We start from the raw sequence: 69,321 nt of genomic DNA, 5'->3' as shown, positions 1-69,321 counted from the left end.
AACCTTATAATCCTGAAAGGTCCATCTGGGTTTGGTTCTATATGACTGTTTACAATGAGGTAAGATCGGTTTTAATGGGAAACTGGAGGAATATAATGTAATGGTAAAATGAAATTATCAAGGCAATCAAGCACATGGAGACTAGATTGCCACAAATTAAATCAATTTCAGTGTAGTATTTTTTTATTTGAAAGAGGCCAGAAAAGCACCATTATGCAAAATTGCATTTACTCTTTATTTAATTGCATTTAATCTTTCATTAAACAAATAAACAGGTTTAATCTAAAGAGTGCATTCTGTATCACTTCAGTCAGTTCAATGTGACACAATCTTTCTTGGCACTTCAACAGGAGCAGAGCAATAATTGTATGCAGGCTCTTTCTCTTATTATACCCTCCTTCATCTGAACTGATATACCCCTAGAGGTAATAATTAAGTAATTTTAGATCACCTGGAGCGGAGAAGAAAAGAGCTGAGCTGAAGATGCGACATTAGATGCAAAATATATTTTGTAATAATGCCCATAATGCAGTTGGAACACCCACTACATTTATACCACAAATAAGATCTTTGAAACAAGCCAAGAATATTCATTTACAAGACAAAGCATACATGAATGTTCACAAAACAAAGGTCACTCTACCAAACAACATTAGGTATAATAGATAGAGCATAAACCACCACCAAATTGTCCATGTTACAATCAAATCCACAAAACATGAAGACAAAGGCTTTATAATAACACTTAGGAGTAGAAACCTCCTCACGCCTTCATCTGATGTGTCCTCGCATCTGTGCAGCACCAATCAACCGAGCAAAGACGATCAACCAGAATTATTCAAACTCAACCTGACATGTTCCAAAAAAATCACAAATGCACACACTTTGGTCCTTGTGATAAACACAAAAAACCTTTGTACATTTCCCAGCTCAAGTCTCTGTAACAGCACAGTCAACATCTTCTCTCTTGTCTCTTTTCCTCTTGCACCATTAACCTGACGCACTTCCATGGAGACTTTGGAAATAAAGCCAATTTATTCGCTCATCAACAATCTCAACAAAAGGAGCAGAGGACACAGACATCTGTTTTCTTTAAAGGGTCTATGTTTAATTTCTGCTCCAATGCTGGCCTCTATCGTTCAGCGCTGTCATTGCAGCAACACTCACCTGCCCACCATCATCAGCATGGTGTCACTGGTTGGACAACAATGAACATGCTATCGTGTTTTACCAAGTTAGTGCATTATTTTTGTTCGATGGGACGCTTGCCGTGATTAGGACACTGATATTACCACGATTCCTGTTCTCTGTGGATTTTTGGAACATATCGAAGTCAAGGAGTCGGTATTTTGTGCGTGAACTAACACTACTTCCCTGGCGTTAAAATTTGAGCTGGAGGATTTACATGCCGAATTTACCAGAACACCCTACCAAGTAGTAATAAAGTCTCAAATTGTATTTTATGTGGTTTTTTTGCCGATAAGTGGGGGAAAAACAAATTGCCAGATTTTTTAACTGACCTTGGCATGGTAGTAGGGCAAACTCAAACAACAACAAAAATATCAGCCGCGGCCCACTGTGTTTTTGAATGCAGAAATCTCCACAGCGCATGTGTCGTGTCTGCACTTTGTTTCACTTACAACCATTTGGGAACCTCTGCTTATATTTACTAGTCATATTATTCTTCAGTAAAGCAGAAATATTATAAATTTAACCTTTAATTCCAACTCCTTTTAGTCTCTGGCTGCCATTTAGAGCCAGATCCTTCCCTGATCCATCCCTTCCTCCACTCGTTCTCCCTGTGGAGAATCCAAATCTTTGGCACAATTTGTTACATTAACAGTTTCACATGTATTGGAGAAAGTGTAGCCTACTAGGCAGCGACATATTCTCAGTTATTCCATCTCCACCCATTAAGAGAATTTTATGGCAACCATCGCTGGCATTTTCACTGTTGGCCATCTGTCCACCTACTGTATGTCACCCAGATTTATGGTCAGATGTTTACATCCATTATTCATAACTGTCTACAGCTCACGCTCATACAGTTTTATTCAGCATTTACTAAGCAGCAGTCCATGTCAGCATCAGACTCATGACTCACGGTACTGTAAACACAAACAGCCCATCACCCCTGTCCATCATCACGACTCGTCAAACCACCAGGTGGCGATATGCATTCTCCAGGTTGTCCTCCTAGTTCACTTGTACATAGACTGAGCCAGGCCCGTCTGCTTGAACGTCTCAGCCACCCGTCTGGAGTGCTGGATCTTAGCTGAAAGCGCCTCTAGAACGTCGTTCTGGTCCACAGCAGTGGCTGTCCTGTAGATGAAGGTCCCCAGGGACTCCAGACCCCGCATACCCAGATTCACCCCACAACCTGGAGAGGAGAGGAGAGGAGAGGAGAGGAGAGGAGAGGAGAGGAGAGGAGAGGAGAGGAGAGGAGAGGAGAGGAGAGGGGAGGAGAGGGGAGGAGGAGGGTGTGGGTAGAAAATCATAAATCACAGACATTGTACATCAAACAAATTCTATCTCAGTAATGCACAAAACATATTTATGATCCTGTAGCCCCTTTTTGCAGGCAAACACAGAATTGTAGCCTTGAAGTCACAGCAATGCCCTCAGTGAAAAAAACATAGCAGGGTACATAAATAAACATTGAGCAGCATGGAGACAAACCCAGATAAGCGGCGGCTGAAAGGCCATTGAGTGCAGTAATGAGTCACACGCCCATACACGCACACATGCACACACACACCACACACACGCACACATGCACACACACCACACACATTCAAAATAATTTATCCTCACCTTGCATATCTCTCTCTTTCCCTCTCTCTCTCTCTCACTCCGTCTTATCTTCTCAAGTGGCTTTCTATTCTATAAATAGGGACCTTTAATGTTGAGAAACATCTTTTGTCTCACCTTCAGCAGCACTCAGTAGGGATGGCGCCTATATTTGAACCTCGAACCGTACTGTATGCTTTTCAGGGGGAAAAAAATCCACCCCTGGTCTCAGCAACGCCCTCAACGCTGTTTTATATAAATATATACCTGTGTCAAAGTTGAGGACACGCGCCGCCTCCCCCTCCACGGTGACCGCTACATTGTCTCCCTCTATGTAAGCAGCACTGATGCGTCTGTGTGACAGCTGGATCTCAAAGAGCCGGCGGCTGCACTGCATGTGGTGGAGCGTCAGGTCATTGAGACGAGGCTCTATGTCCGTCTTATAGGCATTGAAGGACTGGTGGAAGATGTTCTTCATGATCTGGGCAGAAACAGAGGCAGTTATAGGATTTGTTTACAGTATGTAGCATTATTAAACAAAGCCACCAGTGTTATGTTTACGGTCAGATGTCAAAAAAGGCTTTAATGTCGTGAGGCGTGTGTTCACCTTATAACAATGTGACCAATGGCTCTTGTTTGAGAGATAGGGAAAAGTGCACTAATAACTGAGTGTTAGTAGTGCAGGTCAAGACAATATCAGACACCTAAACTAATGCTTTGGTATTATCTTTTCCTTTACCAAAGATGGAACACTTCTTTGGCACTTGAAACTTGAAGCTGGAACATTGGAGATCAAAATTTGTCCTCTGACGATTATGTGCCATCTCATTGATTCTACAGTGATTGTAGGTATGGAGTGATGAGTCTTTCTCTTGCTCTCCCTCTCGCTCATTCTCTCTGCTCAACTCTGCTCTCCTTCGACCCATACTAGCACAGTCATCTGTTACCAAGTAACAGTGCATGTGAACGGCCACCCACATAGCAACAAGCGGCTCCAAGGATGGTCTTGCTGTATACCTGTGTGTACATATACAGGATGGCTGCAGGCTATGCGCGATCAGAGCAGCACTTGACATGAAAACCAAGAGATCTTAAATGAAATACCAACTGCTCCGCGGTAGGAACTGTATCTGCTGGGCGCTGTTGGGTACAGGAGTCAGGCAACTGTGGAGATGACTCTACCCTCCATTTATTCACTGATGTGTAATGGCAGGGTACAGATGGCCTCTCACATACACACAAACACACACACACACACACACGCATGGATGATGTCTACCTAGTCCCCATTCCGTCATCTCTTGCTCTCTTTGGCTTATACACACACACACAGACAAGCATACACACACAAGTGTGGGAAAAACAGACCCTCACATGCACATGCAGACAGGCACACACACACACACACACACACACACACACACATACACACACACACACACACACACACACACACACATACAGACACTAACGGATGCAATCACACAATAGTGCAGTCAAAGGCCATTAGGTGAATGAAAGGTGAGGAATAAGTAGGTAGGCAAGGCAGCAGTGTGCAGAGGCCAGAGTTATTATTAGCTATCTTTCCTCTGTATTAAGATGGAAATGCTGTATATTAGCCTGGCCAAGCAGCCAGCAAAGACTGAATATCCGCTCCTGCATAAAAGCAAGCAGAAAACGTCCTGATCCCAGTGTTAATTTCTGAACTAATTCTATTCCTATTCAGCGGTTTTCTTCATACCCAATGTCCTTATCTACTGACAAATAGACAACAGCAGGCAGTCAACAAAGGGGACAAGAGCCTTACAGAGGAGTTGGCGGTGTGCCTGAGGAAGCGAACCATCTTGGTGTCAGTGGCGGGGCAGACTAGGGCCATGTAGCGGTTTCTGAAGGTGCCGTAGATCTTCAGGTGGAACCCGGGCTTGGCTGTGGGGTTCCGGTGCTCTCTGAGCGCCTCCACTCCGTAGGCAGACAGGTCGAAGTAGAGGCTGTGGGCGCGGATCTCCGGAGTTGGCACCTGAGGAGTCGGGGAGGCGCAGAGACAGAAGGAAAAGGAGGGAGAGGGGAGAGTCAACAGATGCTATTCACACTCGATCGAATCAGTTCAAATATAATAGAATTTACAGGGAGCAGAGATGAGATTACTGTCATACATACTACCATCATTAGGACAATAAGGATATATCTGGTTAGTAAGCCCTGACAGGAAGGCTTCGAAGAACAAACAAGCTCATATGCTTGCTTCTCATTTCTGTATTAACCACTGTAAAACACAGTAAACAAACCAAACTTCACCTTTTGTGGGATAGGAACAAAAATAGGGGTTTTCTTTTGTACCAATTCTGAACATACCTGAACATACCTGCAAAAAGACACACCGCATTACCTACACCTTACACCATCCCTGCCCATGGGGCTATTCTCTTTTCACTGGAGAAAATCTTGATTTTCATTCAGCGGAACAATTGTTCACACTCAGTCTTTGAAGAAGTGGCGGTGATTCCTTTGAATCATACGCCCTATTTTCCCTCAAGCCATTATTGATCCAGTTTCCCATCAATGACATAAACCAGAACAATGGGACCAAACAACATTTCGTGCTGTCAAGGGAGATAGCGAGGGAAGAGGGCAGTGGGAAGGAGGGGATGGAAGAGATGGTAGGGCTAACCGGGTCATATCCTGGGAGGTAAATTCAATCACTACAGGATACAGCCTGGGAGGAAGGGGGCCAATAAAAGGCAGCCACACAGCCCCAGAAGAGAACGTGATATGAATGACACATCAGGAGGCTGTGGTGGCATCAAACAGCCAGGAAGACGTGTGTGTGTGTGTCTGGGTGTTAGCCTGGAAACTGTCAATCTATTTGTCCAACCTCTGTTGTATGTCATATCCAGTTGTCTAACTCTCTCTTTGCTTTTTCTCTCTTTTGTGTACACAACTGTTTCTATGAATCAAAGAATTATCAACAACGCCTCATATCTGGTGAGCAATGCAGGATGAAGAGAGACTATTGCTGTAAATATCATCTGGCTGCATGTCGAATGTCTCCATCTCAGTGGACCAGCAGGGATGTGATGTTTGTTTGTCCGTCTGGCTGTGTGTGTGTTTGAATAAATGCCAAAAAGCCTGGTTGGCTGGCTGTACCACACCATATTACACTTTTCTTTCCCTGTCTTTTCTTTATCTACTTCTTTCTCTGCAACTTATATTGGAAATGCAGCCAAGGTGAGAACAGTATAATGCATGTTTTTGGGGCATTTTTATAAGTGATTACTCTGTGAATCTGTTGCATATCCATCCATTATATATTCAGCCTTACAGGGTCTCTTGGTAACATCACTGAGTCATCATTCAAGGAACCATCTGCTTACATAATGACAGGTGACCTTTGGCACAAAATGTGAAAAACATTGCAGCTGATGTTTTGATATCTGCATTCATATTCACCGGGCAGGGAGCAGATTAGGTGCTTGGCTAGCGGGGGTGATGAAACGGCTGCTTTATCATCACTATCACCTGTCTCCATCAGTACAACAGCTGTTCCCATCAAGTTCAATGAGTAAATCAAAACAAGGCCAGTGTTGATGCTGACAGGATCCAACAGTCTGCTGAAATCCGGTTGTTTATATTAGAGTTAGATACTGTGTTCAGCTGCTGTTAGCAGGTCTGCATCTCTGTTTGCTCAGAACAGCTCTATGAGGCCAAGCAAAGTTACCCTCTCCGCCACTGCAATATCCTGTTTCTACTGTCTTCACTGTTTATACAAACGCCAACCTGTTGGTTATTACCTCAGTGAGTGTGGATGAGCGAATTCATCCATTAGTGTATGTGTGTGTGTGTGTGTGTGTGTGTGTGTGTGTGTGTGTGTGTGTGTGTGTGTGTGTGTCTCCAGACCTGTCTCTGGTCTAGTCTCTCTATAGTTGCATTAGCTCCGTAGGCATGGCAGGATTCCACAGTGTAGTCGGAGCTGATTCCCAGCACAGAGCAGGAGTCGCCACATGACCCATCAGCCACCACGATCACACGCGGCCAGTTATTTTGCGGGATCCGGCGCAAGTATTCCTCTGTGAACTAAAACAAAGAAAGAAAAATGGATTATCACATTAATATATCATAGTTTCAATTATGGATTTTCTGGATAGTCTCAGATACAACAGAGGGTAATCTAATAATTGGGAAAGGTTGATTGTTTCTTCAATATGCCCATACAAGCCACTAAAGGTGGTCTCCCAAGGCTGTGGTTGTCTTGGCTATATATATTGTGCCAACAGCACAACTCTTAGAGAGATTTATTACTATGCCTGTGTATGCATCACTGCCCTCAGTAAAACACCAGCTCCTTGCCCGTGCAGGGGATTAGAAAGGCAGGACAAAGCAAGTTAGGGAAAGACTGACAGGCTGAGAGGGAGAATAAAGGGGCCTTACAGGGGCTGTAATGGCTCAGAGCCTAAGAGATCTATGTTTAATCCATTTATATTGCACAGTACAGGTGCTTTAACAGACCCCCTTTGCATTCACAGACCTTCGAAGCACTGACAGGCTAGGAGGGGAAAAAATCAGTCCTCAAACACAATGTCCTGTCTAATCAAGAGGAAATGGGAAACTTGGCAGTGACTCGAAATGAAACGGAAGTTTGTTGTGATCCAAGGCCCCCTTGACCTTGTCTTCCATCTTCCTAAAGATGGTGAGTCACTGGACAGCCAGGAGGACAGCAGCAGCAAACAGGAATGGTACTGGAGCTGCAGAGGAAAGGAAGGCTACTGGCCAAGCCAGAGAGGACTAGCAACACATACATGTGCAACTAAGGTAACAGATAGCTGCAGCACAGTGGTAGATAATGCTTGCTACTGTTTTTACAATGTTGAGTAGTAGAAAAAACATGAAACACACTGCACCTTTTAGAATGAAACATTTCTCTCTGTGATAGGTAACTCTGAATTCTGGTTCTGGCCAGACAGCTAGATAGCAGGTATGCAAAATTTACATAGATTCAGATCCACATATCATTCATCCTAAAACAGAAGTGACAGTTGTTCCTATGATATTAGACAATGCATGGGAAGCGAAGGTTGTGAACTTGTAGAATATTTGTTTGAACTTTTCAAGTTGAAAGAGCTTTATCTCAAAGGAGTGGTAAATTCATGTATGTATATCCACTGAAAATCACCCTGGTTACTGTCACAGTGTCGACAGTCGCCCTTCAACTCATTCGTAAAGGAGCAGTAATTAAAGTCTTGGCTCTCTTGCTTCCGGCCTTGTGAGACACAAATATTCACTGAACATTTAATCTTTGTTTGCCCACTCTCTGCTCCCATTGCACGCCTGACCGTCCTCACACGGGGATCCCTCTCTGAGTAGCCCTGCCAAGGTTTCTTCCATTTGTTTTCCTGATGAAGTTTTCATGGGAGTTTCTCCTTCTTCTCATTGAGGGTCAAAGGCTGGAGGGTGTCGTTTTCATTTATTGTTCTCATAATGTGGCCGTTGTGAAGCCCTTTGAGACTGTAACAGGCTATACAAAAGGCTATACAAATAAACCTGACTTGACCTAACTGTTCAATACAATGGGAATAGAATTTATCATGCATTCATCAAACCACTCATGAAACAAAATGTATTGTATGTTGATCACACATGCCAGAAATCACTGTAACTTTCCATTTGATGTGCTAGGGGAAATCATTTTTAGCAATCCATAATGGAATCATTTGAGAATCCAATTGGGAAAACATTTTTAAATCAATCCTCTTTCAATTTCAGGCATTTCAGAATATGTTTGGATTGGATTCTGTTTACTATAATTCTGTCTTTGACTTCTCACTGCCCTAAAAACGGCAGCTAGGATTCTCTTCAGGTTTGAGGTCAGCTTACATAACAGGTTATCCCGACTGAGAGCCTGCTTTCAGTCTGACATTATACAACGTTGTGTGACGAGAAGCTTTGGGAGATTTGTAGAATAGTAAATCTTAATCTACGGCAAATCTAATGTAAGTGGGTAAATGGGTCTACAGTAAGTCAAAGTAAATCTCCCGCTATATAAATTTACAACTAACCATAAATGAAATCCTGTCTGATGAGAAAGATACACTCCCTGTATTTCAGGATGTACACAAACTGCAAATCAAGAGGCTCTTCAAATGTCAAAAAAAAAAATGAAAGAGTGAGCTCTTGGACTGCAGCCTTGTTTCTGTTTGCTGAGACTGGGCCTCTGTGGCTGAGATTTGTCTCAGCAGGGTCCAGGCAGCAACAGAAATCTCTGTCACCATCACTGCTGATGACTATCGGACCCCTGCCTGAGCCGAGGCACACAGCAGCTTCCCGGCTTTGACCACTGCCACTTAGGGAGGATCATATTTTGACAGACTACGAAGGCACAGTGGGAAACACCAACACCCTCCTGGAACTGAAAGGGAGAGGTAGTAACTGAGACTTTAGGTTTCTCTCTCTCTCTCTCTCTCTCTCTCTCTCTCTCTCTCTCTCTCTCTCTCTCTCTCTCTCTCTTCTCTCTCACACACAAACACAAACACAAACACACACTCTCACTATGCCAGCTATCCTGCATGCATCCTCCCATGTCATCACACATTAGTTACAATTCAGTGGGTCAATGTATTATTGATACCTTTGGGTTAGTGGATTATTGATTTAGATAGAGAATATAAATTGCATGGCATACGATTGATAGCCTATTTGTTTATTTACCACTCCTGTATGTTATGGACATATGTATTCTTTTGAGCATTCTTACCTGCTCTGTATTATAAGCTATGACTATGAATCTGAGGTGCCTCTGTAACATATGCTAGTCAGACTGCAAGGTGATGATATTCTAATGGTCTGCCACCACTGAAACAGCAGAGAGGGAGGGGAGGCTGTACCTTGGTGCCCAGCTGCACCTTGACGTCCACCTTCTGCTTCTTCTGCTCCAGGATGCTCAGCAGGTACTCCTGAAACACCCCAATCTTGGTGAAGAAGTGCTCGTTGTGCCAGCAGCCCTCCATGTTATCAAAGTCCACCCCGAGTCCCAGCAGGAACTCCACGCTGCGGGGATCCAGGGCGATCTGCTGGGGGCGGCACAGCAGCGCCGTCCGGTACCGCTCGTCCAGCACGGTCAGTTTCAGCACCTTACCGGAGCGGACAGCGACCAGCGCAGCCGTCAGCCCCACGGGTCCCGAGCCCACGATCAGCACCGATATCCTGGCCCGCCACTGCCTTATGCCGTCCAGGCTCACTTTCACCACCACATACACGGCCACTGCCACCAAAGTGCTGAACGCAGTGTCGTAGGCTAAAGCGCGATACTTTTCCTCCGCGTTTTCTCCGATGCCGCCAACTCCGGCGTTTTCTGACTGCAATCCGTCCATGCTGTAGGCAGGAATGAGTGTGTGTTGTGTGACAAGCGCGGTTTTGCCAGGAGCTATTCTATCCTATCCTATCAATTAACGTCGCCTCATCATCTATGCATTCACTAAAAGGGAGAGGCAAGCATTAAATCCATGCACACACACACACGGCTTCACTAGACCAGCTGCGATGTTACACATGCATCCTCTCCTCTCCCTCGCTGCAAGTTGAGTTGTTGCAGCACGTTGGATGCGATGCCTCCTCCGGTCCTGCTCTCTCTCCAGCCTGAAACGGGCTGCATGCTCAGAGGGCGTCAGCAGTTAAATAGTTCTCAATAAGCGTAAATGTTGAGCTCAATCATTTCTGAATTTGTCAGGACTTCACAACTAAGTGAGTGATTCTCACTCCTCGTGATCTAATAGATATATAACAGCAGACTGCAGGGGCTGGACAGTGGGCTTTGGTTTTACTCTGAGAAACTATTGATTTACTGTTTCTAAAAACAGAGAGGTCGATGCCCCCCCCCCCCCCCCTCTCTCTCTCTCTCTCTCTCTCTCTCTCTCTCTCTCTCTCTCTCTGGCGGAATAAAATGACACGGCCAGCAGCACCGCAGCAAACCTATACTGCCTAACCCTCGATATCTCTAACATAATAATGTGTTGTGTGTTGTGGTAATTTCCTTCAGCATGGGAAGATACTGTATTGTGAAATGAAAAGCTGCAATATCTGATCAGATGATCAGAATCAACAGAGGCAGTCTATATATTTGCTGGTATGGGATTGGGAGACAACATTGCTCTGCCCCAGAGTTTTGCCCAGAGGACAGGGGATGTGGAGATCTAATGAATATTCCTAATCACATCTCCTAATAGAAATTCTCTCCTTCTCCTCTCTCATCTCTCCTGTACCCCTCTCTGCCATGCATTTCTATTTCAATTTATCTGTTTACAGTGTCCATGCTGATCTCTGTCTAGATGGAATGTTATGTGTGCTGGCATGATGGCTGCCCCCCTCCTAGAACTCGTTTTCACCTCTCCTTCCCTTCCCTTTCCCCCTTTCCTCCTCTCCTCTCCTCTCCTCTCCTCTCCCTGAGCTCATACTAAAGGAAGTGGTGGCCATGTAGGCATTTCACCATGGGGATGGCTCCTTCGAGGACAAGGACAATTTGTATGGAAAGGTGCATTGCTGTGGTGTTGCTGCAGAAAATGGAATGAAATGGTGAAGTCAAAGTAGCAGAACAGAGATGATTACACAGTGAGAGAGCCTGTCCTGTCCAGAGCGGGATAGGCTCCAGCAACCTGTGACCCTGAAGAGGAATAATGGATAAAGAAAATGAGATTTTTTTTATATACATTGCCACAATGCCTGTGAACATATTCTTTCACTGAAATTTACTATCATTGTTTCTCCTCTCGGTTTCATCGCTGCAGCAAGGTTGACCTGCCCCTGAATGGCCCCAATACATCACATTCATCACACGGTTTAGCATTTTAACTAATGCTCTGACCTTTAAGCCCCATTTGAGCCCGGCCAATAAAAAGCATTTTGAGTGTGGTGATGACATCGATTTGCCTCTGTGGCTGCTGAAATGAGCCATAACAGGAGAGACACAGAAAGGTCCATATGCCGTCTATATACTCTAAGCTATTGAGTCATCTAATACCTTTCCATAGGTGTCTCTGCATATGACCAAAAAAACTGTAAATCCATTTAAACTGCCAGTGATCCAGAGAGAAAGAGAGAGAGAGAGAAAGACACATGGAGAGAGAAAGAGAGAGAAAGAGAGAGAGAGAGAGAGAGAGAGAGAGAGAGAGAGAGAAAGAGAGACATACTAGAGTGACACACTATGCCTCCACAGGTAATTGGTTTCCACCTCTGCTCAGGTGCCTGGCAACGATCTAACAGCCAGCCAGTCCAGAACCCAGATCAAAAGAGAACTACAGCTCTAATTAAAGACAGACAAGCTGGTGGACGACCACAGACAAGGCTTTTCCAGGAAAATGAATGGAGGGTGGTCACCTGGAAACAAAAAGATGGGCTGAAATATCTCGCAGCGGTGCGCTGGTGATCCCCGTATGGAAATGAACTGTTGTCTTGTTCTTTATGTTCAAAATAGAATCAGCTGAAAGGAAAGCTTAGGGAAGACACAATTTTCCAGCTGAAGAAAGACAAGCTCCGCTAAAAGCACAATGTTTAAGAACATATGACAAGCATGTAATATATTTATTATATCATTACATAATGTTTCTATGCATTTCTAGCTAGATTTTCACTGAAACTGAGATTGCTTGGAGGTTATCTCACCTAACCCAATTATTTCCCCATATAATCAACTGTGAAATAATGCTCCAGATAACAATCAAGCATCTAAACAACACTTTTGCTTTGATTTCCACATTGGCATGCTAATATATGCAATTACACAGAGCTGTAGAGCTAATCCTTCCATGAAGCCTGAGGATTTGAATGTGTTAATGACACTGAGTGGATCCCTCACACGTCCTACTCTCACACAATGCTGCCCAGGAACAAAGGAGCACAGAAAGCAGTCTTTTATCAGCTTGCCCAGATCTTATGGCCAATAATGGGGCTCTGCATAGATTTCAGGTCATTAGAGAAAAAATAGGGTGGGCCCTCGCCACAAGAATACAAACCCTCATTGTTGTCAGGAAGTTCAGGCGGTATTAGATCAGCGTATCCCAAATATGGGGTCACTGCCAAGAGAATGGGATGAGGCCGCAGATGAGTTTTCAGCCCTTGCAAAATTTCCAAAAGCATTGCACAAGCTCAGCTGAAACTAACAGGACAATCGAGAGACATGGCCAGAGACAACCAGGGCAAGAACCAGACTTGACATGAATCAGAGAGCACCCAGAGTGTTGTGATATTTGAAAAAACACACAGAGGAATTCAACCTTGTCTGAATGGGTGGGAAGCACCAGTGAAACAGAACAGCTTGTACTCTGGTGCAGAATTTATGACTGTTATAAGAAACAAGTCCAACATGTATAACATTCTGAGCATGAAACATGCTTTATGCTTTTTAGCCTGGACCTTATGTAGGAGCAAGTGCTGTGAATTGTAGTTATCTGAGTTCATTCAGTGGTTAACTATTAATATCCTCTAGTGGCTGAAGTGTGCATTCTTGAACAAACTCTTGGTTAACACTCTCTTGAGTCAATATAATACTCAACAAGTACAGCAATATTTTCAATTCACATGTACTCTATTTCCATGGTCAAAGTGACATATTTAAAGCACATATTTAAAATATAATAAATGCAGAGAGAGACACATATTTATCATCATACACATGTTGAAGACAACATGTTGTCTTGTTGATAGTTTTATTCCCTTTGACAGCACCATTCCTCTACCTAAAAGAGTTATATTGCACACTGGAGAAATTGTAATGATCTGGAAGTATATCTTGTGCTTTTGGTATAGCTAGAAATGTAAGTGTTGCAATGCAGGTAGCTTATTTCTAACTCTGGTCTGTTCACCTGGAATGAACTCTCTCCTTTCAATTGGGCACAGCTCTGGCCTTGGGAGATAACAGAGCTGACACAAACCCCAGAGTTATGATAACACACAGCGAAGTCCATTGTTAATTTGAAATGAACTGCAAATACTTCGGAGGGGACCATCATTTCAAGGCCTTGGCTAAGTAAGAGTCACAACTGGCAGAGGGACAAAAGATTAAACTGGACAAAAGCCAAAATATTTAGCTTTCTTTATCTCAAGGGCAGACAGATGAATGCTAACATGTGGGCACAATTGCAACTTTCTAATCAGGCATTTCATGGTCTTCAGATGAATATACCTCTGTTGTTTCTGCCGTGAAGGAATGATGTCCGCCTAACTCCTATTGTAGTATTATTGTAAGTTGCTTTGGACAGAACTGCCTGCTAAATGGCATAATGTAATGATATGCATTCTGAGCGATGGCTGCAGATTGTAGTTATGTGTGGGAGCTGATAATTTCATATTCCAGAGAAAAACCCAGCTATTTCATGAAGGACTTGTATTTGCAGTGCCACCTGCCAGCCTGCGCTCTCCAGCTGAGACTCGGGTAGTGACGTGCGTTCATAACTGACAAAATGCGATGACGTGGGCTGAGGCAGCCGAGAACACAATAAATAACTACAAGGAAGAGATCAAGTCACCATGGTTACTCAATGCAATAAGGTCACAGTGTGACGTTACCGTTTTCATTATCAAACTATTGGGAAAGCTGCATCAGCGACCAGAGTTACAGATCTGGTTTATCCATAAGTTGCAGTACAGCACGTGGCCATGCAGGCTTTGATTATTTAATTGACTAACGGGCACTATGGATTACCTCCGTCCGTTACGCACAATATCTCGGTAGCGACTTTTTGTTTGGATTTTGACAAAACTTCTAGGATGATGTGCGTCATTACTCCGTTCCTGTATTTTCAAAATGACATTGAACGGCCTAAGGGGGCGCTAGACCGCAGGACAGATTTGGACCAAACTCGGGGTCCTGATGCATCTCACCACCGCCCAAGAGGGCTGCTGCTATCAAAACAAAGCGATACTGGTTCCTGATTGGCCCGGATAGAGACAGCATTATTCGTCGGTTTACCGGACCAGTATCCTAATGAATTGAAGTCACACTGTGGGTAATCAAAAAATTTATTGAAGCATGCAAATTTGCAGAGTCCTTATTAGGAATTGTTTTTCTGCAGACACATTTTATAATGACAAAAAAACAAAAAACAGATGGTAGCTAAAAATAGGCCCATTGTGCAGTCCAGCTGCAGAACACGAGAACAAATTAATCTTGGGAAAGGGAATCTCACATTTCACACTGCATAAAAAATAAAAACAAGGGTGACACTTGGTATCATAAAACAGCATTTTATTGTATTAGTAAGATGGTGCACATACACGTCAGCTGTGATTTTTCGATTGGTTTCAGCTGCTGTTGTAAAGTCATGAAAAACTCAAATATGCATTTAGAATCAAATCCCTGTATTGATTTGAGCATGCCCACAATGAGTTAGGAATAAAAATGTCTTGGGTGTAATACAACTTACACCGTTTGATCTGCCTTGACAAATGGCATCTTGATTGAGACACCATGAAAATAAATCTTTCAAAGAGTTATGTACAATGTTTGCCAATATCAAAGGAAAATCCTCTTTTTACAGGACAGAACAAGAGCAGTAAATAAAGTTAAATCTTAATCCTCAAAACTCCTCATTTTTACAGCATAACCAACTGGATTCACTCAAATTAATGTGTATGAAGACTTCTGACTACTACAAGTGTGACGTGTGCGTTTCCCCCTTGGATCTCAAAGCAGGGTCTGCAGAGCCTTTGGGGTCTTTGAGGGAGTCACAAGCAAATTCCAAGATGTTATTACACTTAGAAGTTAGCATAATGACATAATGTACTGACAGAATAGCTACTCTGACTGTATACAGGTGGGGGATCAGGTGGGGATCTAGCCAAATGCATATTTTATTTAAAAGTCCTTGGTGGGAAATGTTTTGAGAAATGTTTGCCACACTTGCCTTTTATCATTCGATCATGCCAGGACACATTAACTGGGCTGGTGGGAACATTCCCAAATTGGATTTTCCTTACATTGCGATACAATTGGCCTGACCACCTTGGGGCAAAAGTCACATTGAAAGGACAAGTGTAACCGTGGCAAACGATTTATACATCTTGACATCAAGTTATAGAGCATTGTACTCCACACACTTTGATGGATCAGTTGAGAAGTGTTTCTGGCAGATGGTCATTAGCCTCTTCAGTCCCTGTGGAAAGAAATTGTATATTGAAATATACAATACAGGGCCTACAACATGTTACTATATATTTTTTCTTAAGACTTGATTTGGACAGGATTAGTTTTACAGGGGGATTTGGGGTAAAACAATTACTATTGGAGCATGTGTGTAATTTTAGTTCTGTCCGATCTGCCATGTCAGTGATATGTCAGTGATATTTAACATTGCGTGTAAATGCACTAGACACTCCCATCCACTGTTGCCAGGTTGGTGACTCTAGCAACTTTTCAGACCCCCTGGTAACATTATTTCTCAAAAGCGAATATCAACACATCTTGTTTTCAACTTTTTCGGTACAGCTGATGCCAATGCACGTACATGTGTGCTACTTGCTTGTACAATCATAAGAGGTCTGATGATTACAGTGCTGTGGGAGTACAGAAATCTCTCTCTGCAAATTATCCATTAACATTACAGATGTTGTATATTAACAATTACTTTACACACATTGTCCTGAAAACTAATCCTGTCCCAAATATGTACATAGCTTTAGACACTATCTGCAGGTTAGAAGTCTTGGGGTCTCACCTGGATGTATTTTCTCTGAGTTTCATCGTTGAGAACATGGGCCACATGTTTGGAGAAGATCTTTTCTCGCCCTGTACGGGCGTGGATACCCACCATGGTCACACCAATAGGCCAGGGAGCATTACCAATGGCCATCTGCAGATATGCATCATTTGCCTGGAAAAACACACACACACACAATGTCCATTTTATGACCCCAAATATCAGCAAAATTGTAATAATAAAACAAAAGAATAAAGTTAAGGGCAACATGGGCAGAAACACTATATTATATTGACAAATATTATCATACCTTGACATATTCTCTCTCCAACATGAATTTGATGATGTCTGTGATTGACTCTTTGATGTCAGCTGGTAAACTCTGAAAGAGGTAATGGTCAAATAATAAATCAAAAACAACTAACACGCACTAAAGTCAAAACATGACTACATAAACTGGTCATATTCCTGTAGCTCGTCTCCTCCTCTCCACATCGTTACCTTCTTCCTCAGCTTCCTGAAGAGAGGTTTGAGGTAGGACTCGGTCTGTGAGTGGGTGGCGCTGGCCAGCTTGCCCTGGACACTGCGCTTCACATGGTCCTCTCTGCTGTTCAGATCTTTGGCCCAAACACCAAGAAGAAACTACAACACGATAACAAGAAAGGAATATTAACAATAATGTCCTACATATATATTCTAAAGTTATATTTATAAAGCGTCACAAAATGATCTGCAAACAGGCGCTGTACTTGAATAAAGAAAAATAACATGAGTTGCAGCCACAAAAACATTGTAAACATTTATTATCCAACAGCTCCCTCTAGATCCAAAGGCAGAGCATGACATTGCCAGTCTTACCCTCAAAACTTTGTCAATAACATCCTGGTCTCCGTTATCATCTCCTGTGCCCAGGGTTTTGCCAAGAGCCTGTGGGAGAATTTCATAATGAATTAGAACCTTAACTATCCCTACAAAAAGCATAATTAACTTTGACTTTTATTGTTAAACTAGTTTAGAAACATTTTACACCGCTCAGCGTGCGATTCCTGTGAACCTTTCAAGGAACATTCATCATTCATGATACAAAATTAGAAACTGTTCAAAATGTACCGGGGGAGAGATGGTCAAACCTGAAAAAAATAAATAAATGCAAAAACATACCCACCCTCCCCAACATTAAAAATATTTTCACCAGAGCCTCCCCTAGTATTTGAAAAAGGTAGCAACACCCTCTCCCTTTCTGAATAAGGATTACCACCACTATATATTGACAGAGCTTGCCTAGGCCTACCTCGATCAGGACAGTCTGATCAGAGGATCCAACGCTGCATCACCTGCTAACATCATATACACTTCTGATCTTCATGAAACTGAACATTAATTTCCTGATTGCACACTAGCAGAAACCACTCATTTGTTTATCAATGGGCCTCATGCAGGAAGGGATATACAAACAAATATTCTCTTATTTTTGTTCGTATCCACGATTTGTTCTAATTTTGTTAGTACCCATTGATTTCTGGGATTCACCAATGTTTTATTTTACGAGTGGTCGAGAGCACTCTTACCAAAATAAGAAAAAAACATCTTGTTTTCACAGTCCACAAATTGTTTGTCCAGCGCAAGGAAACATACGTTTTAAATTTGAGGAACATAAAAAAAACGCATGAATATCATATAATCAAATTTAGATTATTATACGTTTTAGAGTAACTATAATGATTGGATTATTACATTTTTGGGCTAAAGAAATACTATTGGTCCATTGATCCCAATTAAGACTATAAAAACCCTTGGATGATATTGTGTGCGTTCAGCTTCTGAATGGCTTACATACTGCTCTTAGATGCTTTGGCCATCCAGGCCTTACGCAGAGAACGCGTTTTTAGAGATCGCACAGATCTATTTGATGAGACGGATGAATGGCTGCTGAGCCGTTTCAGATTGCCAAGGGTGCATCCCAAGTCTCTTATTTGATATTTCCTTGCTCCTCGATCCTCGCTTGAACCGGAAGTCGTTCTGGTCCGCCATTTTGAAGGTCGTCCCAAAGCTCTTATTTCTGCTCCGAGGAGCGAGGATCGAGGAGGGATCTCTGAGGAGCTATGAGCGAGGACACATGAGAGCAGCCGTCCCAGAAGACTTTCAGCTGAACGCCATGACGTCAATTACTCCGCCCCTACATCTGGCAAATTTGAATGAGATGGCAGAGTACAATTCAAACAGTACAAGCGTAAGTGCCCATTATTTTATGCTTTTTGATATATAACGTTAATGCAAGAACATGGGGAACCTAAATTACGTTTATTTCATCCACAACCCGTTTTGTCACACAGAAACGGACGTCGCTTCACATGACGCTTCGGAGGAAAGGACGCCTCATTTCTCTAAAAACATATTTCCTCATTTCCTCTCTCCTCGGATGGTTTCCTTGCGTCTCTCCATGCATCCTCGGTGGGAGGGACTAAGACGCAAGTGAGGGAAACGTGGATGCAATTTAAGAGACTTGGGATGCACCCCATGAGCACCTCTCCAATTCTTGGCCATGTGCCAGAGTATTTGCACACGGCACAACGCCTGCCCTTATATGGTGTTTAGGGGGCGTTACCTATGCTAATAAACAATCGGCCACGCGCTTCCAATTTATGATCAAGTGGGATTCATCATTCAGCACACCTGGGTAAGAGCACATTTGGTTAAGAACGTTTGGTGCATCTGGAGTTGACTTCTCTTATTTTTTCTCTTAACAGAAAATTAAGAGAAAATATAAGAGAAATTTAAGAGAATGTTGCTGCATGAGGCCCACTGATACCTAATTTCAACAAAATGAAAAAAAAAAAGGTCTGCCAAGTTGTCTACAAAATTTCCCGCTTGCGAATGTGCCAAATATGTGCGTCCTGGCTCCTGATGCACTGACAATTTTGTCCCCCTTAAGTTTACTCCATTAAGGTATAGTTCCTACTCGCTCACTGTTCACAAGCCAGCTATTTACATACTGTATATGAACCAGGGTTGCCAGATCTGGAGAGAAAAACAACAGAAAAACAACAGACTGTCCCAAAACAAGTAGCTTGGCTCTTGACACAAAGCCCAAAACAGCCAACCATGTTTTCGCTCATTTAAACACACACTTGAACAGGGTTTTGTGACAAAATATTAATTACTTACTGCATTACAATATACAGAGTAATTACAGAGAGTAATTTATGGACAGTGAAAATTTAATTCACTTATTTATTTAGGTATTTATGCCATTCTTTATAGTCAGTACTCTTGTGAAGCCATCGTAAACCCTCAAGTGTGGTCTAAACTCATCACTTCTTGTATGCTGTTAAAAAATACAACTTGGTAGGGAGACAAGGAGACAGAGAGAGACAGAGAGAGAGAGAGAAAATGACAGCAGTTAGTGAGAGGCTGCTATATGCGGGTTCTACAAATTGCCCAGGTAGCAGAATTCGGCAGCAGGTGGGGATGATTGACAGCTTATATTTCATCTGAGACCATCGCACGGTTTTGTTTCTTATTAGGCGGCCAAGCACAAACAAGTTTGAAAAAAAAGCGAGGATATTTTAAAAACAAGCCCAAAACTAGAAGGGCACTCGGAGAGTGCAGACCTCCGCCAAGGTTCGTGCTATTATTGCTTGTTCGTGAGTCGGATCCGGATCCGCTCCAACATTTAATGGGTTCTTCCTTGGCCTGTGCTACACCCTTCCGTGAAGTTTCATGAAAATCGGGCCAGTAGTTTTTCCGTAATCCTGCTAACAGACAAACAGACAAACAAACAAACAAACAAACGGCACCGAAAACATAACCTCCTTGGCGGAGGTAAAAATGCAACCCACAACTGCCAATATACTGAAAACCAGGAGAAAAAAGGCACAGCCCTCCCCGGGCCCAATTAAAAAAGAGACCAGCCTCTCCCTCAGCAAGAAAAAAAAAAAAAAAAAGATTAAGAACTCTCTCCCATTTTTGACCGTACCTCTCCCCAGGTAAATTTTGAACAGTTGTTTAATAGGTAATTTTTAACAAATGGGAAACTGCACAATGCTCACTCAGCCCCTCACTTATTTGAATCAAAACATGAGCTAACTGAACAATAACTCTTTAATAGGCGAGTCCCATTCCTCCTCCCCGACCCTGTGCACCGTACCTCCAGTTCTTCTATCGTTGTGTTCTCCTCATGCACTTTCAGGTCGAGCTGTGTGTCCACTTCTCCATGCTCTGTTCCCCCAACAATCTCATTCAGGTACTGCTGGTCAATCTTGTCCATGGCTGCCTTCAGGTCATTCCTCAAGCCCTGGGGACAGAGGTGAGCAGCAAATATCACCATAACCATCTCTTAAACATTGTGCCTAAAAATAGAGACAATGAAATCATTGCTGATATAAGGTAAGGATTCAGATTAAAATATGTTAAAAAAAACTTAAGCCCCTTACACACTGGACTAATATGGAATATGTGGGTGGAACGTCAGTGTCGACCCCACACAGTGACTCTGTTCAAGGGTCGAGAGACAGGGTTGAAACATGGATCCGCGGTGTGAAACACAGTGTGAGACATAAGAGCAATAACAGAAGATAACAATATCCACATAAATTCCACCTTTCTTCAATCCAGGAGCACTTGAATAGGGTTGTATGGTGTCATGTTAATAGTTGTGTGAAGCTTTTGTTTGGTGATTGAGTAAATAAAATCAACCTCAAAAGTTCACAGAACTTGACCGAAGCTTCATGTTATACGCCATGTTGAACACAATATGTAAACACTTCTGCTTTTGAAGACACTACAAGGTGACAGCCCATAGAGAAGTGACCATTAAGGAATTACACTTGTGTACACAGGTCTGTCACGGGTCAGGTGTGAATGGTAGGGACATCCGACTTTCCTGTGTACAAGGCTCGGTGAATTGCTTCCTACACAGGATGGATCTGGATCAGCATGTCAGCATGTTCCCGGGTCAAGTGTCTGAAAGGGTCATGAGTCCAACTCCCAAGAGAGACGCAGTCCTACCTTGTTTACTTCTGGGGCCAGAATCTCAATCTTCCTGAGTCTCTGGAAGGCATCGTAGTCCGACTCTCCAAACAGCCGGACTGGTTCCCCTCGTTCTCTAAGCCGCCGGATTACCTAGGCAACCACAACGATGCAAAAGACACGTTTGACTTCATGTAATTTAGAAGGAAAGGTTATCAAGAGGGAAGTGTTAATATTATACGCTGACTCACCTCCTGTCGTGACAGTGTCATCGGCAGCTTTTCTTCTGTTAGTTCCAGCTCCAACACTGGATTGGTTGAGCTGGATGGCTCATCTTCCTCTTTCTTATCAGCCTTCAGGACAACATGAAGGAAATGGAAATATACTGTATATAGGTTAGAACTTAACCATGATAATACATCATGTGGAAAGCCAGAATCTGATTATATCAAAACATATCTCCTTCCTGGACCAATTAAAATAAAATGAATGGAACTGGGGTGTGTGAAAGATCAAGCGTGTCAGGTTTCATTGCGAGATGAAACCTAAGGATTGAAGAGGATGTGTGTCACTCTTAGATTACTGAATTGTACACATTCAAGTCCCTATCTGACTCACCTGTAGCCCCTCTATAAAAACAAGTCAAGTCAAGCTCCTCTAGAAAAACCAAGCCAAATAACTTACCAATGGAAGCAAGCATATTGCATATCACCGTTCATCTCATAATTTTCATACTGTGGCATTCCGATGCTGGCTGCACCACCTACAGCCTAACCACGGGCAAAAAGTGTTCAGTCTTTTCGCAGCATAAAGCACTGCAACAAGAAAACTTCAAATGTGCTGCCAGATCATGCTTTCAAAGGCTCATGCATCTCAGCACTCTTAGATTGTGGTTGAGCAGCACAATCTAAAAGACCGAAGAACAGAAACTGCTGACAAAAAGCCTTCCAAATGCACAATGGACCTTGCTCAAATAAACATCTTAGGCCTTGCACTGAAAGTAAAATAGAAATGTAGTTTTCCCAAGAGCAACTGTTACAAGGCAATGCAAAACTAGTGACACAAAACCAGGGAAAACTGAAAGTTGGTACAACTAAACGAGCTGCTGTCACAGATTAAGATGCAACATAAAAAGCGCAGCTTGATAACCAAGTTTGTGTTTTTTTCAGTTCGGTATCTCATGCTGAAATCCACACTGCAGCTGTGTCCCAGTTTGGTTTTGTGGCTTCCTTTCCTTGTCTCCTTGTTTTCTGACAAGTTATAGTTGCTGAGTTTGTTAATAGTTTCAAACACTCAAGTGATACAGCAACCTGGCATATACGCCCCCTGTTGCAGTGTTTGGTGGTTAAATAAAAATTTAATTTGTGAACAATGGTGGAGAATTAGACCAGGTTGACCTGGGCCATACGGCATTCTACCTTTATCGTGCATGTACCCTCTAACCAGATAATTTGTATAAATTAATTCAAATACTTCCATGTGATTGACTAGACTTTCTGACACTAACTGCGTTGTCCTATGAGAAAACAATCTATTTGGTATCAAAGCAGATGAAAATAAAAGCCAAGAATTATTTGCAACCAAGAGAAGTTGAAGTATCATGACTTCAACTGGAAAATAAAGACGTCTCCACCATGTTATTTAGGCCTTAATCATCACCAGTCACCAAAGACTGGTGAACTTTGAGAGAAGGTGCCAAGGAAGGGGAAGTTTTTGGAACACAGTATATTTTATCCTTCCATCATGCATCCTGTCAGCAACCTTCACTGCGCAATCCCATACCTGGCTCTCGGGAGTCTCTCTCTGAACCTACAGATGCAGGCAGCAGTTGCAGGTTGGGGAGAAACAGCACAGTAAACACAGACACAAATACTGATTTACACCTGAGCAACGCCTGAACTTTTTTGTATCTTCAAAATAACACCAAGCTTAATTACGGTACAGTGCTGGGTAGGCGTGGAAGACTGGCTGCTGTGAATTAAAACTTAAGTGGAGAAAGACAGGGATTTAAGCAGATGGAAAATAACCTGTGTGTGTGTGTGTGTGTGTGTGTGTGTGTGTGAGAGAGCGAGAGAGAGAGAGAGAAAGATCTTGATGACAACCAAACTTACCTTATATCCGCATCTTTTGTAATACTCCTCTTCCTCCTTGCGTGCAAGATCAGATCTTTTGAAGAACTTTTTTGTATCCTGGAAACAGAGAGCTAGTTAGCTTGTATTCCACTTCTAACCAAATCTTATGTCCAGCATGATGAATAGTTCATATCATGCATGTCATGTGGGCATAACATACAACCTCACTGAGTCTGTTGAAATGCCTTGTGTGTGAGGTTAGTGGAGGTCCGGTCTGGAGTGGCATGAACACTCACTACTTATTTTTGCTTCTGTTTTATTATAATATTGTGGAAAGATCAAATATTAAATAGCTAACGTATCTATTTAGCACCATTAGTGTTGTTGATCATTCTTTTTCCATATAGGAGAGAGTAATGTCAAACTGCATGCCAGCATCTGGCTAGTTCAACATTTATTAAAACCAATGCTTTGGACAACGAAATATCTGAAAAACAAATTTTGAAAAATCTTACTAGAGTAAGTGTGACAGTGGATTAGAAGTGTGCCAAAATAAAGACTGAAACCTAACAATTTGAAGAAGTCAATTTCTACAAGGTCTGTAAGTTAACTGCCAAAATAAAGGAGACAGTTGAGTAAATGAGGGAAACTATACATACTACTACACAATCTGCCAATCAGTTCAATGTATTTATATTGAATGTTTTCAGATGGTAGGTAGCCACCACAGCTAATATACAAGAAACACTGGTGACACTTTCTGCCATTTTTAAAATATATAATACATGGTTGTGTATGTTTACCTTACTGCCAGTTAGCTTTAAGTCTATGTCTAGCACAGTCTCGCTTATACTGTATGTGAGGCCCAGTACTTGCCTGTACCAATACGTCAATCAATACGTATAACCTTGAAAATGTTAAAAACATCGATGAGTCTGAAAAGCCAACTGTGATTGTGTTTTTTAAGCGAGCTAACTTCTAGCAACAATGCTATCTAAGAGTTAGCTAGCAAAAAAAGCAAACCTATCAGTCACTCACATCAACAAGCAGTTTGTCTTCAATAAGTTTTCTCTTCCTTGCGATCTCAGCTTTGAGTATATCCATTTCGATAAAATACTATTGTCCGTTATTCTTTAATTTCAACAAATAACTAGACAAAAAGAGAGATAGCCGCGACGACGCAAACACGAAGACGCTTGACCCGGAAGTTATCCTCTTGCGAAACAATCATGGAATTTCAGAATAAAAGTCCCCGTATACGTCTGAAAAAGCTCCTGTTTTTTAAAGGCATAGTGTTTAACATCTGAAGATATTTCAAAACGGGTGATATAGTCAAGTCAAGAGCACATTTCATACACAAGGCAACTCAATGTGCTTTACATTTAAAAAAATAAATAAAAAATAGGCTACATATAAAAGCACAGACACATAAAACACAAGGAAGCAGTGACAATACAAGATCTAATCATATGCTAGCGTAAAAAGAAATGCATTCAATATAAACGCATGCAAGCGTCCATTTCTTTCTTCCTGGACAAATTCATTCACAAATTCACTGTGTCCTAATTTTAAAGCTCTGTGATAGCCTACGTCTGATATGCGTTGGATGGTCAATTGTTTATTTGTGTACGTGTGCGTGCGTGTGTGTGTGTGTAGTACATGCACACCAATATAACAATTTATGAATTCAAGAGCAACTCCAAAACTAAGCCCTCCCCTTAGGGCATAATTTAGCGCATTATTCCACAATAGAAATACGTGTTTAAAACGTGTTTGTGTGTGTTATCCTCTGGCTACATGTATGCATTTAACATGATTACTTCTTTTGTTCAAAAGTCAAATCCAGTGCCACAACTGGTCTTCGGCCTTTATTCTCCAGCTATCAATGAAAGGAAATAGGTAAAAATTATTTCCAAATAGGATGATAGTGTACAGTAAATAAAAAATATTACATGGGCTCATATGTTTGTATTATGAATAAGGTTTTCAAATTAAACATAAAATGGCGGTGTTTACAGGGCACCTGAGTATTCATAAACTCCTATAGAGCTATATGGATAAAGTGGAAATGTTCTACCAAAGTGAAACATTTCTTTAAGGCCTAGTGCAGTTGTGTGTAGCATGTATGTTTTGAGCGTTGAGCAATGAACCTTTCTTTGGCCAGACATTCAAAAAGCAGCCCCGGCCTACTGAGCACCAAACCATCTAGGCTGTTACAAGTGAATAATTAATTAAACTGTTTTCTATGCGTACCAGTTACAAACAGCTAGTTCTATTAGGCCTATTATTCATCTGAAGTGAATATTTACTTGCTGGATTTGGCTGCACCTTGAAAAATATAAACTAAGAGCTACAAATAGAGAACCAATTCCGAATGGAAAGCTAAAGTGTCCCATATCCCTTTTCAGTAGTTTATATTTAACAACCCAGGATTCTCATGTTTTATTTGTCTAACTGCACTTTAATTATTATAATTAGCACAACCCCTTCTCCACTCCCTGCCACAGCCCCAACTGCAAGCTGGTGTGGGTACAACAAAACCATAGGTTAGATTTTGGCAGATGAGCATTCACAATGGTCCAGAATAATTTGGATGACAAACAATCTCTTAAATCTGGGTCGCCCAGGACAGGGTTTGAAAATCACTCATTTGAACTGTTTGTAGAGGTTTAGGCCTGAGGATGAAGGAACTGATGGGGAAATAAACCTCAATTCTTCAGCACTGGCCTGCAATTGTCATAAGTGAGCCAAAAATAACTTATCTTTTCAATCAGTGACTCAGTGAATCAGTGAATTTACACTTATGATTAGAGGCTTGAGGTGGAGGGGGAGCCTATATACTGTGATCAGGTACATCAAGTTCAAATAGACTGAGACGTATCCACTAAGAAAGAGGGGGGTTATAGGCCTATACTAGAGTTTGAGCCCATACCTGCCCTGCTGAGAGACTCTTAATGTGAGTTATACTATAGCTTGCATAATGAAATTACAGGAGAGCTGAGCACCAGTCGTCAAGTCAAGCTCATCAGTGCTTCAAGTGATTTTCAACCATATGCTATTTGCTCTAGTCAAATCAAAATGGCAAAAATCAGCTTGGTATTCTACAAAACTATACTCATTGAATTCATTAGATTTGATGAAATAGTCGGTCTAACACCAGCACCAATGATAACAACATAATACAATAATAATCATTTGGGAATCAAGAAAAGAAAAAGTTTAACTGCAGCCGACCAAATGATGAAGTGGTCTCATTATACCTCTTGTTCAAATTCCAGCCCATTGTTTGGACACTAGTGGCAAATGTCTGACTCGACCTTTGAGATGAGAACATACCATCAGGTGGCGCAAAGGGATGTGACGAATTTTTAATATTAAAGTCATTAATTTATTTACATAGCGAAACGGACCAGCCTCATGATGGGAAAGGGAATGCATTACACATTGATGAATAACAGTAGCGTTCATCAAATCCACTAAAGCTTAACACAGTAGAAAGAAAAAAAATCTGCCGATGACAGAATCTGTAGACCAGCCTAAGCAGAATTTTAACTGATTAATAAGGCAGACGGACAGTGATCCCGGTGAGTGTATAGCCTTTTCACTGTTTCGTCTTCTGAAGAGCGATTCTCGACTCCCCGACTTACTGTATATACATCCTTAAGATGGAGTTTGGGGAAAGGAAGAGGAGAAGGAAGTCACAGAGCTTTAAACTGGTCACGGATGAAGGTAGGCTTCTGAATGCAAGACCTTGCAAGATGCGCGTCTGTGTCTGGGTATTTGTCTGGCGCTGTGTGCCAGCAGTGACGACTCTGTAAACAAAAGAGATGGCCACGACAATACCTAGGTAGCCTATGCATCGTTTTTCCTAATAACTCGGACGATATAAGTCTGAAATGAAAAACATTACTAGACATCAGTCTCAACAAACCTTATTCAAATTTGATTTTAAGACTGAATTAAGTAAGCGAATGGTCCAGATTATGAAAACATTTTGCGCATTCTGAATGCATAAAATCAGCTTAAATTGTTCACTTTTTGCTGAAGCTAAGCAACGGTATAGGCCACCTATCCAGACTACACTACTTCATACCACCTACAGGTGGTGGAATCTGCATGGGATGGGAGGGGGCTGTGCATTGGTTGACATCACAGTCCTCAGCCTGCATGATCCTCATCATAAGAAAGCAATCGACAACAACATTTCTTGTGGAGGTCTTCTTGCAACCCTCAGTCATACCGTTTTTATTGTGAAATTGAGTTTGTATTTCATTGTAGCTATATTGTGACTATTTAATTGCAAGATCTCACTGTTTTTACTGCAGACTTTGACCCTACATACATGGTGAACTCTGGTTGTAAAGATGCCAATGGAGAGCCTAAGGATGCTGCTGTGCCTGAAGGTATGTACCTTTTAAATAAGGATTTATCACCATGATGTACAGCACAAGTAAAATGGCAGATCTCACTAATTGTATAAACACCCTATTCTGGATTTAGATTGGTTAGGGGACGAGGGCATGGAGATCAAGAGGCAAATCACCGGTATGATGAGGCTCCTGAGTGACAAGGCCGGCAGGGTGTATCAGCGTGTGGGAGCGGAGCGGGACGGCTTAAAAAAGGAGCCCCAGGATGAACACCTGGGCTGGGCACACCAGCCTGCCGCCTTGTCTCTCGCCTCGGAGGACCAGCAGAGCAACAGCTGGAACTCTACAGGGGATCCGGGGCCGTCGCCGTCATCCATATCCACCCCCGTCCCCAACGGTCCCGGCTGCAGCCAGTACAGCACCCGCTCCAAGGCCCTCAGGATCCTCAACAACACCAAGGACTTCATCAGAGTGAATGAAGCTAATGGTAGGCTACCAAGGCATGCTTGAAAAGGGGAGAACCAATAGACTCAGCTTCAGTTTCTTTAAGAAAAAAACCCCAGAAGTTTCAAATGATTATGAAAACATAGAGATAGTGTCCAGGGTAGAGCACCAGACAAGCGTATTGTTGTAGAAGCGCATACAGAGTCAGACAGAGGCAGTTACAGTATGTGTGGTAGTCGGTACAAAGGCAGACACTGGGTCATGTTGACAAGTTCTGTTGTACAAGAGAGACCAGCCCCCGCCAGGCAGACTGGCTGACCTAGTGCTAGTCTAACACACACACACACACACACACACACACAAACATACAATGGTGTTTCAGAATCGGATAAAAACACATTGTGATCCTGTGTGTGCCAGATGTTTGAGCAGATGATCGCTAACCATCGCACCACTGTCCCACAGACATCATCCCCCCTGCTGCACCAGAACCCCCCTGCTGCATGTGTAACTGTAAGGGAACCTTGCAGGCTATTTTGCAGGAGCTGCGAGCCATGAGGAGGCTCATGCAGACTCAAAAAGGTCAGTACACAAACACTCGCACACTGAGACAGCGAGAGAGAGGGAAAAAGACAGAGAGATGTTTATGTTACTCTCTTTTACAGTCTCTCTAGAGAAGCAGGAGCATGCAGCCCCTCCATGCCCACCTCGCCTCGGTCCTGCTCCCGCCCCGCGCCGCAGGCCCCGCAAGAGGAGGCCCATCTATAAGGTGACGCCGCTGACTGCGTCTAGTAGAAGAGCTGCTGGTTCCCCTCTGGCTCCGTCAGCTGCACCCACAGAATCTGGAAAGAGGGAGGAACACAAGAAAGAGAAAGACTCATACGCACCCAACAGCACCCAACCCAACGCTTCTGAGGTTTCTGCTCTGCCAGCTCAGAACAATCCAGTAACTGACGCACACAATCCTCTCTTCAACCAACTGAGGGGCCAGCAGTCCTTAGAGGTATTGGCAGTCTGTGTGTGTTCTCTGTGTTTCTATTTTCTCTGTGTGATTTAAATAATACCTAATTTGTGGTTCTGATTTATGAACACTCCATTCTGATCATTCTCCCACAAATTTGATTTATTAATTTGAACTTAATCATACTGGTGAGTCCATTCTCACCAGTTGTTTGAATGTGTGTACACTTAGTTAAAGCTGTTCTCTGTATGTTATAGACAGTAAATTGAAATCTGATGCTGCGGTCTATTGGACTTTTTAAAATGATTTTAATCAAATCTGACTTTACAGAAATTAAATGTGGAAATAGACAGGACTTATGTTGAATTCCTCCAAAGAAATAATGCTGCCTTAATTTTCTTTCTTTCTTTCTTACAGTGTTTTGTCTATGAAGATACAGTACAAAAAGGAATTTCTATTTCCATTGCTATTAGAAAAAAAGCAAAGAGACAGTGCAGCATCTCTCTTCAAAGTATATGTAAATATAGTAGTTTTGTAGTACTTTATTATCAGCATGTATGACTCCATTTAAGCAATTAGACATGTACTACCATCATGTGTAAGAGGCCATTGCCAAATACAGATGTCCTTTGGTTCTGCCTGCGTTCCACCCTCAAATCAAAGCTGTGAGAAAGTTACAGAAATCAAACAGTTTATACAATCAGCCTCTTGCTTGAATTTGCAATGACTTCTCTAATGACATTATGAGTTAGGGCCAATCTGTTTACACTCAACCTCTTTAATTTCTAACCCCTCCTTCTGTATAACAGCTTCTGTTTTCTGTCAATGTCGCTCAATCCTTTTTCCAGTTTTTTTTTTTTATGTGAATTTGTTAGAGGTTAATTTAACACTTTCGCATTCACAATCCTTAACAATTCACAAATGTACCGTATGTGATTCCCTTTAAGGCTGAGGTGCGTCTGGCAGAGGATTATGATGTGTTTATCTCCAAGGCCCAGCTGGACTCCATCCTGGTCAACTATACACGATCTGGCAGCCTGCTGTTCCGCAAACTGGTGGGCATCTACAATCTACAACTCTACAATTTCATTGGCCCTTATTATGTGGCTAACTTTACAGTTACATAACACTGGTTATCTACATTTTTGTATTAAAAATATAGTAATTTGACTGTTTGAGAGGCAGGACTATGTTTCTGCACTGACATGTAAACTTGGGTGACAAGCTTGGTGAACATCCTCTGTTTAGGTGTGTGCCTTCTTTGATGATGCTACCTTGGCTAACTCCTTGCCAAATGGTAAGAGGAAGAGAGGGCTCAATGATAACCGCAAGGGCCTGGACCAGAACATTGTGGGTGCCATTAAAGGTAAGGGAGAGAGAGAGATACAATAGATTTCATCAGTCTTGTTAGTCTGTACTAGGATACAACAAACATATGAGATCCAGATGACCAACATAGATGATACTCAGGCCAATGTTTGTATTTTTGAGGATGCATTAATACAGTGTTGTGTGTCCAGTGTTTACAGAGAAGTACTGCACTGCACATAGAATAGAGAAGCTTCCTGGTCCTCGAGACTGGGTTCAGATCCTTCAAGATCAGATCAAACTTGCCAGGAGGAGGCTGAAAAGAGGTACTGTATAGGTACTGGACTGGACTTGTATGTAGATGTGTGAATTACAAAACGCACAGGTCAAGGAACAGGCTCTCTGTGTAACGTGTCTTAGGTAAACCCTGTTTTTCTTTTGGCTCATCAGACGCTGCAGATGCAGAAGATGTCTTGAATGGACCTTGCACAAGTATGAACTGCACATGTACACACACACGGGGAGGGTACACACACACACACACACACAATCCTGCCCTTTCATTCAATAATCTACACCCATCTTTCTGTGCTCATCCCAGTGTCTGCTCCCTTGTCACAACCCTTTCTCCACATGTCAATACTTCATTGTACAACATCTCCCCCTTCACCCTCCTTTGCGCCTACTATCCCTTTACCTCTCACCATTTCATCACCCCTCCAGCCCACACACACACACACACACACACACACACACAAACTGGCTCGTGCATTGGCTCATATGTCTTAGTCACGCTATCCCTCTGACATTTGACATTCTCACGCAGCTTCCCAAAATGTCAGCTAATTATCTTCACACCAGGCGCCATCTCCCCTCTTTCACCTCTCTATTTCACCCCGACTGTCACACTAGCATTTGTCTTTCTTGCATCTCAGTCATGTTTATTTTTTATTGAGAGGGAGGCTATGCGACCCTAACAACACCCACAACACGTGCACTTGAACGCATGGGCAAGTACACACACAATTCCACAGATGTTTTTTGACATTAATGATATGTTAAAATTGTATGTTTCATGCATTTTCTTCCCTCCTCTCCAGGCTGTGATTATAACAAGCCTGCAAGTGTGGCTGAGGCAGTGGAGAACGTGACTGGCTGAAGGGCTGCCACCATGGCCTTGCAACACATTTGTTGCTTTTGCTGTCTTCTTTATGCCTTTAACTTGATGCATTGTGCCACTTTAGGTATTTTCCTTTGCAGCTGTTACTGCTCTGTATTGTGGTTGTAAAGAAAAAAAATATGACTGGACCAAATGATCAAATAGGTGGTTAAATGATGTTTTCTCTCTCTCTCTCTCTTGCCCTCTCTTTGTCTTACACACACAAATTCACTCACACACACACACACACACACTCTCTCTCTCTCTCTCTCTCTCTCTCGCTTCCTTTTATGGCTTTATTTATTTTTTGACACAGATGTTAAATTTCCAAATCTAATCTTCACTTCATAAGAAAGATTAACAACAGATTACAACAGATGTGTCAGATGTGATCTGTGCTAATGAAAGTGGAACCACACAATGGCATAGAAATTGTCATTTTCTAAGAAATTGCCATTTTCCGTGACTTACTGTTTACATTACAGCATTAAAGGCATCATCCCTTAGTTCTCTTATGTCATGGCTAGCAGGGTTACAAGTCTGAAACAAACCAGACTCAGTACTGTAAGAGTATAGCATTCATATGTTCTGCACACTTTAGGTTTTAAGGGAAAATGTCCAGTGTGGATTGTGCCTTTGAGTGACCAGTTCTTCAGTGGGTGTAATATATGTAGTGCAGCATCCACCTCACTTCCTCAAATTATATTCAAATGAGAAATATATTTGATATATTTTTGGCCAACTTTGCGAATTTTAAGTATCCAAGATCTGGCTGAAAATATATATAGTAGAATAAGCAGTATTCTAGGTCTGTTTCTTTTCAGTATTAGAATGTCTATGCATCTCAGTGCTATTGTTGTAAATACTGTGATAGAATTATAGAATTTTTTTTTTTTTCCATTTCTGCTCACTGTGCAACTTATATGAATACAGTTGACTGTTTCCATCATTAAATATGGATTCTTGACGCTTGTTGTGTTTCTCCCTAAATTATTTCTGTTGTTGTGCTACACTTTACTACTACTACTAAAATTATTATTGTTATTAATATTGTTCTAGAATTAATATTTGGCGCTCCTAGAAGTTACTTATTTTGCTGAACTTACTTCATGTGACCTGGCATTGTAGCCTATATTAAAAAAATATATATAGTTTTTAATGGGACAAAAACGCTATTTGGAAATGTTCTTTGCAATAGACTATTAAGATTATCAGCTAGGGATCACAAGTTTAGAAATCAAACAAAACAGTTTATAAACCCAAACCTTTAGCAGCACACTTTCACTCAGTGTCAATTGCTGTGTAGGGCTAATTGGAGGGAAAACACCAAATTAAAGGTACACTCCATTGTAGAGTTTTTATTGCCAGACTTCACAGCTCATTAAAGGGGATGTCAAAGCCGCCACAGTGCTGGGAAAGGACCCTTTGAGATCTCATGCGTTTTCCTCTTTGCATTATGAATCAGATTTTGTTTTTTCAAGGCAAAGCGCTATCAAATTTGCACATTCCTTTTGATTAATTAAATACTGTACGATAGGTTTAATATTTGTCGACTAATTTGTCAGACAAAAGACGAAGATGTCTTATTTTTCGTCAGGCTTTCTTCAAGGACTCCCGATTCCTCCCCAATGCATTCTGGTACTGTCCCCGCTCTTCTGTCGGGATCCACCGCTAACGTGAAACTGGTAAGGATAAACTGGTCAGAGCAATTAAAGGGGAAATGTTGCAAGAATATAACTCCGCTTTGGTCCTAAAACCGCATATAGGGCCATTGTAAACACTCTTAATGTAACATATCATCATAAACTTTGCACAAATCGCACGTTTGGCGTTGTTTTATTGATACTAACTCTGATGTTGCACACATCGCATGGCGTGGGACAGCAAAGGGTTAATTTTTTCCGCCGCCGACATTTTTGTTTAGCGCTCTCTGACAACTTTCTAACTTACAAATGTGCAAGCAGCGGGCGCTATGTTTTGAAACCGTGTGTTAGAGTTAGCACGTACCATGCACACTGTGTGTTTTTTAAATTCATTACAGCTTGCAAACCCGGGCACTATCGGCTCTTTGTTGCACACGGCTGCTTATGCTCATCACCTCATGCATGGATCAGCGCTTGCTAGCAAGAACTAGCACGGAAACCAAAACTGCATTTTCAGCACAGCACAAACTAAATATGTGTCGCTATCAGTGTCTGTGTTTCCGAGTTTAGTGCCTAATGGGTCATAGTTCAGTGTACATTAGTGTAAATGGCTAACTGTACTTCTGGTCTGCACAAATATTATTGTTAGCCAGAGCCCAAGGGTTGAATGAACTTGGCAGCGTTTTGTCTCTTGAACGCCCCTACAATCCACTAACCAAAGGCCCAGAGAAACATCAGTTAAACAGCCAGACAGGCGATTCACAGCCTAGGAGACAATGGACATTAATGCTTTCATAATATTGGCATCCCTGTCAGGTGCCAAGCATGCCACAGTTTCAAGTGGACATGCAATCACATGTTTATCCCGTTTACTGCTATTGTAAAAAAATCGGAAATCTGTCTGCACTCATGAAGGTTCATTTTGCCAGTGGTGTGTGTGTGTGTGTGTGTTTGTTTGAGTGTGTTGTCACTGCTGAGCATCCTTGGATGCTGTGCAGGTCAATATAAAAAGGCTTCATCACAAGTAACCTCACCAATGTAACCAGTTTCTTCAAACTTTTTTATTTTCATTAAAATGATGTTGTACCTACAACAGCATTTGATCAAGTGTGTGTCTAAAATTCAAAATGTCATTGCATTGGTTGCTGTTGGGGTTTTTGTTTGTTTTTAAATGAGACATGGACAACACCATATGAGCCACTTGACAGTAGGGCTGGGCGATAATTCAATATTATCGTTTATCGTTTCAGTGGAATCATATCGTGATGATATGAAGATATTTTAATATTGTGACACATTTCTGCTGTCTAAATTGATGATGACAAGCAAATTTTACTTAAAAACTCTGATAAAATGAGGTATGGTAGGAATATTATTTGAATATTTCTGTTTTGTTTGACATCACACCTAATATTACCATTCAGTTCAATGAGACGAAAATTAATTTGATTATTTAACGTGATTTTGCATACATGAACCATATCATGATATATATTGATATTGAGAAAAATCCTTATGATTATCATGATATTGATTTCAACCATATCACCCAGCCCTACTTGACATACTGTATGAATAACTCATATTCTCACACCATTGCACCAGTAAGATGCATATGTTATATTTATACATTTAAGAGTTTGTGAAGCTTTTCCTTTAGCTCCTCACATATCAAACAGTGTTTCTCATCATCCCTTTCTTCCTGTGTGTCTTGGTCGTTGTTGCGGTTCTAGTGGTGAAGGCCCAAAGTTTCTCCAGCCATGTCGGTGAGAGAGTCCTTTAACCCAGAAAGCTATGAGCTGGACAAGAATTTCAGGCTCACACGCTTTGCTGAGCTCAAGGGCACAGGCTGCAAGGTTGGCTTCCCTCATGAACTTTTGCCTTTGATGGATAAAAACAAAATATTATGAGATATGAATATGGTTGTATGAAAATAATTGAGGTTATTGTCTTGACCACAGGTGCCCCAAGAGGTGTTGCAGAAGCTGCTAGAAACCCTACAGGAGAACCACTATCAAGAAGATGAACAGTTCCTTGGGGCGGTTATGCCCCGATTAGGTATGTCCAGTTTCACACCACACACACACACACACACACACACATACACAAATTCTTTGACGTACAAAAGCATCACTTAGAAAGCTCTTGTTTTTTTGCAGGCATAGGAATGGACACCTGTGTGATCCCTCTCAGACATGGAGGCCTTTCACTGGTCCAGACAACAGACTACATCTACCCCATTGTTGATGACCCCTACATGATGGTATGGATCTCCTCTTTCCCGGCATTACTGTGTTTGCCCCAATATGGTCCTCTTAATTGCATGTACGTCTGACAGACAGAAGGATGTCATTGCAACAGTCCTCTGTTGGTCCTCTGCATCATTGCATCTGACATACTTTACGCACCAAATCCTTTGTTGGCTTAATTTTCAGTATTTTGTTCTTGCAGGGTCGAATCGCTTGTGCCAATGTTCTAAGTGACCTGTATGCCATGGGAGTGACAGAATGTGACAACATGCTGATGCTTCTGGGAGTCAGCAACAAAATGTCAGAGAAGGTAAGAAGTTTGTCGATAGATGCATTCAGAACACTTTTTTTGCATCCACAGTAAAGCAAGTGGCTGTGAAGAACAGAAAAGTGTGTGTGTGTGTGTGTGTGTGTATGTGACAGACCAAAACAAATAAAACACATAATGATAACTGTTCATCCACGTCTTTGAAAGTCAAAGATATCACTTAAATAAGACAATAAAGTACATTAATTAACAGTTATGAAATAGGATGGTGTTGAGAACATATTGAGTGTTCTTTCATGCTCCCCGTTTCGTCTTCTTGTTCTCCTCTAACTTTCCCGGCTCTGTTTACAGGAGAGAGACAAAGTCATGCCACTGATCATCCAGGGGTTCAAGGATGCATCGGAGGAGGCGGGCACATCTGTAACAGGAGGACAGACGGTGCTCAACCCCTGGGTTGTGATGGGGGGAGTTGCTACCACAGTCTGCCAGCCCAATGAGTTCATCATGTAGGAATCAGTTCCTCTAATTTTATTTCCTTCTAATTATTTGCTTACTTACTGTATCTTATTGTCTTATTGTCCTAGTCACAACTGGTTCAGTAAAACTTTTCATATTGTTGTTATGCTGATAATCATGGTGGCATGGTGTTTGATGTGTCTCAGGCCAGACAATGCAGTGCCAGGAGACGTGTTGGTGTTGACCAAGCCGCTGGGGACGCAGGTGGCTGTCGCAGTGCACCAGTGGCTAGATATTGTAAGTCTCCCTGCTCACTTATACATAATGTGTTCTTAAAGGAACACTTCGCCGTTTTTTCCCTCCATACATTGGCATCATGTCTGTCTACTCGCCCTGTGTCTCGGAGACGGGCTGTGGGAAGTCCCAAAATTCACCTACCAGTGACGACATTGGCGGGGATTTCCAAACTCGTAGAAACTACAACCGCTCTCTTCCCACAGCCCGTCTCCGGGACACAGAGCGAGTAGACAGACATGGTGCCGTCTCATAGCATGTATTAGTAAGGACCAATATATGGAGAAAGGTTAGAAAATGGCGAAGTGTTCCTTTAAAATCATACACTTCATGCCTGTAGAAGGCAGTTCTTTTTTATAGAGACCCTATGGGAAATGCTGATGAAGGCTTAGTACTGAAACGCTTTCTTTTCTTTGTGTGCTGCTGTGCATTATCATAAACGTTTGTAATTTATTCGGTAGTACAGACTTTCCTCTTTTTTTTTTTTGAACCTGTATGCACAAGAGTCTGCACCCCGAGGGCATCAAGAAGAGTTTTGAGTTGAGTCAGCAAGTTCTTTATTCTGTTATAAAGAGACCCTCTAATGCCACTGTATGTTTTTTTCTTCTCTCAGCCTGAGAAGTGGAATAAGATCAAGCTGGTGGTGACCCAGGAGGATGTAGAGCTGGCGTACCACGAGGCCATGATGAACATGGCTCGGCTCAACAGGACAGGTATAAACGGGCACATGCTCAGTCCCACATAGACCGTGGAAACACCTGCCCTCCTAAGGTTCTCTCTCTTCCCTTTCCTAGCGGCCGGTCTCATGCACACCTTCAACGCCCACGCGGCCACCGACATCACAGGGTTTGGAATCCTTGGTCACGCTCAGACGTTGGCACGGCAACAGCGGAGCGAGGTGTCATTTGTCATCCACAACCTCCCGGTCCTCGCCAAGATGGCTGCAGTGTCCAAGGCCTGTGGGAACATGTTTGGACTCATGCACGGCACCTGCCCTGAAACATCAGGTGTGTGTGTGTGTGTGTGTGTGTGTCTGTCACAATGTCCTGTTTTCTTGTAACTTCCTTCCCTAACCCATGTCCTTCTTGTCGCTGACTCATCTCTCCTCTCGTTCCATCTGAAGGAGGCCTGCTTATCTGTCTGCCTCGGGAGCAAGCCGCCCGCTTCTGTGCCGAGATCAAATCCCCCAAATATGGCGAGGGTCACCAGGCGTGGATCATTGGCATTGTAGAGAAAGGAAACCGCACTGCTCGCATCATCGACAAACCACGGATCATAGAGGTGGCACCGCAAGCCGCCACCCAGAATGTCAACCCAACCCCCGGAGCAACTTCTTAATCCTCCTTCACTGCGTCATAGACCGGGAACCCCAAGAGCTCTGCTGAGTGTTTTTAGACACATAAACTACAAAACCATCCTAGAGTGTTTAAATATATACACATATAGTATGTATACAGAAAAGACTGGGTTGGTGTGTATCCACATGAAAAGCTGCCCCACACAGTGGCCCAAAGGGCACGTCATCACCCAATGGACTCAATCTATACACATGATAACAATTGAGAAGAAATAGAGCATAATTAAAAATCCATTTGCCTTTTGTGTCTGTTGTATTCTATTATGTTAACAGAAAAATGTGCTTGATTGGCAGGCAGCTTCTGGTAAGAGTATGATGAAGACAATAATCTGATACTGTTGATTCATTTTGAATCTTAAGAAGTCTGGTGTCTGTTGCCTCTTTGGCTCTTTTTAAGAATTGCTCTCATCAAGCAAGTGGATTATGTGATGGTGTTTTTGTTTGTCCATTCACTTTGTACAGTTATAAAGCCTAGTTTTAGTTCATTGCTGTAACCGATGCCTTGAAAGAATTTGAGAAGTGTGACCAGAAAGGGTTGTTTTTTTATTACTTTGACTTTTTGTATTGTCCCCGCCTAAACTAATAAATATTCAATCAAATAGAAGATTGTTTCTTCCTGCCCACCGTTTGGGAGCTGCACTGATCTGAATGAATCAAATCAAGCGCGATGTAGGTCTGTTATGCACTGGTATATCTAAAGGGTTTGAAATCATAGATGACAGGAAATCTTAACACCCTTCAGGAGATAAACATTTTCCTATCCTCAATCATCTGTAGTGATTTTTAAGGTAATGTGATGTATGGAGTTCACATCATAGAATAATGGAATTCTGCAGCTGTAAATAAGATATCATGGGTTCCCTTCAGGTTCCACTGCATTTAGATCTGCTGTCTCAGCTACCAGACGATGTACAGAGAGCGATCTGACTTTACTGTTATGAAGCTTCCAACTGTTCAGAGTCCACACGATTTTTGTTTATCCTAATGGTTGGGATGAATCTGTTGTTCAGGCACCACATGCAAGGCCTTTGTAAATGTTCACATGGATCTCAGAAACAAGATGTAGCCCCCCCTATCTCCTCAACTAAAATAAAACAAATTTCTCTTACAGTGGAGTGTTTTTCTGTGTGTTTGCTGTATTTTCAAACCTAATAGTTCCTACTGTTGTTCATTGGCAGGTGTGTATGACCAGTAATACACATAGCATCATGTTTATAGCAAGTTACTGAATGAATCAGTTTCTAATGATTAATATGTCTACTGTTTATTGATTGCTCTAAAGCTAGCAGTAGTGAGTTGTGTGTAATGGGTGTAGAATGTTGTTTCTGGGCTTCTAAATCAAAAATTACAAACACATTTTAAAGTGAACAGCAAATTCATAAATACCGACATGTAACAAAGGATTCAGATTACCAAACATATACAGTACTGAATGCTTAAGACAGATATATTTACAAGTTTACATATGCACATATTGACAAAGCCCTCAAAAAAAACAGAAACACCTGTTTCAACTGTTGCAAGAAAAAATACCCCATCTTTCAACATTACATCCATCTTTCAGCATATCAAAGCAGCTCTGAAAAGTAGAGTATAAATAGTACTGAGAAGTAACAAGAATGTTTTTTGTCTGACAGAGTAGACAGACAACCCAGCTCTTATGGTTCATGTGACCCAGCAGAAAAGCATGTAGATCAAAAGTGAAATCTGTCACTGGCGAGGAATTTTAGATGTCAACATTTGCAGAACATCGTTTTGTCTTTACGAATGAAGCATGGCCAAGAAAGGTGCGCAGGTTGCATGTGAGACAGATTCCGCCCTCCGTCCTGCAGTTTCCCTTATATCTCCTTTTTCCCATTTTCCAGCGGTGTCTGCTTTGCCTGCTCCTCTGTCTTCTTGTTGTTTTCAAGTTTAAAAAGTGCTTGAATATCCAACATAGCCTTCCGAATGTTCTGACCAAAACGGAATGAGTCCTGCAGGCAAGACAGAGAAAGGAAAAAGAGAGACAAAAAGAGAGACACAGAGACAGAGTTGAGTGTTTAAAGATGGCATGAAAGCTATATAGCTCTATAATATGCAAGCCTCTCTTTTGGTGCTCTTACTGTCTCCGGGCTGGAGAACTTGCTGGAGATGTGGAATGTGATGAGGTTTTCTCCAATAATGATATAAGACACACCATAACCATCATCAGCCACCTGGGGGCAGAGGAGAGGTGCCGTTATTTCATTGTACAAAACAAAACAGTCCCAGGTAAGGGCAAGGGAAGTGGGAAGTTGTGACTGTACAGATTTTGTGAACTCACTGGGCCAAATCCCCCGCCGGCGCCCACATATTTAGGGAACTTGTTGATGTCGACTAAGTTGAGCTGCTGCTGAGGAGTCTGACTGGTGGACAGCTTCCACGGCTCTGAGAGAACCTAGAAACAAAGAAAGAGATTGTAGTGTTGCATGGCAAAAGGGCAGATTGGAAAGGAGAAAGGCCGTGAGAAAATGGAAAAGACAAGAAAGGATACATGGCCACTGCTTTGTTTCAGGTTTAAATCCATACTGTACATCCACCCACGCAGCCACAATCATGGCACTAACCTGCTTAAGGAATGGCGAGTCGAGACCCAGGTATTTGGACACGATGTAGAGGCAGAAGAGGTGGCGGTCGATGCCAGAACCAGTCATCGCCAGTCGGTACATATTCTGGTGCTTGTCTGCTGCCTTTCGGAATAGGGCAAGTTTCTGGTCGTTCTGATCACAAAAGCAACAGAGAAACAGTCACAGCAAAAGCTTCTTCCTGCTCCCAACAAAACATCTTTGTATCCAAACCTTCGCATATCATATTAATATATCAAATACACTCTCTCTGCTTTAATGTGGGTGGCAGGCTAACTTTTTGTGCCACAACATCAGGGGGTTCAGAGTCCACGGGGCTGACGGAGAGAGAGACAAGCTGTTTCTAGGTCTTGGTCACCACGTCCCAGTAGGAACAGGGTGACCTCTCATACCTGCAGGCGGATTGTACACCGTGTCGCTGATAGAAGCTGTTAACCTGGCAGTACGCACGTTTGACGTCAACTATGTTCAAAGTCTGTTTACTCTGGATGAAATCTGAGTTGTTTACTCGTAGAGAGGGATTTAAAGAATGCATGTACGCTTGGTGGAGGGGCTCTCTGTGTTCCTCTCCTCTATCGCTCAATGGCTGACTTGATTTATTTTGTGTGTGTGGGTATGACGTGTGTGTGTTGCTCACTGTTGCACCCGTGTCCTCCATGGCTCTGACAAAGGCAACAGCCTCAGAGGTACAGGAGCGCACCGTCTCCGTCCGACCCTCTCTGAACATACGAGTCATCGATGACTCATACGTCAGACAGAACACTCTCTGATCCTATAATGCAGACGGATTAAGTCTCATTTAGTGATTGTGGAACAACTGTGGAACAACATTCAAAACACAACAGTGAGAAATAACTTCAGTAATGCCTGTTAATTCAATGTGAGTGTGATTCCAGTGAAAGGACAGTGGATGATGGCAGCCCTACCCTGAACTGTGCCAGCTGCAGGGCCATCTGAATGAAAGCATCGGGGCTGGTCTTGCTCTTCTTCATCAGGCCTTTCCCAAACTCAGAAAACAGACAGCCGTGGAAGTCAACGTCATCGGCTATCTGCTTGGCAAATTGGTACGAACTCTCAGTGACTTCTTGGCACTAAGAGAGGAGAAAAGACAGACATTTCTTGATTCATTTGGCGCCTTTAATACAGCCAACTGAATTAAACCATACAACTAAAATCAAATAGTTAAATGGTAATAAATGATGTTCGGCTTTACCTCCTTTGGAATCTGCCACTGTAGTCGGGTGGGGTGTGGCAGGCCCTTGTTGACATCACCCTTACAGTGTCCCTCCTCTGTATAGCCAAGATGGAAGCAGTCTGTTGCAAGGACATACTGCATAAACACAGACAGAAGAATGGCAGCTGAAAAATACTTCTAAAAAACCTTGGAATTGTTGCTTCCACATACAGTATATAAGTACATATTTTTTATACCTCCCACATATGGCCTATAATTGGTGCATCGGCCCAAGAATGTTCAGTGTTCACACCCATTTTACCATTTGGGTAAGAGATCAAGGTGAAAGACTTGTCAAACCACCTGAGAGAAAAGAAGAGAGGTTAATTAGGGAAACACTAAAAGCTTTGTCGGCACTACACCCAACAGCTGAGTCCTTCACTTGACTTCTCTGCCTACCTGTCGTAACATTTCCCGTGCAGCAGGGACTTGGCGTAACTGTCAAGTGAACCGGTCTGGGCGGGGTCGTAACCCTGCACCTCGTCATCTAGCGTCAGGAAGAAGGCAGCCGACTCGATGGCTTCCAGAGACACTTTGTTTATTCCCTGGCTGAAATACTTCATACGAGCCCGAGCCCACGGAACTCTGGAGGGGGATTTCACAGTGAGACACTTTTCTACTTTCTCATCTGCGTGTGTGTGTTTATGTTTGTGTGTGTGTGTTTGCACATATACCTGTTTCCTGCGGTCAGGGCAGCCAGTTTGAGTTCTCCAGGTTGGGGTTCTGCTGTATCAGTGAGGATCCTCTGAAATTGGGTCTCAAGTTCACTGGGTAAGAGGTGGCGCCCTCCAGTGTACAGCCACACCTGGAAGAACCGGCCCTTATGGTAGACAACCAGGTGTTTACGGTCAGTCAGGTGCTGCACAATGTCTGTAATGCAAGAAAGAAGAACGGGCGTGTGGACAAAGGAGGAAATGCATGGCGGTAGAGAGGCGACAACAAGGAAAAAAGGTAGAATATTGGTAAAAGTATAATCAATTAAGAAGCAGCACACACTCACACCAGCACACACACATAATCCTACTTGAACCCAAACAGACAGTGCAGTTGTTAAACTGTACAAGCCTGTGCATTTGTTTTTACTAGTGCTTACCTGTTTCAACACCAGGGATGCGGGTGGTGTTAAACATCCTCTCCATTTGAGTGGAACACATGGGAACGATCCCTAAAGCCCTCAACTGAGGGGGAGAATAAAGTGAGATCATCCATGAGGTAAAACTAGAGGGCAGGAAAGTGAGAAGATGATTTAGGGAAACAGACAGGCTTGTACATATTAGAGGATTGAGAGATGATGGAAGGGGAAGGGAAGAGTTACCGGTGCATGTTCTCCTCGTTCTAGTTTGCGTCTGTACTGCAGCATGGCATGGACCACATTCCCTGCCCGCGCAGCCTGCCGGTGTGTCGGGGTCACGTACAAGAGGTCCTGCACACAAATACACACACACCACATGGACAAACCCAGCAGACACATACAATCATAACACAAAGAACAGAACACAAATAAAATCAAAGAAACCAAGATATTTTCCAATTATTATTTTGGTTGCAGGCATTTAAGAATTTTTAGAGCGTGGCAAGTCTTCAAGGACCAAATAAGTAATCTTTCATCTTTGCCTTTATCTTTTTTATTCCTACTGACTTGACTTGTTTTTTTACTCAGCACTCCTAATGGAAGATATCTATTATTTGCACAAAAAAAACACCATTAGTGTACTACAATGGTATAACAAGAGCAGTGGCGGTCTGTCTTACCATAACATAGAAGTTACTGTTGACCATGATAGGACTCCTGCCTCTGAGGTAGATGTACTCCTCCCACCAGTCACTTACCTAGGACAGGTAACAACAGGTAACATATTATCTGACATTCTGATTCAACTGGATTTTAGTTCCAATTTTGAACCAATCACCCCTTTAAAGACTACTTACATAATTTGTTGCCCACCAGGATTTGAGGATGAGGTATCTCTGGAGTTGGAGAGCCTTGGAATCTTTAAAGTCATTGGCCAAAATCTCCATTTGATTGTACTGTTCATCGTCAAGTAGAGGACGCACGGACTCAAGGTACTGTGGGAAGACGCAGTGTGTGTTGTCAGGACAAGGGACTGGTGTTATGAGGCACAAAGTTATGTACTTTATGAAGAAAGCACTACATCTGGCAGACACCAAGCAGACACTGAAGTATCTCTAGCTGTAGCCCATATGGCAGATTTTGCCATATGGGCAAGTTTGTGGCAAGTATGTGGCAGTTTGTAAAATTGTTGCCAATAATGGCCAGATTATGTCTTGACATGTTTGCAGGATTTCAAGGCAAGAAACTAACTTGTCAAAGTACACAAGATGAGAGCCCTTTGAGCAAATTGTTTCCTTGTAATCCATTTCAAGAGAACACTGGGCTTACTGCACCAGTGTTTTGTTAAGTTATGGTCTGATCCCATTGCATTCATTGTCAGCCATTGCCCCACCCTCACATAAACCAGCCTCACCCTACGAATGGTATCATCCACACTAGGCACAGGCAGCCTGGGTAAGGAGGCCTGGAAGCTGTAGAGGAGCGGTCTGCGCCCAGAGAACATCTTCACCAGGCTCTGCAAACAAAACAAAAAACAACAAAAACTTGTTTAACTTGTTTTGGGAATCAACTGTAGCCTCTATGCTGAGTGAGGGACACATTGGGCCTCATGCAGGGAGCGATATATACGAACACATTTTCTCTTATTTTTGTTCGTATCCACGATTTGTTCTTATTTTGTTAGTACCCATTGATTTCTGGGATTCACCAATGTTTTCTTATTTTTGCTCTTCTCTTAGGTAAGAGAAAATTTTACGAGTGGTCGAAAGCACTCTTACCAAGATAAGAAAAAAACATCGTGCGTGCGTTCAGCTTCTGAATGGCTTACATACTGCTCTTAGATGCTTTGGCCATCCAGGCCTTACGCAGAGAACGCATTTTTAGAGATCGCACAGATCTATCTGATGAGACGGATGAATGGCTGCTGAGCCGTTTCAGATTGCCAAGAGCACCTCTCCAATTCTTGGCCATGTGCCACAGTATTTGCCCACGGCACAACACCTGCCCTTATATGGTGTTAAGGGGTGTTACCTATGCTAATAACAAACAATCGGCCACGCGCCTCCAATTTATGATCAAGTGGGATTCATCATTCAGCACACCTGGGTAAGATCAGATTTGGATGGTTAAGAACGTTTGGTGCATCTGGAGTTGACTTCTCTTATTTTTTCTCTTGACAGAAAATTAAGAGAAAATATAAGAGAAATTTAAGAGAATGTTGCTGCATGAGGCCCATTGTATAGGCAGCCAGCGAGTTGGCATGTGTATGATTAGAAAGATACAGACTGACAGAATGAGAGACAGACAGAAGGACAGACGCACCAGCCACACTTTGGTAGACGGGGTCATCTTTCCATGGGATTCAAAAATCCATCCGTGATAGGACAGCAGGCCTTTGAGCATGTATCTCAGGAGGTAGATGAGGAACAGCCACAGACCCGTGGCGAACAGGATGGCACTCAGCACTGTCCGGGTCTGCACTGACATACAGTCTCTGCTCAGAGAAGGCACAACACTGGCCTTGTTACATGTCATTCATAGAGTAAAGGCTGGATGTAAATTTAAAAATAAATAAATAAATAAGGAATACTTATGTTTTAACACATTCTGTAAGTAGATGGCCTACTTACTGCCTATCATATGAATATGTGTACTACATATTCTAGACTAGGGAACCTACAGAAACTGAACCATGAAAATGACATATAGATATGACACAAAGATACTGGCTGTAAGGGCTTTCTGACCTCTGTGGCAGGTTTTCCTTGATGCTGTCTATCATTCCTAGAGAGGGGTCTATCCGGATATACAAGGTGCTCATTATGGCAATCACCACTATCAGCCAGCTAGATGGACTGGCAGGGTAGACTCCAGCTAAAACACCATTCTGAGGAGGAAAAACACAAATTGGGGTTCGGGTTAGCTTCGATAAAAGCCTGAATCTTCATCATTCATGTTCTATTCAGAGACTGTGAAAAAAAAACAACCAAACAGAACAAAAAACATTTACAGCTGTTGAAAATATCTAAGTATATTTCTTAGCAAGGTGATGCTACTGTACATTAAGATGTTTATAATCTCAAGTGACCTTCTGCTTATTGAGTGACTTCACATTGTTAAACCCTGATAAAAAAGAGTTAGACCTTAAGTGTTGGCTGTTGTACCTTGAATTGTATGGCTCGCTTTTTCCATGCTGTCACTCCTGACAGGTAGATGTTTTTGATGACCTCTTGACTCAATTTAAGGTCCAAAGCCTCTGGGCGCACGGTGAACTCGAAGCCCACCGCCTGATGCGCCTCCGCCATCTCTGTATAGTCCTAACATGGAAAACATAGGGAAGGTTTTTGAGTCATCAGCGTTCTGAGTAGAAATAACTATGAGGTAAAAAACAAACATCAGTGGTAGATGTGGGCCCTGATATGGATTTTCCTTATCAGAACTAATAACTGGTGTACAAACACATTTTCATTAGGCAGATACAACTGTTTACATGCCGCATACATTCAAACGTGAACTAGTAGGTTATTATAATAGTGTTTATCCTCAACTAATAGTAATCATTCAGAATCTGGACTTAATAATGAGTGAATCTATATTCAGCTTCATCCAGTGTAACTCAGACGTCATTATGTCATTTCACCTCGCTTTGTCATTAACTCTGAATGCTCTTTGCCCTAGTTTCTCTATGTCCTTGTCCCATATCTTCGAACTACTACTCTATTTAAAGTATTAGCATTAGTACTAGTATTTATTTACCATCTTATTCCTTAAGAATACCCATGAATAAAACTGCTGAGAAGGTGCTTTTAAAATTTCCAATCAAAATGTAGTTCATTTTAGCATGGTGAGCCATGTTCAATTTTGACCATTAAACCAACAGTCCTTTCAGGTATTTCATTCACTATTATAATGTCACTGACTAGGCAGGTTCTTTATAAATTCACCTGCAACAGAACCTGATGTTCGTTATGGCATTTTCAGAAAGAGTGAACAAGAAAACATAGTAGACTTTCACACTGATCTGTCTGATCTGGAGAGTTGTATTGTTTGCCTCTAATGTTTATCCATAATGTGATAGAGAAGGCTCACTGATATGGGATTTAAAGATGTAGGCAAGAAACAAAACATAATTTTATTGTACAGTGGGAATTGTTCAATTGTTGAGTCTCATGGACAAGGTCTTTGTAAAATTCCCAAAAAAGAATATTTTGAGTTCATAAATCACTCCTGGTTATGGCCTGGGAGACAAGTCTAGGATTTCTTTTTCCATGTCACATGACTGGACAGTCACCAAGTGGGACAAAGTTCACCGGCCAGATATAGCGGTGTATTGGTTACGCATGTGCTCTGGCCTCAGATGGGCATGAAAATATAAACACACAGTACAGTCCACACACAAAAGTGAGACTCACTTGTATTACAAAATACAAAATACAGAATTGAGTATTGAGCAGTACTGAGTGAGAGCAGAGTCAGTATGCATTACTGTACATTTCAAAAAATCTAAAGGCCTAAATAATGATTTATCAGCCCTTTACTTTGGCCTGTAACTGGCCAATGACATGGGTTTTAACCAGACATTTTTGTAATAATTGGCCTAACCCTAACCAACACACAACACATTGAAACAAAATGCCAATAATCTATCATTTTCATTGTACATTTATGTAGTTATGCAGCAAAAGATGGAGTTGTAAAGAGACATTACAACCATCAACCAGCAAAACGTCTACATATAGTAAAAAATACATGCAGAACTGTATATGAGTTACGAATAAATAATGGTGCCACACTTTACCTTTGTCTAACCAGGTTCAGTATAATCCACTCAGGCAGAGGAAGGCTGTGACTGGTTTCTGTCACTGAGGCTGTGGAATTCCTCTGGGCTCGGGCTTGTGTGCTCTGTGTGACTCCAGTGCCCTTGAAGTGGTTTTCCTCAGGTCAGAGCTGTCGCCTCATATGCTTTCCAACCCTCCCTCTCTCCCCTGACTCTCTCTCTCTCTCCCCCTCCTCCACCTCTCTCTCTCATGGCATGTTTCTGTTTGTAACAAGACACCACACACAGACAGACTGTAACCTCATGTGCCTCTCTGGCCGTGCAATTCAACCCACTTCACTCTTCCATTCAGGTGAACTTTATTTTTCACCAACTGAGAGTACAAGCCATATTCCATAATAAAAAAGGTATAACTGAGTCATAGGCATGGCAGCATGCCACTCTGCCTGTGGATAAAGCTATCAGCAGATTCAAGTGTTATGCCTTTACCATAATTAGAATGTAATGAAATGTGAGCCAATGTGGTATAGTAAGAGTAGATGGGGGGGGGGGGGATTGTAAATAACTAATTGTGCAACATTTCATGAAACTGCTGATAGATTCTAGTTTAGGTCGTACCTTCACAACTTCCAGATCCAATAATCCAATATACAAGTCCATTGCTCCAGTCTTTACAAGCAGTACAAATGTACACAAAATGTAAAGTCAGTCAATTCATTTGACAGTGAAATATCTTGCATCTGAGAAATCAAAACATAAACAAAGCTAGTGGCTAGTGGGGCAACTGTGGGTCAACAGAGGACACCATACTCCAAACTTGGATTGGCCCTTACCTTTCAGAAAACTAGATTTAGATCATGTTAACCCGCCTATGGGTTAGAAAAAGACTATGTACTATTACATTCAGATTGATATATTCTTGTTCCAAAGCAGCCACAAAATGCCAATCAATCACAAAATATGCATAGCAAAGAAACTAACCAGTATATTAAAAGTGAACATGAAAGACGGCCTCATAGCGGGTGGAGATGGGAAGAGGAGGAAGGACACTCAGGGAGAGAGTTCGGAGATCCAGCCTTGCAACACTGTTGTGCTCTATACTTGGCATGAGGACCTGGTCACCTAAAACTGTCCCCTGCCCTGCAAGAGCCACCTTCTGCACCCCGTGCACCTGGAGGAAGAGAAAAGGATAACATAGGTTTTAGCTTTAGTTAAAAAAAAAAAAGGCATGAATATAGAAGGAATTTTTATGCTTCAGATACACATAACTCAACTATTTGTAAATTTAAGAGATTCTTGATGGATTTGTCTTCATCTCAATCTCATCCTGTTCTTACCTCTCCCCATTTCTTCGTCTGCACGCAGAATGACGTCACCACATTCTCTGAGTTGTTCCCTCCAATCACAAACAGCCTATCAGTGGCACCCAGGAAGTAAAGGGTGGGGAGGTCTGCATCAGCTCTGGTCAGGGTTGGAAGCAGTTCACACCATGAGTCTAGAGGAGAGAGAGAATACAGTGGTAGGATTGGCAATCCATGAATTTAGGCATATTCTGCTGTTGAACTGGATGTAAATGTATCCGGATGAGCATGTTAGGTAAAGGCCTAAACTGTAAATTTAAAATGTGTGGACTGAGTCTAGAGAGACGACAGCACAAGCAATTAAACAGCAAGTAAGAGCATTCTGGGCTGGAAATGAAGCCATGTTCCTGTGTTCAAACATAGCTTCTGTGCCATTCCGCCTCACCTTGTCTCGTGTTGTACTGCAGCACCAGTTTCTCCCCAGTCCTCTGGATGTTCCCCAGCACATAGACACAGTGCCCAAGGCTAGTGGCTAGCGGCACATCATGGGACAAGGACATGGTGAACTGGAAGTCAGTGAGCGGCAGTGAGGAGACAAACCTAAGGCATAGATTATATTCAGTCACTGATACACATACAATTAAATGTACGCTAACTGCACTACAGAACTTCTTAATGTCATCCCAAAAACCGACTACCAGTATTGCATAGACAGACAGGAGACAAACCTCCATGCGTCCTCCCATGGATCATAGCGTTCTACAGCTGTATAGATGGCTGTGCTGCAGTCAGGAGTCACCAGGGAGTCCAAGTACCAGCCTCCCACAGCATAAATACAGCCGTCACAAGCCACTGCACTGAAGTGCCTCCGGTGCTGTGGGCATAACAGATTGTGACAGCTTTCATTAGTGCTGTATAATATTTTACCTGACTGGGCAAGGCAAGAGAATGTTCAAGTTGGGTCAGACAGACAGCCACTATCAGACAGACAGACAGCCTATCAGCTACAATCAGATAAAGTAATTTATCTCTGGTTTAAACCTGTTTTGGTGTATGATCGCAAAATGTGTGTTATCCACAAGCTCGGAGAGCATTTAACTTATCCATCTTACCTTGATCAGAGGAGTTGTTGCAACCCATGTGCGAGTAAAAGGATTATACCTAAAGGAAGCCATTTTGAACTCCCAGCCTCTCTTCATGCGCTGTCTGTAACCTCCTATGATGTACAGGTAGTTATACAGGACCACTGTGGTGAAACACCACTTATCAGCCCTGAAAGGAAGCTCTGCAACTGGGCGCCAATCTCCACTGTCTTCTGACAGTTCCAGGGTGAAGAGATGCCGTGCAAGTTCTGTTTCTGGGTCACTCCAAGACGTCAGGTTCTCTTTCCTGAGGCTGCAGAGACGCCGGTCGCCCCGTGTCCTCAGGTGGACAAGTTCCTCCTTCTCCTCACTGTTCAGACATCTGAGGCATGAACCAGTCTCATGACAACAGTATGTGTAAACATCAAACAAGCAGCAAACAGCAAACTCAGCCCATGCAGCTAGCAAATCCTGATTGTAGTCCAAATTGCATCATCTTGAGCTACACAGCCATGTTATCAAAACATTAAGCATTGTCTGTGGAGCATCAACCCAAACACACCTGGTGAGGTGAGGCAGCTCCAGCAGATTTCTACTCAGGTAGGTGAACACCGTCGCCTTCAGCTCAGCACAGCAGATGTCCTGGGCCAGACTCAGGTAGGACAGACAGTTGTCTGGGCTGAGTTCATCTGCCAGGGCGGACAAGCACTTTGAGAGGAAGGCCTCAGCCAGGAGGTAGCTGCTGACCTCCATAGTCAGAGAGAGAGGGAGGGTGTGGGGGTGAACCAAGGAAAGTGTGAGATTCCACCCCATTAGACAGTAAGATGCTGTAAATAGCCAGGGAGGTTTGAATATCTGCCTGCCTACCTGGATGTGTGTGCCCAGCTCCTGCTGCGGGACCTTAAATTGATGATGGAAGGAGAACTCAAGGAGGTTGTGGAAGATGGAGGAGGACACATGGTCGAGGTGGATGAGGCTCTCTGAGGTCTCTCTCATTCTGGACTGGGACAAGGCTCGGAAGTACTCGCTGCACTCTGAAAGCCTCCCAAGGTCCACCTTAAAAATGCATTATTAAACCACTGTGAAGAATTTCCAACGGAAATTATGGCCTCCGATTAGTTTCTGATGAAGGTATGTAATGGCTGGACCGCAGTTTTCTTTTTACGTACATGGAATGCATGTGTGCTGGTCTGGACTGTAACCTTGGTTGCGCTTCCATCTCCAAGGTGATATGTGCGGAGCGCCTCGTTGGTTTCCCACTCCTCTGACTCTGCTTGGCATGATCCTCCTCCTCTGATACCTGGTGATGCCACCCAAGTATTGGCTGCTGGAAAAGCTCCCCGAAGTCTCATTAGACAGTATTTCACCCATAAGCTTATCCACTGGAACAGCAGAATTATACACTGTCTGAGAGGATTCATCTCACTGACTTGTAAATGCTCTTTTTATCCGTCACCTAACAAGTCTCATTCAGAATCACTTATATTTTGGATCATTTACAGTTGGAATCAGATGCGATCATGTTTAGCTCATGATGCCAGTTTAAATGAATGTATGCAATCTGAGCCAGAGGTTATATTAGTGACTGCACGACTTCTGTTCCAAGTGAAGTGTACATTCAGTATTACACAGTAAAGCGTCCATATAAGGCAAGACGACCCCCTAAACGACCACTGCGATAGAAACGCAGAGCACTGAGCAGTCACTCCAGTCCACGCGCCACCCGCTCGTCTCCCTTTCCCTGCCAGCTCTCACAGTCACGTGCCGTCTGACAGGTCAAATAAACAGCCAAGAAAGCAGCTGTGTCCAACGCTTTCAAGACCGCATGTCAGTAGAATATGTCTACAACACAAGCCAAATAAAACAGTGCAAATGCACCGTAACCCCCAATCTCCAGCTGAAGAATTCCAGTTTGTTCTGAAGCAGATCCAGTCAGTTGTGAAGCCTTTCTCCTGTCAAGCTAACTGACAGCATGGTTCACATCATGTCTGAGCAGCACAGTTGTGCTGGACTGGTCTATTCCTGGTTCCTGGAGGTGGGACGACACGTGGCCTTCTTTGCTCTTCTCTGGACGTCATCATAGTGCACTCAAGTTACTTTCCAGATACATGAGAGTACCAAAACTGTATGCATCACTGAATCACTCCATCATATTTGTAAGGCATCTCATCTATTAAGACATACAGTACTGTGCAAAAGCCTTAGGCACCCTAGATTTTTTATATACATTCTTAGACTTAGATGTTTATTTGTTTTCTGCATTAGTGTGTCAGTAGACTGCTGTTTATTGTACATTTTTGATATTCAGAAACTTTTCATCTCATTAGTTTTGAAAGCATCTTCGCTTTATGGATATCTTTGACATATGCCTAAGACTTTTGCACAGTACTGTATGTGTTGCCCATCTCCATCTATAGCCTATGGAAAGAAAGAAGAGCCCTTTGACACAGCTTCACAGCATGTATGTTTATTAGCTTTTAAATTATAATACTCATACTAAGTAGTGCAAAGAGGACCAACACAATACAGAGCATGGTGCAAAAAAGTTTTAACAGAATGAAACTGTAATGGAAAAACATTCTTGAAAAAACAGCTACAGGTATTCAATGAGGCACAGTTAAGCATCTAACAATCTTCCTTCTGATGAATACACTGACGCTGCTATGTGTAAAACAAGGATATAAAGACATGAATTAATGGCAGTGCATTTAATCTAACACAAAAGAAAGATCGTCTAAATAAATAAAATAAACACAACAGGAAATAACAAACAAAACCCCACTTCTTGTTCAAACGATTGCCAAAGGGAAATAAAGCTGTCATATTTTTTCAGCCCAAATCAATTTTCAATTATTGCTGGATCTAATTCTCAAGGCATGCAGTTCAGGTTGATGATTTATTTTTTATCACGTGCCAAATGGACATTTCAGTGAGACTACTACACGTAAATGACTGATGCTCACATAAACCAAGTTACAGTTCTTGGTATAAAATGGCAGAAGAACAGAAATAGCTCTGAAAAATACATTAGACTGAGACCAACATGAGATGAAACATAAGAGATGACAAAAGATAACAAGTTAAATATGAGCACAACTGGTTAAAGCTACAGTAGAAAAATTACATCTACAGAGGCGAAGTGATCCAATACTCCGAATTTAAAATGATCTTACAGTTTGTTTCTGCTCTAATGGTGAGACGGACAGTTTTGTGGAATATAGTGATACTGTAAAATAACAACTTGTTAAAAGGGAAGCCTTTAACTTAATCTTACTGGACCTTTAAATGATAACCGGTGAGAAACATTTTAGCTCAACAGAAAATATGCAGTAAATCTACCTGTGTATTATGTTAAGGAGTGATGGTATGGAACAGTTATGCAAGAATGTTCAGTCTGCTTCTTCCCTACAATTAACCATCATGCAATCGATGCACCTACACTACAATGAACATCAAACCAGAGAAATGAGGTAGAATGACTAAAACGACTAAAGAAAACATCTATTTGTACAATCTTTACACACTGTTACTCAATCTTGGTTAAGTATACTGAAAGCAAATGACTATTACAGTAAGATTTATGCTCAGAGACGCCAACAGACACAACTCTCTGACAAGCTGCGCTGGCCATCACTGACCCATTAACATGCACAGAAAATACACATAAAGAGTGAGTAAACTTCTTTGGACCCTTGATTTAAAAGTGGTCTGAAGAAAAGTGCATCTTAAAAATGGGTGGAATAAAATAAAAAAAATAGTTGAACATCAAGTTGGTGATCCCATAAATGATGAAATATGAAATTCGCTGAATTTCACAGAACGGGGTTAAGTGCTTTACACTGGATTCACGGCAGACAGTTTATACTGATGCTATATTCATAAGTGGATGAATGCCTTTCATTACTTGCCATTCCATTCTGTTCCATTACTTGTCAAAAGCAGGGCTGCATAGCATTGGACTTTCCGATAATACATAGTTGAAAAAGGTCAAAGAACTAAAACTAACAAAGAAACATAACGTGTACTCGAAGAATGATAAGGATGGATGAAAACGACAGTACATTCTGATAAGAGGTGGAATTTAGGAGAAGAGCTTTTTTTGCTTGAAGTAGGCATCGAAACGACACTGGGCATAGTCCTGCAACACAAATACCATGTTTTACTGTAAAGAACTGAGGCACAGTGCACTGAAATGAAGCATTAAGTAAATAAAGTAACCAACATTAACGTGTTTCTTGCAGAAATCTAGTCTCTGCAGTTGAAATTTGCATCAAATTGTGACAGAAAGCTCCACCAAAGGTTTCCCCTTACCATGTATCCAAACTCAATCTTCGATATCTTGGCTTGAATGATGGACCACAGCCCCCAGAGGAAGTGCGACGCTAATGCATACCTACAAATCAAGCAAAAAATGACTGGATCAAAACAAAACGATGTTTCCTACCAGCACGAGACGGAGGATTGTAACTTCTCAACATGTACATTTATTGCACAATGTATTGATTCTGACTCCAGTCCTGCATGAAACCATGGTGGTGAATATTTATACCACTATGCCCTACCTATTAGCCTCAATGATCATCTCCTCCTCGATCTGTGTCTGGTCCTCGTGGACGGGATTCTCAGAGTGTCTTCTCTCTTCCGCCAAATAACTACGGATAAAGTGAAGCTGCAATACAGAGCAAAAAGATTTCACCAACAACAAACATGTGTTTAACGTATGTAGTAAAACTATGACCGAGTTTTATCGCTATTTTACTCAATCTGTGTTGACATTTTTCATGGTATCTTGGGTTTGGCAGCAGACTGGTATCTTAAAAAATCTAGAAAAAAGGTAGTTACTGGCGTGAGATGTTTGATCTTTGAGAAACGTTGTAAGGAACACTATTCTTCTCCTGTTCACCCCGTTAAGAGGGCAGTGAACAGATGTCCTTTGGGCCCTGCGTCAGACTGTCTAAACTGGAATAATAGGGATTCATTTGGTGTAACTGGATGGCTTCATTTGGAAATGAAATGGTGTAGCCTCATATGGTGCATAAGAACACTGTATTTAGCACCATATCAAGTTGTTGACTCGCTGTCTAAGTTTATCACCAAGTAATTTCTTGATGTGTGTTTGTATGGTATATGATGGGGTGATTCGGTGCTGATTTGTTACATGCTTTTTTGGTTAAAACCTGTGCACACCTGTGTGTCCCTTACAGAACAATAAATATTTGAATAGAATCCCTTGATTATTTTCAACTTTATTTCATTGATATCTAACATTTTTGTTAGTTTTATTTAGTTTAATCTAATTTAGTTTAATTAGTTTGCATAGACTGCTGTAATGCAGTTATGTGTGTGTGTGTGTGTGTGTTAATACACACACTTCAATGCAATTATGCCAAAACAACCTGGAAATAAGGTCTTGCATTGTGTAACATCATAAGTGTGTAAAGTTAAGTTCATTTGGATATAAGAAGTGGATTAGAGGAATTTGCAGCTAAGATGTGAAGATTCATAGAAGATAGAAGATTTAAGATGAAAAGATTTATCTTTTAATGTTATATTTTCACAATTTTTTACTTTATTAGACACTGCTCAGTGCTCAATAAAGTACTGTACAATATTTGATGGTGCACAGGCACAGTAAAGAGCAGTAAAGCATCCTTGACTGACTGACCTAACTCTTGATGACCATGGCACTGTGATTAAAACAAAAGGTGATCAAGCGTTTGCAGTAAGGCTCCCTGAACTTTAAAACATTGCCTGCAGCATAATATGAACAACAACAAACTGTATTTTCTTTACACAACTGAAAGCTCATCTTTATAAACTTGCACAGTGCACTGGGGACAGGCATGTACAAGTGAAAGCAGCATAAAAGCTTTGCACTGTGCCATTTAACATTATATTGAAAGCTGAATTCAAATGTGTAAGAACAACTTTTGTCCACCAGATGGCAATGTGTGGGCAGAACATTTTTAAAACACATTCCCTCATCTTTAGTCTTGAGTCTAAACCTCTTTTTTTACAGTCTATGGTCTAAACAGCAGGACAGAAAGGCCCTGTCTGAGAATCTCAGGCTAAACGTGATCAGCAAAATCTTAAAATCAACTCTAAACTGAGCTAGTATCCAATGGAGAGATGCAAAATTGGGGATAAAACCGTCCTGCTGCATGACTCAGGCAGAAGGCTTTTGCGATCAGGGCCTTTTACTGTGCAACTATGGAGGAGAAACCTCTGCAGCATCTTTGTCTAATGCATCTAATGCCTTTGTTGAAAGGAATTAGATGCATTCTTGCAGGCATTGCCCTTCTTCAGCTCACCAAGGCCTAACGTGGCTACTACCCCTTTAACTTAATACTATGTTTAGTTTTCTATTTAACCTTTAATTTTTTTCTCTACTATTTGAATTCTCCTTTTTTTATTTGACAAATTTTTGCCATTTATAATAACATTTTCACATGTACATTGTGCTGTGGCAACACTATTCCAAGCAGAAAGTATATAATAGAGCATTAACAATTCCATTCTAATTTTGAGTCTTTTGATCCTCCATAAAGATGGAATGAACTCTGTGAATGCCATGAACTAACAATTCAACTGACCTGAGGGAGGATAAGGATTTTGGGTCAGAAGCAGGTAGACACTCTGTATTTGGCTATAAGGTGTTTAAGCTTACCTGCTGCTCTCTGGTGGGGTAGTTCTCTGGTGTGGCCTTGTAGAAGGGCCACTGGTTGTACGTGTAATCATACATCCACTCACAGAAGTGGTTCCCGAAATCAAAGCCCCTAAAGGAAAGAACATGCAGCATGTTTCAACACACAACAGCACAATCTAGACCGGAGCCAGAAAAACGAGAAATGGCTGTTATACTTTTGAGAAACTTGAACGGCATTCAAACATGTCTTGACAAAAGCCAGTGACATTGTTTTCAATTATGACTCATGTGGTTGTTTTGTTGCATGATTCATTTGATTTGTTAAAAACTAAACCAACCTCTCAACATATCTATCATACTTTACCTGTAGTTGTAGCTACTGTATTCAAAGTCTATGAGCATGAGTCTCTCTGTCGAGGTGTGGTCCCGGTCTTCCAGCATCAGAATGTTGCCTGCAGTGCAAAAACAAGTGAGAATCTCCTTCCACACTGTTTAGTCACATCCTGTAATTGTGTAGGCAACTCATGCCTCAAACTGAAAACACTGTCCACATTAAAGATGCTCCGATTGATCGGCACCCTTTCCAGATTGGCAAAAAAACTGTTGTATTTTGCACTGACTACAACTTTTTTTTCTCCTTCAAATTACACAATATCAAGCCATTTACTCCCCGTCTGGTCTTATTTACTTATGTTTGTCCATCTGGTATATAATGTGATGTGTTTGGTGATTTTATTGTGTTTTTATATTGTGTGATTTTATTGCATTTATTGTGCTTTGATTTTGTTTTTATTCCAAGTGTTTATTGTGCATTTTTATTGTAAAACCTGTCTGTGAAATGAGTTTCCCTGACGGGACAATACAGTTTGGATGGAACTGAGTTGAAACATTATGAGATTGGTGGTCTTTAAATTGAGCCAAACCTATAACATAAAAAGTATGAGTCAAATTTCTTTGCACAATGCAGAAGGGACTCTAGTGACAATGAAGAAGGGACTCTAGTGACTCTAGACTCTAATGTACAGTATGGGTTGCTTAGTAACAGAGGCGGAGTAGTTTATATCCCATCAATAAGCTCACCTTAGGTGATACCTATGTATATCACAATTCAGAGTTTTCGTACCTACAAACTACCAAAAAACAAACAAACAAAACAACAACTCTAGCATCCCTAGTCCTCATACATATTTGGAATACATTTTTGGAAGACACTGTAAGACATTCCCAACAATATGAAACTTGAATCTGTGACTGTCACCTCATCTAGTGTACGTTAGTGGCTCGTTTTCACTGATAGTATGTTGCATATGAATATGAGCTGTCCCTAAAAATAGCTACAACCCAACCGTCCCCTGACTTATGTAACACGCTGCTCTTCTGGGAAAAGTGACAGTGAAGCCAGAGGGTGGATCAATGGAAGGCATGAGGATGAGGGGAGCGATGACAGGATGGGAGAGATTCTTACCTTCCTGGACGTCGTTGTGACAGAACACCACTGGAGATGGAGTCGCTGCCAGCAACACGCTGGGGTAAAGACAGGAGCCAGAGGAACAGAGGGGATGATACAATGAGAGGGCACACAGAGAGAGAGAGAGAGAGAGAGAGAGAGAGAGAGAGAGAGAGAGAGAGAGAGAGAGAGAGAGAGAGAGAGAGAGAGAGAGAGAGATTATTTATTTTTTTATTATTATTATTAATATATTGCTGTTAATTGTTTCTTTATTGATCCTAGACAAACATTAATTGCTTTTATATACAGTAGACCTATGATACACACACACACACACACACACACACACACACACACACACACACACACACGCAAATGCACAAATACAAAACATGTTTACTATTTTCTGCCATCTTCTTGTTTTTATCTATTTATTTAATTTAATGAATTGTATATGTATGTGTATATGTATGTATGTATATATATATGTGTATGTGTGTATGTATGTATGTATATATATATATATATATATATATATATATTTTTTTTTTTTTTTTTTTTTTTTTCCTATCTCATTGTTGTATTTAATTGTAATAATTATTTTATAATTGTATTATCCTTGACGCTTTGGCAATATTGCTCACCTGACATTCATGCCAATAAAGCATACTGAATTGAATTGAATTGAGAGAGAGAGAGAGAGAGAGAGAGAGAGAGAGAGAGAGAGAGAGAGAGAGAGAGAGAGAGAGAGAGAGAGAGAGAGAGAATAAAAGCTTCACTGAGGCAATCAGAAAAAAGTATTTTGGGTATCAACAGCTCCCACTGTTCTACTCTACTGAGGCAGAAACAGGATGCATTACGTAACACATATTCCATTTATATTCTGGGAAGCATTGTTAACTCATGTAACTATCCAATATTTTAGCCAGATTATTTGTATAGCAGGTATGAAGGTATGAGAAGCACTAAGCAGCATACCATCCAGAACAGGCACCCAGTGAGATTGTGCAATATGCTGTTCATGTTTATCTCTCAGTCAGCTCCAGTATTGCTCACTTGAAACGTGGCAAATGCAAAGTTCAACATCCAGCATCAACATCTTACTGAGACCAGGCCAGCTTGCAAGTTACAGCTATACTGATTCAAATGTACAGGACTGAGTGAAAGCTGGGGGAGATCATTAACAAATCATATTGCCATCTTTTGAGCAGGGAAACACGACTTGACAGTCTAAATCATCAATATTTCAATTAGTGTTTCTTTTTTTTGTGTGTCTTTCTTTCACTGTTAATGTCACACTAAGACTAGCTAGATGAAGATGAGAAGTTCCAGAGAAAGATCAAACAGAGGTACATTATAAATGCAAGACAGTACATTGTGCAACTGTAATTTATATAATGGTAACTGAGCACTGAGTCAAATTATATCATACTGCAGTCACATCAAATCGTTGACCTGCTAAAAGATATGTTTGCTATTTTGAGCTGCGAACTACGTATCAAGATTTGGTCTAGGGGAGGAATTCACATCCCTTGATTTAACCATCAACCAAAAACAAATTTAAGTTCCTCTCTATAGGCTTGATAGTATTTTGCTTAAATCATGGATGTAGGTGACTAAATTCCTGATTCCTGAAAAACAAGTTCTCACTCTAAGTGACTGAACTGCCTGGAGCATGCTGAGAATGTCGTACCTTGTAGACGTAGAGTATCTGCGCGAGTGATAGACACATGCTGTCAGATCAGATTACTTTGAGTCCGCAGCAGATAGCCATGGAATATGCACGCAGTAGCCATTACATCTTATATGTCTGCCTCAGTGCCAAACTGGTACACATCATCAAGATAACAATGTTAATGTCAACACAGATAATAAAGAATAAACTAAGAGGTTGCAACAGCAGATTGGAGAGGCTGTAATCAGAGTTGTAATTACATTCAAGAAAAATAGTACATTTGAGCAAATATCATATTACAAGTTAGCAGCTTCTTCTCCATTCAAATACTGATTTGCAGATTTGTAAATCTTCTCAGTGAATTCAAATTTAGGACAGAGGAGTGGGAATATGTTCAGAGGAGTTTTGCCTCAAGTCATGGAGGCACTGGGACAAAGGTCAGCCATTACAACAGAAACAAAATACAGTAGATCTACTCTCTAAGCACATAAAACACTCTAAGCGCATATCAAATTATAGCCTTATTCATGTTATATCAAATCTTTTCATATTAATCTACATTATCTCCTTTAACTGCTACTATTAGCATGATCTTGTTCCACCCTATTGCTATTTATTGACAGTCATATCATATCTGTCATGTCTTGTGTTGATGAGATAGTGTGCTTGTCTTACTATTTGTACGTTTTTTTCCATCACTTAAGCATTTATTGTTGCAAACTAACATGTATCCTTAACCAACTTAACCATTGGCCTTTCTTGTTAAAGCCCCTGTACTGTAGATAGGTTTTGGAAGTTCACTTTCTTTTTGAATTCAGCAAAATTAATCCCCATGTTGGGTGAACAAAAATGAGTAAGATAATGTATGAGAATCTTGTCAATATTGATAGTGCCATTGCTCTGCTATTTGCTTTCAGTAAAGTAAATTTTGTGGCTTCAGGATCTGGCCAATGGACTTCGCTCTGAGCTGTCAATCACCTGTCGCTCATTGCCACTGGCTGGGTAGGCAGTAGAGGGAGGGGAGAGGTGGAGCTAGGGGCGTTTGTCTTACCATCTTTCTTCAAACTTACCTGCTGCAGCTTTAAGGCTTCTGTACCCAGGCTAGCCATCCATTTCCTGTAATACACAGTATTTGCCCCTCCCAAGCCAGACCCACAACTCACTGGAGGCTCTCCAGCTCTGCAGGCAGGTCATACTTCATCAGCTTGTTGTACTTTTTCACATGAGCTTCCCGCACAAACTTAAGCTTCATCACTTGATCCATGTATCTGAGGGAAAACAATAGACGAGACAGTACAACGACTTGCCAAAATAAAAACTGACAGTTCCTGTAGTGGTACTGGTCAGATGTATAACTCTCTATGGAGTCTGAGGCATTCTAACAGTCTGTGTGAGGGAGAGGGTGTGTATAAGAAAGAAAGAGAGAGAGAAATATAAAGAGAAAGAGAGAAAGATAAAAAACCAAGGTGTTCTCACCTGTCAATGGTCCCAAACAGCCACTTGGGCTCTTTGTTAAAGGGCATCACCATTTCATGGAAATGCACCATCTTGGTGGCAATCTCAGCTGATATGGATGGGTCTGAAAGTTGATCTGTACGCATACGGTTATTCTGGAAAAATAGGTTGAGAGACATAGAAATCACTCATTTCCACAAAATGCAGCCTTTATACTGTGGCTTAGATCAACAGCTATGGCTTCAAAATCTTCACAAATTTGAAAACGCTACACAGACAACTTAAAGCTATTGTTTAATATTGTAAAGTGGTGTTTCCAAAGCAAAGTAATGCACTTCTTTTAATGAAAGTACTTGACTGAATACAGAAAATGTTTTCATTAGAAAGTAAACTTTACTAGTTTCAGACAAACACTCTTCTGTGCTATCATAGAAAGCTTAGGGTTCATGTGACAGATGAGAAGTGTCTAATGAAAGCCAAGGGCACTGTGTGTGTGTGTGTGTGTGTGTGTGTGTGTGTGTGTGTGTGTGTGTGTGTGTGTGTGCGTGCGTGCGCGTGTGTCATACCGGAAGGTACTGTTCTAAGCGTCCCTCTGGAAAGATGCCATACAGCCTTGGCCCTAGAGTTCGTTCTGCCAGGATTGCAAACATCACACTCTCCAACACCAGAGAGTCCACTCCCTGTGTCACAGAGACAGACACACAGACACATGCATGCACACACAGTCTGTTGATGTTTTTAGTTTCTTCCACACACCGATGAGAAGAGCAATGAGGCTGCTAGTTTATTTGATAATGGTGTACATCTGCGTCTCATTATCACTTTCTCTCCATCGATAAATACACGCAAACACAGACATTCATGGACAAACAGGACTTCTCTAATAACCAGCGAGATAGACGAACCTGTAGGATGGCGCCATAGATTCGGAGCAGCACCATGCGAGGTTCCTCCCCCATGGAGGGCACATGGTCAGGCAGACTACACATGTACAGCAGATTACTCAGTCCACCACTGCAAACAGCAAAAAAACAGTATTATCACATCTGAGCAAAGGTGGCCTGATCGGGTGGTATCCAGCCATAAAGACGTGTCATTAGCAATCCTTGGTGTCAGCGCACACACACAAACAGGTTAGGTTAGTTTGGTTGCTTCATTTCATCAGGTACTTACGAAAATAAATAGTAAGCATACATGTTAGGGGGATACTATATAGTTATCCCAGAAACACTTTAAAATATTGTGCAACTGTTATAGGTCACCAAATTAGTTTTACAACAGAAAATTCCATAGTAATAACACAGGAGATAAAATATATATATACACACACATACAGTATATATATGTATGTGTGTGTGTGCGCGCGTAGATATATATCAAAAAAGTACCAAAAGAGTCACTATAAACTCATTATTGAGTACCAAGGACACACGATAAGTAACCAAAGCAATATTATTGAAAAATCAAAGTGATACCAACGGTGATAAATGACTATACAGTATGATAAGGTCACTATAAACTCAGTAGTGAGATGAACTCCAGCCTAAATCTCTAGGAGATTATTCTAGGGAAATTCTGGTGATTATCTAGTGATTTCTCTCAACTATGGCATCGTCGCAGCTAGTCTGCCAATTCAACTGTAGCTACAGTTCATTACCTGACGATGCTGATCTGGAAATCAGCCTCTTGGAGGGTCTTCCATGACCCAGACAGGAAGTCGCGGCACCAGGCAAACGCCCTGCCCTTGGTGTCCCGGTCGACCTCCTCGGTTCGCCCATCCCGGTAGGACTCTGCCTCTGAGTCGTCGCCGCCGTTGGGTCCCACCTGGGGACTCGGGGCTCTCAAGTTGCTTTCGTTAACGCAAACAAGGGTGTCTGCTGTCCTTTTCTTTTCCACCGGAGGACCGGTGTCTTCTGTTGTAACAGTAGGAATGCTATTGGAAACCCCTGACTTGTCTGTTTGGCCCAAGCCAATACTGCCGGTCACATTTTGACTCGTCTGCATCGTGAGTTTTCTGGCAAACAGTAAGGGATGACCGGTCTGAAATGTCGTCTGTAAGCGGCAGGAGCCTGCAGTCAAATGCAGTTCGCTGGTGAAGCTAGCTAACCGGAATAGCCTGACATAGCTGGATGGTGTGAATCGCATGGGAAACTACTGATAACGGCAGTTGTAATATTGTAATCAGATGCCTAATACGCCTCCTGTTTGCCTGTTCAACGAGTGATTTTGTCATCCTGATTTAGCCAAACTGGCGTGTCTAAGATCCAATCAGTATTCGCTTCCGTGTTCATAGGGAATAGCTATTGGTCTTTCTTTGCTAGGCCACGCCCACTGTACACTGAAGGTTTCTGGGAAATACATTACACCGTGTTTTCAGCCAGCATCAGCAGTAGATTGACGAAATTGTTTACAGTGATTCTACAACAGCTAAGAGGCATTGACTATTGTTAGGTACGACAAATGATTTAAAAACGTACGACACTTAGGAAGCAACACGCTCATGTATTAAGAAAAGTAAAACAAAAAAAAAAGAAAGAAAACAAAACAAAACTCTTCTTTCGTTCCAAACAGTTACAAAATGCTTAAACTTATTACAACTCCATCAAATATTCTCACCTAATATGGACTCGTAGCAGTTAAAAAAACCCCAACAACTTTAGTTATCATAGAGATTGACCCTAGGACCCATTGATCATATTGGTTGTTCTATCAAATCCTTTGGGAGAGACACTCGTGCACACTTTATTACACATGCACACAGTTTTTTGTTAAACATATTTACAATAATACAACATTTCCACTGAAACATAATAAATTAGATCATCAATGTTTTGTTGTCCTCTATGCCCAACCTATTCATCTCATCATTTAGTATAGTCCTGATGTTTTCTAAGACCATAACCAAATGACTTGTAACACCTTTCTACTCCAAACCCTTTGTTGTCTCAATGGGTGATCAGAGATGTTGTCTGCATCCCAGTCACAGAAAAACCCTTACAGATCCTTTACCTTACATTATTTGCCAAGACACTCACAACTGGCAAGCATGTAACTAGCGCTACAGTAGTTTTTACTTGTTACACTCTACACTGGTTTAAAAGTCCTAAAATACTTGGATTATTTATCAACATACATGGCACATAACCTGGGGCCCTAGACCAGCAAGGGCCCCAAAAGCCACAGTTTCATTTGGGAATAAATTTGCAATATCTCATTAATTTCACAAAGTGTGCCCATGCATGCATTATTATGGGAAAACAACTAGTATTCCTAAAGATCCTAAAGTTAGGCTACAGTGCGAATAGCTCTATATAATATAGGATATATAACAGGGATATTATAGTTGCACCAGTATACTAGATAGTGTCCGGTGCTCTGTTTTTTTCCCTTGTGTTTTATTTTGTTGCATACTGTATCGTTTTGTTTTGTGATTGATTGTTCATTATGTGTCTTCCTAGGTTCTTTGAATGATGACAAACTTTGTTCTTCTGTATATAAAGGTTTATTCATGCAGCATGGAGAGAGGAACACAGTAGGTAGTTTTCTCTGGAGAATAGTGTTGGTGATACATCTTATATACAGTGAAACAAACAAGTCAGCCTTGAGCAATGAGACAAAGTAGCATCTTTCCCAATGGATAGTTTATCAGACCGGGTACAACCAGTTTGTACTCCTCCAACAGACAAACATACATGACACGTGAAATACATGTGATCATTATACGACTATAAGACATTATAAGAAAAGCAGATAAAGGTTAAGTCTTTCAGCACCAAATGTAAAATTATTCGGCTTATTCCATTAGTTTCTTGTTTTCTGTAAAGTCCTTTGAAACATGTTTTGTGATGAAGGGCTATATAAATAAACTTGGTTTGATACCATAAAAGACACAATTTTTTGTGTGTGTGGTAACTAGGCTAATGGCAGAGAGGCACTTCCCCAAAAATGATAAAGATAGTTTTGGGGATTTTAAGGGAGTTGTGGGAACTATTTTTAAAACCTTTCCTGGTAACTTAGACAGAGGGATTGTGATTTTATCTGATGACCTCTCATAACATCTTAATGTTCAGATTTTTACTATGAAGCTCTATCAACAAAATGAGCCCAGTGGATAGCGAGGAATAACACCACTCACATGCTGTGTGTTATTGTAATCTAAAACAAAATCCTCTTTAATTATTAATGACAGTCACCAGAGTCCGCTGCAGGCCTGCACAAAGGTCTTGCAGTTGGGTTTGTCCCCAACGCTGGTCCTATAAAATGAGACACTGTCCCCATTGGAAAGAAATTCATACATAGATATCAACTTCACTATTTATATTTGTCTAAAAAACAAATTTCAATCATTTAAGCATAAGCCTTTAGATCAAAATGTTTTCAAGATAATGAAAAACATAAATAAACTCAATCAGGTGTGTCCAAACTTTTGACTGGTAGTGTATTCATATATTCATTTTCTGAAGTATCAGCGATGTAAGTGTTTATAGGCTGCGTATCCTATGAGGTCATTGCCCCAACAACATATCTCCCATGCAATGTATGAGATCAGACACAACACATTCAAGGACTTGAAGATTTATTTGATAATTCATCACATTTCAGTAAGCATTGTGAACAGAGTTTCATGATAAGAAGCTCTGATTGGATGTTATTACTGAATTAGGACTTCACGCTGTCGTCAGTCATGATAATCTCCTTACTGGTAACCAAGGTGCTCTCAGTTCTTGCAGTCGTCTGGACAGCAGAACCAATATCTCTCCCTGTACAGAGGATATGGGACAGGTCAGTTGCCATCAGACTTAGGGTTAAGTAAGACACAGAATGTGGATTGAGAACATCAGGTGTCCATTGCTCTTTCTGGTGGAGATATGTCAGGCTATAAGAGCTATTCTTCATCTTATACCACAAACTATGCATTTCCTATATAACACTGTAACAAACAGCATCTATCTACCAGCACTACTATCAGCTCAAGACAAACAGCTTGTAGGGGTTTTATATCAAAATACTGAATACTGTATTACTCACTCTTTCTGAAGCACCTAGGTTCACAGTTGTCTGAGGCAGAAGGCTGGCACACAGCTGCGTTGCAGTGGATAAACACCTGGGCAAAACCAAGTGAATTTGAATATGCTCATAAAGTGATTAAAAAAAAATAATAATTTTACCTTTTTCCTTAATCAGTTGGATGTCATACCTTTTCCCTCAGGGGGCTCAAAGTTGTCTGATCTACAAAAGTGAACATCTTGAAAATGAAACGTCTGTGGTGGGTTGGGTACATGAGTCCTGATGAGGCACCCACATGGGCCAAGGTGGTCTGGTAACGGTCGTCAAGGTAGGGGCATCTGGGACGGGAGGAGACAGGGAGGAAGAAGGAGCGGCAATGACTCAGCACAAACCTTGCTGTTGTATAGCATAAAAAATTCATCATGTATCTCACTTCTGACTCTTACCCGTCAATCAGCAGGTCCCACTGAGGAAGACTGTAGGGGTTGCTGTCGCAGGTTGCCCAGCAGCGTCCGAGAGTCAGGACAATATTGGGATCGGTCCTCTCCAGCATTCGTACCTCCACGTAGACAGGATCCCTCAGGACCTTTGTGACAGGGTAGTCACCATCTGTGTAGAAGGAGCTGTAGGCCACCTCCTCTGCACGAAGACAAAGATCGATTGGTTACACAGTCACTGCCAAAGGAGAAAAACTGTCAAAAATAGCTTCTTCACACTGACCTTCGACACATCCCTTGGCGGTACACTGTCCGTTGGCCAGCCTGAGCTCCACATGCAGGGGTCCAGGAGCCGCAACCGGGGGTGGTGGAGGAACCAAGTTCACCTCAACGACCAGAGCCTCAACTGAGGTGCCAATATATCTACACTGGAAAAGCAGCCTGGGGAAAACAATATGCTCTATGGTCAGTCAGTGGTTCAATCAAGTGTTTATTGTCACATTTTGCAAATGTGAAAAGGATAAATAATAATAATGTATATTCTTTGCAGTTTGTTTTAACTGATTTGAGTACCAGTTGAGTTGGGTTTGCCAAGATAAATCACAATGCTGATCTCATGCAGAACCATAATCTTAACATTTGGTGACTGAAAAAAACACTTACTCATAGGTGCTGTCCCTGGTAATGGCTCCTTTGGACCCGACTGCCACTTCATATGAGGAGGACATCCTGTTCTCATAGGTTATAACACCAGGCTCTTCCTACAGTACGATGAGTAGTATTTCAGTCTTTGTTGCTATCTTACAGGAAAAATCAGATCAAAGAGTGATTCAAGTAAGACCCTACCATCATGACAGTACCGCAGGCAGTGACAGGGAACTGGTAGATAGCAAACGCTGAAGTGGTGCCGACAGGAGCGCAGCCTTGACCATCTCCAAGAAGAGAGACGGACTCCAGATCAATGTTGGGCAGAGTGGCGTCTCTGGCCACCACCACAATGAACTGGGCGTCCTTGGTGCACTGGACAGTCACTGGGAACAACAAAATGGAAAGCAATGACCAGTGCTCATGCTATACTCTCTCAACATCTTCAACATCGTCACAGCAAAATATCAAACCTGTGATTCAAGCTTCAACATTTAGGGTTTGAGCAAAGACAAAAAAACAAGAGAAATACGTACCAGCTTTGCCATAATAGCACATGCGTCCATCAAAGCAACAGTTGATAGCATCACAATCTCCAGCAGAGACACCTTCAGGCCCGCACTGTATCTTGTAGTTATTGTCGACCTCACAGGTGTGAAATGACTGTTCTGTTTGAGGCTGCTTTGTGTGCTGTTTTGGCTGCTGGGGCTGCTGGGGCTGCTGGGGCGTCTGTGGCGGCACATACTTTTGGGGTGGAGGCTGTGGCCTCTGAGGCAGCTTCGGTGGAGCTGGTGGTGTGTATTTCTGGGTCTGAGGCTGCTGAGGCTGTAAAGGCGTGTACTTCGGCTGCTGAGGCTGCTGGGGCTGCTTGGGAAATTGAGCATCAGACAGACAGCCAAGCATGGCCACTGCCACAAGGCAAACAGAGATCCACTTCATCGTCATGGCTTCACAGCAAAAAGTGATCCACAAAGTTCACCAGATGCTGTGAAAAATGTGGCGAAAGGGTGCCGACTTTTATAATGGATGGGTCATGTTGACTTGTTGGTAAACCACACCCCATTTGCTGGCCACAGCTGCCAATCAAACACCCTGGTTATTGGTTGGTCTCTGGTGGAGCACTAGAACAGATGAAGGATAATGCCAAAAAAGTAACTTTGTACAAAACTTTTCCTTGTACCTACAGTGATTTCACAGAGATACTGACACTAAGCAGATTAACGTATACATGAACATGTAGTAATTAGTATCTACATCTTTACATGCTACAGGGTAGCCACTGATTGTTACTGACACTGAATGGCCAAATTTCATGTTTACATGTGTACACTTGTTTGAACAACTTCAAAACCTTCAAAGGGTCTTGATGACCTACACTGTGCAGGTCACACTGGACTTCAGCAGGGTGCAGAAGGTCATACAGCAGGGCCAATCAAAACAAATCCCTCTTATCTGTATGGGCATTTTGACATGATTAGAAATCTAAATGATCACAAAACTCTACTTCATCTTAGCCCAAGAGTCTAGTGTGAGACTTAAAATATTGTAATTTGTCTAGCTTCCAGAAAAAACAATATGTTTGTTGGGTAGGTGGTCTGTGTGTAGGACTGTATGGGATGCTAGGGATTACCCTTAATAGTCGAGGTACCCCTTTAGAATGATGTAACAGGCAAAATCTTATACGTAATTGTATTCATTTATTTATTTCACCAAATTTTTCTTTAGTTTGGGGTGCAAGTGGAAGAGGTACAAAAAGTAGAATTAAGATGTTATCATCATTACATCAACAACAAAGGTCCTCATAAATCTCATGAAATAAATTGTTAATAAGGAAAAATAAGAAAAAAGAGGAAAGGAAAGAAAAGAAAGAAAAAATAAGAGAACAATAATAATAATAATACGAATAATAAATATAGCCGCAAGCGGCG

At 41.8% G+C, this 69,321-nt stretch overlaps 7 protein-coding genes across 15 annotated transcripts; 2 read left to right on the top strand and 5 right to left on the bottom strand.

The window, feature by feature from the left end:
• Positions 1–14,999: 14,999 nt before the first annotated feature.
• Positions 15,000–24,698, bottom strand: prpf18 (PRP18 pre-mRNA processing factor 18 homolog (yeast)). 6 transcript variants are annotated; one of them, XM_071537661.1, is made up of 11 exons: positions 24,545–24,698; positions 23,546–23,623; positions 23,217–23,243; positions 21,686–21,787; positions 21,474–21,587; positions 20,614–20,760; positions 17,325–17,393; positions 16,968–17,108; positions 16,777–16,848; positions 16,485–16,640; positions 15,000–15,923 (listed from the first exon to the last, which is right to left on the bottom strand). In XM_071537661.1, the coding sequence occupies exons 1-11, from the start codon at positions 24,608–24,610 to the stop codon at positions 15,843–15,845; spliced, it is 1,053 nt and encodes a 350-aa protein (XP_071393762.1). In that variant the 5' UTR covers positions 24,611–24,698; the 3' UTR covers positions 15,000–15,842. The 6 variants fall into 6 exon arrangements, with proteins under 6 accessions (XP_071393762.1, XP_071393770.1, XP_071393752.1 ...); XM_071537669.1 differs by lacking the exon at positions 23,217–23,243 and having other exon boundaries at positions 21,686–21,778; positions 23,537–23,623; XM_071537651.1 differs by lacking the exon at positions 23,217–23,243.
• Positions 24,699–27,171: 2,473 nt separating this feature from the next.
• bend7 (BEN domain containing 7) lies at positions 27,172–31,745 on the top strand. Its single transcript, XM_071537550.1, has 10 exons — positions 27,172–27,235; positions 27,832–27,909; positions 28,007–28,360; positions 28,783–28,899; positions 28,983–29,320; positions 30,226–30,333; positions 30,527–30,644; positions 30,799–30,912; positions 31,037–31,093; positions 31,687–31,745. The coding sequence occupies exons 1-10, from the start codon at positions 27,172–27,174 to the stop codon at positions 31,743–31,745; spliced, it is 1,407 nt and encodes a 468-aa protein (XP_071393651.1).
• Positions 31,746–33,404: 1,659 nt separating this feature from the next.
• On the top strand, positions 33,405–39,086 carry sephs1 (selenophosphate synthetase 1). 2 transcript variants are annotated; one of them, XM_071537632.1, is made up of 10 exons: positions 33,405–33,430; positions 35,122–35,244; positions 35,350–35,446; positions 35,548–35,651; positions 35,840–35,947; positions 36,257–36,411; positions 36,568–36,658; positions 37,269–37,368; positions 37,450–37,662; positions 37,779–39,086. In XM_071537632.1, exons 2-10 carry the CDS (start codon positions 35,149–35,151, stop codon positions 37,991–37,993), a joined length of 1,179 nt encoding a protein of 392 aa, XP_071393733.1. In that variant the 5' UTR covers positions 33,405–33,430; positions 35,122–35,148; the 3' UTR covers positions 37,994–39,086. The 2 variants fall into 2 exon arrangements, with proteins under 2 accessions (XP_071393733.1, XP_071393741.1); XM_071537640.1 differs by lacking the exon at positions 33,405–33,430 and adding an exon at positions 34,371–34,426.
• Positions 39,087–39,511: 425 nt separating this feature from the next.
• Positions 39,512–47,842, bottom strand: cpt1b (carnitine palmitoyltransferase 1B (muscle)). Its single transcript, XM_071537717.1, has 19 exons — positions 47,720–47,842; positions 46,086–46,238; positions 45,669–45,808; positions 45,244–45,415; positions 44,336–44,437; positions 43,779–43,916; positions 43,602–43,679; positions 43,165–43,272; positions 42,943–43,027; positions 42,524–42,719; positions 42,249–42,434; positions 42,047–42,152; positions 41,829–41,945; positions 41,542–41,706; positions 41,253–41,387; positions 40,598–40,750; positions 40,315–40,428; positions 40,115–40,207; positions 39,512–39,985 (listed from the first exon to the last, which is right to left on the bottom strand). The coding sequence occupies exons 2-19, from the start codon at positions 46,224–46,226 to the stop codon at positions 39,851–39,853; spliced, it is 2,364 nt and encodes a 787-aa protein (XP_071393818.1). The 5' UTR covers positions 46,227–46,238; positions 47,720–47,842; the 3' UTR covers positions 39,512–39,850.
• Positions 47,843–47,937: 95 nt separating this feature from the next.
• Positions 47,938–51,433, bottom strand: LOC139659309 (kelch-like protein 42). Its single transcript, XM_071537536.1, has 9 exons — positions 51,251–51,433; positions 50,949–51,137; positions 50,644–50,828; positions 50,112–50,463; positions 49,728–49,873; positions 49,445–49,599; positions 49,036–49,193; positions 48,680–48,869; positions 47,938–47,959 (listed from the first exon to the last, which is right to left on the bottom strand). Exons 1-8 carry the CDS (start codon positions 51,431–51,433, stop codon positions 48,687–48,689), a joined length of 1,551 nt encoding a protein of 516 aa, XP_071393637.1. The 3' UTR covers positions 47,938–47,959; positions 48,680–48,686.
• A 1,107-nt stretch (positions 51,434–52,540) lies between these two features.
• chkb (choline kinase beta) lies at positions 52,541–63,508 on the bottom strand. 3 transcript variants are annotated; one of them, XM_071537758.1, is made up of 11 exons: positions 62,962–63,508; positions 62,156–62,318; positions 61,871–61,984; positions 61,326–61,459; positions 61,013–61,117; positions 58,193–58,251; positions 57,092–57,179; positions 56,749–56,857; positions 54,644–54,750; positions 54,393–54,474; positions 52,541–54,219 (listed from the first exon to the last, which is right to left on the bottom strand). In XM_071537758.1, exons 1-11 carry the CDS (start codon positions 63,447–63,449, stop codon positions 54,163–54,165), a joined length of 1,506 nt encoding a protein of 501 aa, XP_071393859.1. In that variant the 5' UTR covers positions 63,450–63,508; the 3' UTR covers positions 52,541–54,162. The 3 variants fall into 3 exon arrangements, with proteins under 3 accessions (XP_071393859.1, XP_071393851.1, XP_071393866.1); XM_071537750.1 differs by having other exon boundaries at positions 61,871–62,083; positions 62,210–62,318; XM_071537765.1 differs by having other exon boundaries at positions 62,210–62,318.
• Positions 63,509–65,963: 2,455 nt separating this feature from the next.
• LOC139659486 (zona pellucida sperm-binding protein 4-like) lies at positions 65,964–68,338 on the bottom strand. Its single transcript, XM_071537780.1, has 8 exons — positions 67,930–68,338; positions 67,595–67,779; positions 67,412–67,509; positions 67,032–67,189; positions 66,758–66,950; positions 66,502–66,649; positions 66,333–66,408; positions 65,964–66,064 (listed from the first exon to the last, which is right to left on the bottom strand). The coding sequence occupies exons 1-8, from the start codon at positions 68,336–68,338 to the stop codon at positions 65,964–65,966; spliced, it is 1,368 nt and encodes a 455-aa protein (XP_071393881.1).
• Positions 68,339–69,321: the final 983 nt, after the last annotated feature.

This window comes from Centroberyx affinis, unplaced genomic scaffold, assembly GCF_046629955.1.
Source record: "Centroberyx affinis isolate AG114_WGS23_722 - 3 ecotype Tasmania unplaced genomic scaffold, CSIRO-AGI_Caff_v1 ptg000189l_1, whole genome shotgun sequence".
NCBI lineage: Eukaryota > Metazoa > Chordata > Actinopteri > Beryciformes > Berycidae > Centroberyx > Centroberyx affinis.
Note: the sequence above shows the minus strand (reverse complement) of the source record. Positions and strands in the feature narration are given on the sequence as shown.

Excerpts from the sequence above, each read along its gene's own strand:
- prpf18 (XM_071537661.1), bottom strand. The coding sequence starts at position 24,610 with ATGGATATACTCAAAGCTGAGATCGCAAGGAAGAGAAAACTTATTGAA. Across the intron at positions 23,244-23,545 it reads ACAAAAGATGCGGATATAAG|GTTCAGAGAGAGACTCCCGA; the intron begins GTAAGTTTGGTT and ends CTGCATCTGTAG. Across the intron at positions 17,394-20,613 it reads CAACGATAGAAGAACTGGAG|GCTCTTGGCAAAACCCTGGG; the intron begins GTACGGTGCACA and ends ATTCTCCCACAG.
- bend7 (XM_071537550.1), top strand. The coding sequence starts at position 27,172 with ATGGAGTTTGGGGAAAGGAAGAGGAGAAGGAAGTCACAGAGCTTTAAA. Across the intron at positions 29,321-30,225 it reads GGGGCCAGCAGTCCTTAGAG|GCTGAGGTGCGTCTGGCAGA; the intron begins GTATTGGCAGTC and ends ATTCCCTTTAAG. Across the intron at positions 31,094-31,686 it reads CACAAGTATGAACTGCACAT|GCTGTGATTATAACAAGCCT; the intron begins GTACACACACAC and ends CCTCCTCTCCAG.
- sephs1 (XM_071537632.1), top strand. The coding sequence starts at position 35,149 with ATGTCGGTGAGAGAGTCCTTTAACCCAGAAAGCTATGAGCTGGACAAG. Across the intron at positions 35,245-35,349 it reads TCAAGGGCACAGGCTGCAAG|GTGCCCCAAGAGGTGTTGCA; the intron begins GTTGGCTTCCCT and ends TCTTGACCACAG. Across the intron at positions 36,659-37,268 it reads TGCACCAGTGGCTAGATATT|CCTGAGAAGTGGAATAAGAT; the intron begins GTAAGTCTCCCT and ends TTCTTCTCTCAG.
- cpt1b (XM_071537717.1), bottom strand. The coding sequence starts at position 46,226 with ATGGCGGAGGCGCATCAGGCGGTGGGCTTCGAGTTCACCGTGCGCCCA. Across the intron at positions 41,946-42,046 it reads TTATAGGCCATATGTGGGAG|TATGTCCTTGCAACAGACTG; the intron begins GTATAAAAAATA and ends GTGTTTATGCAG. Across the intron at positions 40,208-40,314 it reads CCGGCGGGGGATTTGGCCCA|GTGGCTGATGATGGTTATGG; the intron begins GTGAGTTCACAA and ends CTCTGCCCCCAG.
- LOC139659309 (XM_071537536.1), bottom strand. The coding sequence starts at position 51,433 with ATGAGACTTCGGGGAGCTTTTCCAGCAGCCAATACTTGGGTGGCATCA. Across the intron at positions 49,600-49,727 it reads CCATGGGAGGACGCATGGAG|GTTTGTCTCCTCACTGCCGC; the intron begins GTTTGTCTCCTG and ends TCTATGCCTTAG. Across the intron at positions 48,870-49,035 it reads AGACGAAGAAATGGGGAGAG|GTGCACGGGGTGCAGAAGGT; the intron begins GTAAGAACAGGA and ends CTCTTCCTCCAG.
- chkb (XM_071537750.1), bottom strand. The coding sequence starts at position 63,449 with ATGCGATTCACACCATCCAGCTATGTCAGGCTATTCCGGTTAGCTAGC. Across the intron at positions 57,180-58,192 it reads TCACAACGACGTCCAGGAAG|GCAACATTCTGATGCTGGAA; the intron begins GTAAGAATCTCT and ends TTTGCACTGCAG. Across the intron at positions 54,475-54,643 it reads ATGATCATTGAGGCTAATAG|GTATGCATTAGCGTCGCACT; the intron begins GTAGGGCATAGT and ends CTTGATTTGTAG.
- LOC139659486 (XM_071537780.1), bottom strand. The coding sequence starts at position 68,338 with ATGACGATGAAGTGGATCTCTGTTTGCCTTGTGGCAGTGGCCATGCTT. Across the intron at positions 67,780-67,929 it reads GTGCTATTATGGCAAAGCTG|TGACTGTCCAGTGCACCAAG; the intron begins GTACGTATTTCT and ends TGTTGTTCCCAG. Across the intron at positions 66,065-66,332 it reads ACCTAGGTGCTTCAGAAAGA|GGAGAGATATTGGTTCTGCT; the intron begins GTGAGTAATACA and ends TCCTCTGTACAG.